The sequence below is a fragment of the Akebia trifoliata genome, chromosome 11 (genome assembly GCF_017979445.1).
Source record: "Akebia trifoliata isolate Shusen 1 chromosome 11, ASM1797944v1, whole genome shotgun sequence".
Lineage (NCBI taxonomy): Eukaryota > Viridiplantae > Streptophyta > Magnoliopsida > Ranunculales > Lardizabalaceae > Akebia > Akebia trifoliata.
In genome coordinates this window covers 6761055-6833143 of record NC_141385.1, presented here as the reverse complement: position 1 = coordinate 6833143, position 72089 = coordinate 6761055, and the positions used below count along the sequence as shown (strand labels likewise).

The 72089-nt window shown below is 33.4% G+C and overlaps 4 protein-coding genes across 4 annotated transcripts; 3 read left to right on the top strand and 1 right to left on the bottom strand.

The window, feature by feature from the left end:
• Nucleotides 1-1791: 1791 nt before the first annotated feature.
• On the bottom strand, nucleotides 1792-3985 carry LOC147390624 (9-cis-epoxycarotenoid dioxygenase NCED1, chloroplastic-like). Its single transcript, XM_086459917.1, has one exon. The coding sequence runs from the start codon at nucleotides 3917-3919 to the stop codon at nucleotides 2153-2155; it is 1767 nt and encodes a 588-aa protein (XP_086316043.1). The 5' UTR covers nucleotides 3920-3985; the 3' UTR covers nucleotides 1792-2152.
• Nucleotides 3986-39230: 35245 nt separating this feature from the next.
• LOC147390623 (putative transcription factor At1g61730) lies at nucleotides 39231-40627 on the top strand. The gene has a single exon (XM_086458669.1). The coding sequence runs from the start codon at nucleotides 39298-39300 to the stop codon at nucleotides 40438-40440; it is 1143 nt and encodes a 380-aa protein (XP_086314795.1). The 5' UTR covers nucleotides 39231-39297; the 3' UTR covers nucleotides 40441-40627.
• An 8634-nt stretch (nucleotides 40628-49261) lies between these two features.
• Nucleotides 49262-57292, top strand: LOC147390622 (E3 ubiquitin-protein ligase DA2L-like). Its single transcript, XM_086458546.1, has 8 exons — nucleotides 49262-50254; nucleotides 50391-50442; nucleotides 51072-51117; nucleotides 51264-51345; nucleotides 51437-51596; nucleotides 51679-51778; nucleotides 54736-54802; nucleotides 56369-57292. The coding sequence occupies exons 1-8, from the start codon at nucleotides 50063-50065 to the stop codon at nucleotides 56921-56923; spliced, it is 1254 nt and encodes a 417-aa protein (XP_086314672.1). The 5' UTR covers nucleotides 49262-50062; the 3' UTR covers nucleotides 56924-57292.
• A 6372-nt stretch (nucleotides 57293-63664) lies between these two features.
• Nucleotides 63665-67984, top strand: LOC147390621 (transmembrane protein (DUF616)). The gene is made up of 4 exons (XM_086417135.1): nucleotides 63665-63954; nucleotides 64051-64254; nucleotides 64718-65278; nucleotides 67539-67984. The coding sequence occupies exons 1-4, from the start codon at nucleotides 63708-63710 to the stop codon at nucleotides 67859-67861; spliced, it is 1335 nt and encodes a 444-aa protein (XP_086273261.1). The 5' UTR covers nucleotides 63665-63707; the 3' UTR covers nucleotides 67862-67984.
• The last annotated feature ends 4105 nt before the right edge of the window (nucleotides 67985-72089 follow it).

Genomic DNA, 72089 nt, shown 5'->3' with positions numbered 1-72089 from the left:
TTTTTTAATTCATAAATAAATAATAAATACTTGTTAAAGATATTTTGGAAAAATCCCAAGTTATGTGGTTGCTTGAACATTAGAAAACCTAGTTAAATTGACTTCAAAGGGACTGATCCGAGTTAATAGCTCCAAGTCATAATGTATTTTGTGTTGAGTGTTGCATCGCACATTTTGGGACTTTAAAAATTATTTTGGTCCAAGAATAGGGCTTGCAATTGGGCCTGTTGGCCCACTAACTTCACTGCTCGAAAGCCTTGATCTTGCCTGCAAATGTAAGGTCAGTCAGACTCGAATTTTTTGAAACTTTAAATCCGGGCTGGGTTAGGGCAAAACAATGCCTTGCTTTTACTTGACCAAAAGACTAGTATATTATATATAAATGTATATATGTATTTATGAACCAATAACCTCAAAGTTGTTTTGCAATGTGTCAATTAATAAACATAAATTTATATTTATAAAAGAAATAACTTTAATATATTATTAAAATTTAAATTTTAAAATTTTCTGTCACCTCTAACCATTTTTTCAATTATAGTAGACTCTTATTTTGATAGAAAACAATACCAAACTAGTTTGAAAAGTTTATTTATTTATTTAAAAGAAAAAATCTAGAAATCGATTAGAGTCTGGCTTGGGTTGTTTTGGGGCTTGGTCAACTTAAGCTGGATAAAAGTATGGGGCTGACATATTATACAACTCGTCCATTTAGTCCTGATTAAGTCTACCGTTGTATTTTATTATATAAACTAAGAAAGAAATATAGTAAAATTAGAGGGGGTAAAGGAAGAGACAATAAAATAAACTTACAAAAATTATACTTAGATGAGATGTTTGTCCTAACTGATGAAAGTTTGTTTCTTACAAAAGTGGGCCCTGTAGTTGTGTTTTATTATGTAGATAATTCAAAAGAGCACTTATTATTTGGAAGGTATATTTTTATTTACACTATATCATTTATTTTTTATTTTATTTTTAAATTTTCTAACTTCGTTATTTGTAAGCCATATTTTATTTACATCAAGTCATTAAATTAATTTTTTATTTTTTAGGAATTAATATATATTTTTCTCAATTCCTTTATAAGAAATTTCTAAAAGAAAATGATAATCTGATTGAAAAAAGATAGTCAAATGCACATAACCAAAGAATTTTTTTTTTTCCTTGTGTATCCCAAGGGAAAAATCTAGGTTTTGTGCACATGCCAAGTCAATTAAGTAAATTTTGAGTGTCCTTTTTTTAGTAAGTTTATCATGACGCTTTCTAGAAATATTTCATCAGACCATTTGATGTTATATGTATCTTATTCTTTCATTACTAGGGAAAAAAAATTATTGAATTTGTTTTGTTTGAGGAGTTGTCTTCTTGAGAGTCGAAATTCTAAAATTTAACCCTCTAGTGGTTTAAATTCTGAAAGTTGACAATGAAAGTTAATTACAATTTAAGTATTTAATTTTATCGAGAAAATTCACTTGGAGTTAATTACAATATTTTCCAACCACACGTTGGGAAAATGATTTCCCCTCATTGTGTTAGTTTTAACCGTCACCGAAATCCCCATCCTCAAAATTAAGACCAATTCCCCTTTTGATATTTTCCTAGGAACAATCAAATATTAATCGTTTATTTTTCTAGCAAAGTTCATGATTTAATTTCCCAAAATACCCATCATTTTTTCATTAATTTAGTTACCTAAAATGCTAAAAAACATGTGGAGAATAGCAAAAAGAGGGAGAAGACCATAAAAGGGGTATTATATATATAATGTTATTCGAGACAAGAAATCTATAAACAAGACAAAGTAACTTTATTAATTATTCACAAACACAAAGAAGATGTAATAATAATAATAATAGATCTTCAAACATTTATATATATATATAGAAAGAAAGAAAAACCCAGCTGAGCTCCAATATCTAAGTACAAAGACCAAAAGCTACAAGCTGTCCCTCTTTCTCTCCCACTCTTTTAACATTCAAAAAAACAAAAGGGTAAAACTGTAAATTTCTAAGGGTATGAAAAAAGCAAGGAAGAAGAGACTCCGGGGACGTAGTACTACATCTCTCTGGTAATATCTCCTCCTCCATCAAAATTAACTAAAACTATGATATAGACAATGATCATTACTACTTACGGTATAGCAACTCTACTAGGCCTGTTTCTCTAACTCCTTCGCGTCTATAAAAGTTCCATGAAAACCATATGGGACCCTCGAAGGAAGCTTAACTGATGCTTCTAACTCTAAATTAACGGCGTTTATGATCATTAACTCTGATTTCCATGTCTTCTCATCATGGACAAAAGCCAATATAAACCCATCATCTTCTCTATCTTTACACGAATCCCTAGGAACAAAGTACGGTTCTCCACCGTACCTTTGATCTCCATACATGAATTTCTCTACTTGACCCGTTGAAAGATCCACTTTCGCTATACCCGAAACCTTAGGCCATGGTTCAGCTATAGCAAGGTAAGCGAACCGGGTTTTTCTCCCAAGCCGGTTTCGGTTCACCATCCCTGCTTCCAAATTCACTTTATTTGATTCGGGTATAATGGGTCGACGGGTCGATTTACCTGTTTTCAAATTAAGTCGAATTTCAGAAAGAACACTTTCGAGACTCTCGTCGCATTCGTTGAATATCGAATCGGGTGGGCTCATGCAGGATCCGATTACCACAACTTCATCCGATTCGGGTTCTTCCCAAGCGTTCCAAAGATGAAAGCAGAAGCAGTCGGGTACATCAACCCATTTGATTCCAGAAGCGCTTTTAGCTGTTTTTTCAAGGATTCCAAACCTTGATGTCTTCTTCGTATCGTAAACAACAGGGGACCCACCACGAATCATCTCATGGAGCTTGAACACGACTTGTTGATCCGGAATTACCACGAATCGTTCTGTTACAGCGAAGTCATGCATCATAGTGGGTTCTTCGAGAGGAATCTCCACTTCTGGAGATTTTGTTCCATCTCTTGAGAAGCTGAAGTACTTTAGAAATGGCTTCTGAACCACATCATAGCTTAAAGCGAAAAGCTCTCCTGAAACAGGGTCAAGCTTTGGATGAGCAATCATGGCGGAAGAAAGTTGACCGTTGAAATTAAAACGACCAACAGTCTTGATATCTCCAGAATCTGTGATTCGAATCTGATATGGGAAGTCGTCTTCTGACATGGCGAGGAGACTGTTGTTGAAGTAGACGAGACCAGCGTTTGCAACACCAGAGCCATGCTTGTGATCTACGATTCCGAAAAGCGCTCTTGCGTAGAAAAGCAGAAGCCTAGCGATTCCTGTGTGCCCGTGAAGTTCTCCAATCGCTTTTGGAAAAACAGGGCGACCCAAGGCGCGCTCTTGGACGAATCGTTGGGTTTGGGTGAAACGACAGGAGTAACTAACGGAACCGTTCGTGAAACTAACGGCGTGAACCATTCCGTCACCGTCGAAGAAGTGATGACCTGCGATGGGTTCGAACAGAGGGTTTGCTCCATTGCGAAGGTAGACACCTTGGAGAGAAGAAGGGATAGTTCCGGTGACCGGAAGGTTATGTTGGACGGGAGTTTCCGGTACTGGTGCGAAGTTTCCGGCGATTTGGATGGATGGATCAGCGGTTTTGGGAAGTGGGTGATGACTCTCTGTTGTTAAAATGGCGGATTCGAAGGCACTTAAAGCCATTGATGCAGCTTTTTGTAAGAAATTTAGATTCGAGTGTTTGATGGAGTCTTCTTTGATGGGAAGTGAAGATTGGTTTGGAAAATGGAGCAATGGAGAAGATTGTAAAGTGGAATTGGTTTGGGTTTTTCTATTTGGGGTTTTAAGGGTTTTTGATTTTGAATTACAGAGACCAAACTCCATTACTGGAGGCGAAGATGAAGAAGAGAGATGGGGTTTCACCCATTTAGTAGAAAAAGGAGAAGATGCCATGATTTTGATTCCAAAATAGAAAGAGAGCGAAGAGAGAGAGAGAGAGAGAGAGAGAGAGATGGTTTGATTTGGAGAAGAGAAAGTTAAATGCGACTATATATAGATAGGTAGAAGAGAATAAATTAGGGACACGTGGAGATTCAAGAGGAAACCACGTGGTGGATTTGTGGAAAGAGCACTGGGTGGTTTTGTGATTTTAGACAATGACGATAAAAAGATGGGGAATGGGACATTGTTGATTGAAAGTGTGACACGTACGTAATGTCTCTCAAGTATAACTTGAGGGTTCGAATTTCGAAAGGCATAATAGAAGAGGTGGGGAGACCAAAAGTCTCCACTTATTATAATAATTTATAGTGTGATGTATGGAATAATAATGGCCTAAATATGGTCCCTTATTTAAGTCTTGTGTGACTGACACCGCGTTCTTCCCTCTTTCTTTGAAATGGTCATTCACACCCACGTGGCAGTTTTTCTCTCCGTTACTACCACCTGAAATCAAGGTCACATCATTTGCCCTCCCCCCCACGCCCACGCACATTTTCCAATATTCACACAAACACTATTATTTATTTTCTCACAGAAAATTATGTTTCATAATTTGTTTTTCTTGAAAAAATTTGCTCCCCTCTTTGTCTGCGGTTGGCGAGTTGGAACGGATTGTGAGTTTGAGCAGACCGACAGCCAAAAACAGGATGTCCAAAGACTTGGCCATTTATGTGACCAGGAGACATTGATAAGAAAAGCTGAAAGGGCATTTTGGTAAATTATGGGTAAATAACCATGTTGGAGAAGTGTTATGTTATGTCTCTAGAGACTAAGATTTGATACACAACTTTCAATTATCTATTACATCAAAACTAGTAGGTGGCACGTCCAAAGATACATGTTTTACAAAAAAATAATAATTGAGGTTTGCGTATGATTAAATTGTTTATAAATACTTTAAGATATATATTTTTTTTTATGAAAATATTTTAATTTATATTATATTACATTGTTTAATCTACTTTAAAGCTAATTTTGTAATTTAAAATATTAAATAAGGTCATCTTAAAGATAATATACTGAAAATATATTTTTATAATTTTAAAAAATTTATTAACATGGTTATTAGTGTTTGTGGGATACTAATTATATTTATTTTAATGAAAATGAACTTGATATACTACTTAGGTTAAATGAAATGGTGAGGCATTTACATTGTAATCTAATATTTGTCAAATTTCAAATTTTGGTGTAAAACTATTTCTATTTCTATTTCTATTCCGCCTTCAAATGGGGTAAATATAATTTTGAACTGTTCTTTATCAGCTTCATTGATAAAATAACACTAAAAAAGAGAGGAATACTAACATCCAACACTTCATGGAGACATTAACATTCTCCATCATATTCATTTTTCAATAATACATTTTCTTATTTTGTATTTTGATGGAAAAAAAAGGTATATTGATATTTTACATAATAAATGTGTATTTTTTATATAATAAATATTAAATCGTACTTCACTGCCTTCGTTGGACACTGTGTTGATGTGCCAGTACACAAATAATCATAGATTCTTGAGGTACAAATAAAAAAATCAACGGTTCTCTATGCATTGTCAGGCTAGTTCAATGTTGAATGTAATATCCAACGAAAGCAATCCATCATTTTTTTAAATGCTAAGAATATTTTAATCTTTGTATTTAAATGTCTTATTTACACTAAATGCATAAAAGTTAAGGACGTTTATTATTTAAACAAATATTTATTTTATAAAAAATTAATATATCCTTATCATTTTTTACTAAAAAACAAAATTGACAGAGATATAATTAGAAATTAAATGTGGAGGAAAATGCTAATGTCTTGTGAGATCTTAGATTTTAACATTCCCCTTAAAAAATAATTTTATATAAAAATTAAGAAAATAGAATAAAATTTAAAATTTAATTATTGGGGTTTAATTTTAATTTGTAATATTTAATGAGATTAGTATCGTAAAATTGAAACTTCCAACTTCTCTCATAAACAAAATCAAGACTCGGATATTTAACAAATGCCAAGTTACTATGCAAAAATGCTTTCTAAAGCAATAGGTGTGAGAAGTGTGATTCAATCGCACCAACAAATGATACCTCCAAGGATTGAATTGGCTAGTTTAAATTGGAATTGAGGGGTTCAAATCAAGATGGACACTTATTGTCATTGTTTAAAATTGAATCTTGAAACCCTGCTTGAGATTTAAATATAAATGTACAAAATTATAGGATTAATTAATGATATAAAAAAAAAATTAGAAATTTTGGTGGATCATACACATACTTATAGACCTTTGGTCAAGTGACGACCTCTTGAACTCTCTAAGTATATGGGTCAATTTCACATCCTAGAGTATCATGAGCACAAGATTCTTTTAACTTTGGATTTTCCCATGTTCTTAGCTTTGGCCAATATATGGGTCGATTTCATTTCATGAGTGTCACGAGCTTGAGATTCCTTAACTTTGGATTTTCCCATATGCATCGCTTCATCTCTTAGGCTGCGTTTAGATTGAGAGAAGAGAAACTTATTAAGAGAATAGCAATTCAATTTCTCTCTATTATGTTTAGATTGACAGGAGAGAACTTGGGATAACTTTGAAAATTTAAAATATCTTAAAAGAGATTTAAGGGTAGAGTTGACATTATAAAATAATTTAAATGGGTTTTTCTCCATTTCTCTTCACTTTTGGAGAGAAGAAGAAAACTCACCTTTTTTTCTCCCTCTTCTCTTCATTTTTTTTTCTCCTCTCCCCACTTTACAATTCAAATAGGAGAAATGGAGAGAAACTCATTTATTTCTCTTCTCGTCATTTCTCTCAATCCAAACATAGCGTTAGGGTCTACATGAATATAGGGGGAAATTCAATCGAAAAGTAATTTTTCTAAAAAGAATGGAAAAAAAAGGAAAGAGATTTGAAACCAACTCTTTTGACTTTTTCCTAGGTGCAATCAAATACGATACAATTGTAAATATACTCTGATGTTGAAGTGTTTGCATACGATAAATATAATGCCAATACAACAACAAAGCCTCATTCCAAATGTTTGGAGTCGGCTAAATGACCTATATTTCTCCATTCCACTATATATCCAATTGAGAGTGAGTTCATATCTGGTTTCACTATCTACCTTCATATTCCTTAAGACTTTCTTATCGGTCTTTTATGATATTCAAATTGAACATTTCTATTAACTTTGGGTCTAATCAACCTACAATGAAAATGCCCAAACCATCCCACCCAACTGTGTTCTTGTCTATTGCCCATTGAAGCTACTCATATATTTTCTTAAATGCATTCGTTTGAGTTCTATTTTTTCCCTTTATCTTTCTAGTCATCCATCTCAACATCTTCATCTCTACTACACTCAGTATAGTTCCATAAAGTATAACTGATAAATATAACGCCCGAAAAAAAAAAAAAAAAAAAAACCCCTCCCCTTACCTTAACAACAATATGTATATTTATGATTCTTAGAGATTGACGTCAATAGTTATATTTTTTCAGTGATCAACGTCAAACAGTAATTTGAGATGTTCACATCGTTATGGATTTAATTAATTTCTACTAATAACCCAAGGGAAAGAGATTTTTTGGAATATTATTTTCAATTTATAGCAAATACTGTGGAGTCAGAATGAGATCTCAAGATGACATCATATGCAAATTTTGGTAAGATGGGAACATGAGCCTTATTGATGGCAACCCAAATGCAATGCTTGGTTTCAATTAAAACTTTAAAAAATAATATTTACTACTCTTTTAGGGGGAAAGTGATGGTTAGGTGCCCTAATCAATAACAATGAACTATATATTTCCTCTTTTGGTTCAAATTATTTATCTTCAACTATCAAATAAGAGAGCTCAAATTAATTCATTTTGATTAAATATTAACAGGATTTCAACTGCCAATCATAAGCTAACAAACATGTCCTCCTTTTCCTTCTTTATTTTTATTTTATAGATATATAGATTAAAATATTGATGAGGTTATGTCATGGATGACTCTCAAATCTCAACTACAATAAGAGATGAATATTTAATATTTTCTTATTTAAAAATAAAAAAATGAAGGATTATGTTAATTTCGATCTCAACCGTAGATCACATCTCATAACCAATCACCTATTCTTAAATCCGACCACGTGTCTATGATTCTATAATTAGTGATCCGATTAGTTTATACATGTATATATATTTATCATATTTTACAAACTTTGTTTATTATCTTTCAATTAAAATAAGTAGTAAATTATTGGTTTTTGCATCTTCTCTAGTTAGATGAGATCTGATAACTACTATAGCTGATCTTTTAATGGAATGGATCAGACCCAAATTCAGATCTGGCTTGATAGTTTAGGATTTATTGAGGATTTGGGATAAGATATCTTATGGGATGGGTGCTATATCAACCATGTTCGGGTCCGATATGGATCCAACTCAATTTATGGTGTATATCCTCTTCTTTTTTCCGAATTATTTATTGAATTGGATTTGATCTGGTTCATACCTGATCCAAATGGTATCATTTTGAGATCTTGTAAGGACCCAACCAAAAAGAACCAAATGTGAGAAATCATCTGATTAAATATGGATCCAATATCGGACAGGATCCGCTTTGGAAACAGTTACTAGCTAACTCATGCATGGTTTTTAAACTCGGTATCGCGTCTCGTCTCGTTCAGCTCCGATACCGAGTAGTCTCAAACGAGTTTTCCGATACGTTTGACACGTCTCGTGAGATAACTCAAAAAATTGAACATGAGACGTAAAACTCGGTCAAAAAATGACTTTGTGAGTTGGTCTCGATCAGCTCTGATACCGAGTTAATTCGGGCGATACGTCTCGGTTTCGGATGAGTTTAAAAATCATGAGCTCATGCCCATACAATGTTGAGATGGAGCAAGTAAATTACATTTTTACCTTAAAGGACAATGCCAAATAAATCAACGATGAACACAAAGTCCACTCAGGGAATAAAATTAATGGCTCTTGGTCAAAATAAAAATAAATCAAAGTTTTCATTGGGAGGACTGAAGATATGAAATTTTGGGAAAAACTGACGTTTTATTTTTTATTTTTTATAAGAGGTTGGAGATGAGAGTAATTTAGTCATTTTTGTGTTGGTCGTACACAGAAGATTTGTTTATATTATGATTTAGCCTTAGTTTAATCCATGGTCCAACAGGCCAGATGAATCACATGTTCTGTTCTTGTTCTCGGATTAGATTTGTTTAATCCAACTCTAACATGGGGGACCCGATCGTGCTCTAAGGGAGTTGTGAAGCTTGAATTTGTACTAATGCCATGATCAGGAGTAGCTATAGGGTTCTAATTATTAGGGTAGAAAAATAAAAATAATGCACAAATAGATAATAAATAAATAAATAAAATTACATGATTTGGTAAGATTGTCTACATGGACAAGCATGATGAGATTCGTTAGGGTCTCTTTCTATTACAGATTTCAACTTCTACTTTAGGATTTTGTGTTTAGGAGAAGTTGAAGTTCAGAGTCTGAGAAGTTGCGTTTAGGAGAATCTTAATTATTACAGAAGTTAACGAAAAAGTGATAGAGATAAGTTGAATTAATTTTATTATTTGATCAATGAGTTAAAAAGAATGAGGGGTGAGATTGTCACTTCACCCTCATATATTTTCCCCCGCGAAAGTTATTGAAGCATAAGTCCTTACCAACCAACGTACTTTTTTGAATCAAAACCCAAAAAATAGTATAAAAAAAAAAATTGTAACATATATACCCTTAACTTTTTCCATGAAACTCTTGATCAATCTTGCTTCGTCTTTGTAAAATTGAAATTCCCACTTGTATGAGTTTGCTATGAATTTATAATCCATATATTGGATGAAATTATCACTATCCCTAAGGCAAAAATTATGAAACTGAGTATAAAATTATCTTAACAAAATCATTCCTACTACACAAGTCCACCATATATAGAATATAACACACAAACATAATAATTAGGCTATATGACTAAGCTTAGACAATGAAAAACTCTACAAAAGTACAAAATCATTAAAAATTAAGATTGAATTTTTTTGCTTAAATTTGTTTTAATAATATAGAAGATTTACGACAACCCATATTACTATTTCTCAATTGTATCGACAATTGGTTGTCGATTTGCACCTTAACCATGAGGCCACATGTTTGTTCTGGCGAAAGAAAAACAAATTATGTACCTAATGCTGACCCATGGAACAACTATTATCCCTACATTATCGTTAAGATCCACATTTGGCTTTTTGTTATAAGAGAAGAAAATACAAGTGGATCCCCTTTGTAAGGTACCAGTTAACCCCCCACCCCCCACATGTCTCTGGGGGTGGGGGGTTCAAATATTGGTCCTTGTTCATCAATGTGTGGACGTGGCAGCACATGTGTACCAAATTTATTATAATTTTTCACATTAATTATTAAATGGAAGAGAGGATCCTAGGGTCTTTATATTTATTTAGAGTCGTGATAATATGATGCCCCCTCTCTGACACTCCCTATGCCCCCATCACAGAACCCTAGATCATTTTCCTTGGGATACATGTGAAAAAGATTTGTGGTTATGCGTATCCCAAAGCAAATGAATTACGATTCAGTAATATTGGCGTAGGTGAGCATGTGTCAGAGGAGGTATCAGAAAATCATTAGTCATTTATTTATTTTCTTGATGTGTTTTACTCCCCATCGTTTTCTCTTTTTTTCGTTTTTTTTTTTTGTGTGTGTGTGTGTGGAAATATTGCCACTATAATACTTAAAGTGAATATGTTTTAGAATAAGGAATAATTGAATCCTAACTTATTTTATTTAAAAAAAAAAAAAAAAAACTATCCTCATTTATTTCTTCAAAACTCAGGTAATTTGTGTTGCACCATAAAATAGGCACAAACAAAAATTATTGCCTAAATATTTGGAATTCAGTTAAGATGTAATTGTACAATTTGGTGGAAGAATCTTTTCTCGAAAGATCACAATTATTCCTTCATGATGAAAAAATAATTATCGAATTGAATTGATCCATAGGCAAATGATTTTTCTCATCCGCAATGAAAAATTATAATAAGTTTTTTAGTCTTTATTCATCACCTTCCAAAAACTAAAAACCAACATTCTTTTAATTAGTGACAATCGACTAGAGCTAACCCAAAATCCAATCCATCGTGATTTGGTAATTTTGGATATTTAAGGATTTGGATTCCAAGAAGGATTTGATTGATTAACTTAGTAGATCGGTTCTAGATCAGTTATGTCTTCGTCAAATAGGAGTTTGAATCAATAAAATGTGAGAAATATGTTTTTTTATTTTTTATTTTTTTAAACCTGATCCAAACCCTATATGATTGTTAGCGGCTTGGAGCTTAATATCGAGAATAGATGAAAACCTAAATCGTAAAAAAGCCTGATCCGATGTTTCTCAGATTGATCCCAAATCAATCCTGATCTGATCCTAACCTAATCCACTGACAAGACATTTTGCTATGTGTATTCAAACGCAGATATGCATTCCCTTAAAAAATAGATTTACTTAAAAACTATTTTCTTGATATTCTCTTCTTTTTAATAAGTCGTTATAATCTATTACCCCACCCCACCTCCTTCTGACATACGCCTTCATCACCGAGCCGTAGATCATTTGCTTCGGGATACACAAGAAAAAGATTTATGATTTTATGTATTCCAATGAAAATGATCTATTATTTTGTGATGGGGCGTCAGAAAATCATTATTCTTGTAATAATCATCATTTACACCTTTAATATTAATTGGGCAATAATATAAAACAAAAGGAAACAAATCATCTGGTCTTCTCCCCCACACCAACCCATTTAGTATATTACATTGGACAAGGTTCCACATCAAATATTAAATATTGGATTCCCAACCGACCTGCCTCACCAGAAAAACTACCAACTACCAAGACCCCGAAAGATCCTATTTAAGTTACTAATTTTAGAATAAATCTTGTTTAAAACAGTAACATTGGGAGAAGAATGTGTGAGAGAGAGAAGAGCGCGTGTGTATGTGTGCGTGTGTGTGTGGGGTCTTGTCGGTGGCGTTTTTGTCCCCCGAATGTGCATGAACCCTTCAAGAAAAAGAGAGAGTCAATTACGTTCTAGGTAAGGAAGTGGTGCGACCCCGAAGTCAACGATTAGGTCCAAAAGAGTTTATTAACAAAAAGAAAGAGAGAAAGGGTTGCGTGTGTGAACCCTGACAAGCGATTTTTTCCTAAATACTCCATTATTATTATTATCTTAAAGATTCATTTACGAATTTTTTTTTTCTTTTCTAATGCCTCACACCCTCTTTAATAATTGAGATTCACGATTCAAATTATTGAGATTGACAATTCAAATAATTGAGATCAACCTTCGATCCAATCGTCGAGATTGATCTTTTACAAAAGTCGTGATTGATGATTATAAGTTATTGATCTCGACATCTGAACATGAATTATTGAGCTCAACGATTCAAATTATTAAGAGCAATAATTTAAATTATTGAGATCAATTATTTGAATTGTCGATTTCAATTGATATCTCAGCACGGCACTGTAAGAATATTCAAATAGTCATTTTGCATTTTTTGGGGAAAAAATCAATGGGATTTTGTTAGGTGTTGAAGATGACAATTTTCATCATTTGTCACTAATATCTTACAAAAGACAATGGTTTCAAAAACCCAAGGAGGTATCTCAAATATGCACCATAATTGGGAGAGGTATGGCAAAATTATCGAAAAAAGTAAGAAAAAACAAGAAAGAAATAGAATAAAATCCTGATAGATATCAATGTTAGACAATAGTAAAAAGGATGAGAATATGCTCAAGACTTGGAAGTCAAGGAAGGTATGATCCCCGTTCCAATGAAGAGAGAGAGCTCAGAAAAGATTCTTCAACCATGGCCCACTGAAAAGTTTATGTTGAGTGGCACAAGGAGCACAGATTATGGGAAGAATGTGAAGTGGTTGGTATATGTGAGATAATTGTGTGAACATCTAATACATGTTTTTGTCGAAAGTAAATTAACAAAATAGATTAACAATGGAAGAGAGAGTAATGGGTCTTAGAAACAATAATATTATTTAGTTAGGGTCTCTACGATTGCAATAATTTTTTTTTCAAGCGAATATGAATTCCTTAGGAAAATAGTTATGAAAAAATGAATTTCATGGGAAAATGAATTCCTCATCAGTTTGATTGCACCCAAGAAAATGTCAAAAAGAGTGAGTTTTTAGCTTTGGGGTTGGAGTAGTATTGAAATACACTAACATTAGGAGGCAATATTTTCCATTGTAGAGTGAAAGATCGATTTGGGCACGATTGAATTCCAGTGAAAATGTGCAATCACACTTTTGAAAATCACATTTTAGGAAAATTAATTTTCTGACCCATTTTAGATTCATTGGGACCCTTAGCGTTAGATTAAATGAATCCATCAACCCACTAACATTAGTAGGGGTTTGGTTTAAAAGTAATCACGCATTCAAAACTGAGTTTTGCACGCTACTCCTTAGTAGAATGCTTTAGTTTTCAACCTATTTTAGGTTCACTCACATCTTTATCTTAATACCTAAAAGGCAAAATTTTCTCCTTTTGACCATTGTAATGGAAGGGATGGAAGGATTCTAATAAGTTTCCTCTCATTAACATAATATATTACATTTTTAAATTCCAATAAAATAATTTGACGTGCTTCAACAATGTAGGCCCAACTTTATTAGGATCATCAAATCGCTAAGCTTTGTTACTTATTCTTGGACAGTTGCCTCATAGTTTACGTCAAGGAAAAAAATGGTGGATAATGCAGGCAAGTGTGCCAGAGCATCATAATAAACGACATAGGAATGTCTACCACTTGGTCCCACGAGCATCATAATATTAAGGTACCTCATAACACAAAGCATTATGTCCCCCCCATCTAATGTCTATCAATGCCACTTGGTCCCACGAGCATCATAATATTAAGGTACCTCGTAACACAAAGCATTATGTCAATCACCCCCCCCCCCCCTCTAATAACTGTTATAAAAAAAAAAACCCCAGAAACAACTGAGAACAAAAAAGAAAGAAAGAAAAAAAAAAAAGAACTATGCAATCACACAAAAAAAAAAATTATGAGATTCCCTAAAGATTGAGATACGTCTACGAATCTCACTGATTCCACTTTGAAGCAAAAACTCGTAATTACAAATTGCACTCTTTCAACAAAAAGAGAAAATATAAATACAATGTTGAATTAATGAGCACTATGTTAAATGATGAACAATAATCCTTGTAATCTAGAATCATCAGGCACGACAAACCATAGCAATAACTTCATGAGAAATTTTACATCTAAATGACTAATAGAATGCTCGGTCAATCAGCACTGCATTAAATGATGAACAATACTCCTTATTATATAGTATCATCAATCATTAGATTTGAACCTTTTTCATCGATAATTTCTAAACTATTGGATTTGAGCTATTTTATGCATTTTATTTTGCCTGTTTGCATATTTAATAAGTCATTAGATCGCCAATAAAACTATTTTATTTTATTATTATTATTTTTTTTTTGGGTGTAGATCCATCAAGATGCACGACAGAACTTCATGGGCAGAAAAGTATGTCACAAGTAATAATTTGGAGTTGACATAAAGCTTTTTGTGTAAAGAGGGTTTGGGTAACATCAAATTCATATTCAACCAACTGGAATCTTACCAATGAGATGAGTCGGTTGCGTACACTTGTAAAATTGTACCTGAAATCCATGTCATTTCCTTATAAAGTGATTGGATGGAAAATGTGGCATCTTGACTAAGAAGTTTTGTTCCAAAGCTAGTGGAGGAACCTAGTATGTCTAATTAAGAAATACATGAAGAAATACTGTGCTGATGTGGCAGTGTACAAAGAATTATAGATGTTTTGTGTTGTAACATATGATTCTTTACACACTACTACTACTCAAAAAAATGGGTAAATTCGATATCAAGGTCCGTCGAATTTATTTGAATTTAATCAAATTCAACGGACTTTGACATCAAATTTACCCTTTTTCATGTAGTATGTCATGTCAGCATAGTGTTGAGTGCAGTATCGAAAGAAGTCAGTTTAGAACGACTCTTAGAAGAATCCTTACTACTTCAAGAAAATAAAAGAATTGATGAACTCCCTATGAGAAATTTGAACATCACATTCTATAGAAATCTTCAAGAGTGATAGTGTTTTTTTGGAATTACATCACTTCATTAGTGCATTTGTTTGTGAGATTTGTTGTCGACTCTTAGTAATTCAACTAAAATAACTCCAAATTTCTAACATAGCATTAGTTTTCTCTTTGCATCATAGCTAGAGTAGTGATCATTGCCATCATCATCGTCATCGAAGATGTAGTGAAACTACACACAAGAACAAGATGCACAGAACCTAATAGAAGCAGTAATACTGCTACAGCAATCAACTAGCAGTAGCAGAAAGTTATAAACAAGAACATAACAGAAAATAAATGTAACAAGAAGGATTTATACTGGTTCAGAATGCAATGAGCATTCCTACATCTAGTTTCGACTTGACCATTCAAATCCACTATTTGCAATGAGAGTTATCGAATACAGGTATAGAACTCAGAGAATACACCAGAGAAAATACATCCAGCTCACACACTCAAGGTCCAACAATAGCACTTTTTTACACTGATATTTTTACTTTCTCACTTTTCTCTCTACATGAACACACCTTTTTTCTCTCTCTCTCTTTGCTACCTCAATCCTCCTTGGATCCAGCAATATATTCCTTTTTCATCACAATGTTCTGCAGTACAGTTTGTTATCTCCCATCCAATAGAAAAACAGCAAGTGTCATCTATACACAAGAGCAAGGAATAAAACATTCTTGCCAGGCTGAATTAGTACAAACCAAATCAACTGCCAGGTGAGACAAACCAGTCAGCACCTAAAGATTTTGGATCATTATACCACAAAAGACTTACCCTAAATGTTTGGGATTGATTAAATGAATAATGTTCCTCCATGCATTCAATTTTTTCTAGAATCATGTCTTTTATTAATGAAAGTGTTCATATCTACTTTAATTATCTCAACTACGTTCGATTAACTCTTATAGTCATTCTAATTAGCTCTATAATCCACTTTTGTTGAATATATCAAAATCCTTTTACTCTTAGTTTATAATTTTGAAACATAATCTTTAAACAATGTTTGAGGCTCTTTCCTCCCATTTCAACCGAATGCTTGATGGAGAGTCAAAAATGTCATTTGAGGTTAAAATAAAAATCCTTTATAAGATATTACTACATTTTCTTGGACATGTTCATTTCTAATTTTTTCTTCCCTAATATCTTTAGTCAGCCATCTTACCGTCATCATCTCCAATACACTCAATTATTAACATGATATACTTTTTGCCAGCCCAACATCCATCTCGGTAATGGATTTTCTACTAGAAATAAAATACTATCTAGAATGAATAATGATTTTCTAACTTCCCTCTTTGACATACTCCCCCATATTCTCCTGACGCGGCATGTGTTAGAATCATAGCACGTCAGGACACTACGTCAAAAATGTACCATAAATGACTGTCCAAGACGGCCATTTTAAAGCGAGTCGCTTTTTATTTGTGACAGACGATGTCAGTAGGTAAAGTGTCGTCATAAACAACTGTTAAGAATAGTCGTTTGTTTCTAGATTTTGTAGTAAAAAAAAAAACGAATGCATCTTTAAAACAGACAATAAATTTCAATTAATCTAGAATTGTGATTGTCCAATCAAATATGACGACTCCTCTCAATTACAAGTCTTTTCTTTATTTAAATTCTTTCCTTCACCTGAGAAGATCAAATTATGCCTTGAGTCTTGTAATCATCGTCATCTTTAAACGTCTTTCATAGGTCATTTTTAAACCATTGAATCTGAGCTTTTTATTTATTATTTTTTGAAGTTGAATCTAATCAATTTCCAATAAAACTAGTTTTTGGTATAGATCCATTAAAATGTAGGCCAAGAATTGAGGGATGGAGGATGGACGGAGGGGGGGAAGAGGGCCCAACAACAGTGCATATAAGTCATTATTTGAGGGTGACATAAAGCTTTTTGTACAAAGAGTTACCATTTAAATGAGTCAATTACGACCACATGTAGAAGAGTCGTGCTGGAGTACCATTAAAATGTACATCGTCATGGAAATTTTTGATGTGGATTTGTGTCAGAACCATAGATGCTTTCATCAACATCTCACTATGATTCTGACACACATCCACGTTAGAAATCTCTCTCATTTACATCTTAATGTTACTTCAGCATTATCCTTGTAGAAATGTACCTAACATCAATGTCATTTCCTTATAAAGAGATTGGATGGAAATGTGACATCTGATTAGATATTTTGTTCCACAACTAATGGTAGAGCTCTACTAATATTTCATAATCGTGGGTTATTAGTTATTTCTAATAAACAAGTACATTTAGAGAAATTAAACATGAATTGGAAGGATCCTTACTCCTTCAATATAATGTTTCTTACCAACCCAACATTCATCTTTATAATTCCTAAATAGAAAGCTTTTTTGAATTTAAAGAATTATAAAATATAAACAATAATTAAATAAAAATAATAATCAACACCTTCCCACCACAAGAGAGCTTTCCAATAGAAGTTGGGAGGAATAAAAGGCTGATTCGGCCTACCTTAGCTGTCCAATATAATAGAGCTTAGGTGGCCACACATCTAAGAGGCAACTTGTCACATAAGCTACTAAGCGCCACCTGGTCCTATAGCTATGGAAAATTTGATGGACATAGTAAAGTTGTATGTCAAATCCTTTCTCCCTACCTCACATTCCCCTACAAAGATTAATATTATTGTTTTAGGGAGCACTACACATTTTCTAGAGATTCATTTTATGAGAATTTCTAAGAATAGTATCCTATCTCAACCATTAGTTTGACGGAAAACCTTCAACGTTGTTTGAGACTAGTGTTTTTCAAATTTCCGAAAAAAAAAATGCTAAAGTGACTTGAAGTAGCACTTGATCGCATGTAGAAAATCATAGATACTTTTTCTCGAGATGCAAGTGTTATAAATGCAAGGAAGGTTCTCTGCACACAATTCTACTTCTTTGAGTGTTATTTTGAATCATTGTAGTAAGGTTCTTCGGAAATTCAGCTTCTATTTTGAGTGCTTTAGATAATGAATTCGAATAAAATTGAGTTTTGGTGTCTAGATCCACCTATAGTAGTCAGTGGGTCCAAAGTGTACAACAAGTCACTTTTTTTTAATGGTGTCCATTGAAATTAACTGAAATCCATGTCATTTCTCTTTAAAGAAATGTGACAGATGACAATGTTTTGTGCCCAACCAATGCTTTAAAGAAATGCCGTACAGAAATTTCTCGATGGTGGGTTAGGTCTTCTTACTAACAAGTAATCTAAGAGAAAAAAATTGAAAGTGGAAGGGTCATTACTGCTTGAGGAAATATTATGACATTGATGGGAAGCCCTCGAGCACTAATGTTCAAAATCTTCAACTATTTTAGCGTTCATTTGTAAGGTGGAGGTGTTTAGAGTTGGCAATTAAAACTACAGTCGTAATAATATGACTCGTCAGGTGGCATACTCAAGTGACTCCATGACCTAATAAGTTAAGGTATCATAGATCTAAACACCTCAAGATACACAATTACACTTCCCCATAAAAAGTGTATCCCAAGATAGATAGATCCATAGTTCCTGAACTTATCCATGTCATGGAGTCATTTGAGAATACCACATGGCGAGTCATATTATCAGGTCTCTTAAAACTATCCATGAGTGAGTGTGGGTCTTGGTTGAGCCCTAACCCGGTCCTAAAGAAGCAAGTCATACCTTAGACCAACCTTTTATCCTTATCGAACCTAAGCTGGCTAAGGACCCAATCCTAAAAAGTTAATTCGGGTTGGGCTCGGGTTAACTTACATTTTAAAAAATTAAATTAGTGCACTTTTCAAAATAGTTTACAAGTCATTTGATATTATTATTTATCAAAATAGGGGTTTAATCTCTATCTTAGTTAATAAATGATTAGAGATAAAAGTAAACTTGCAATTTTATAATATTTATTAATTATTATTTTTATACAATATACTAATGGATTGAGTCGGATTGGGTTGGGTATTGTTACACCCTAGCCCAACTCAAATGTAATGGGTTGGAAAATTTTGAGCTCAACCCAACCTTTGTGAGCTCAAGATCAAAATCCTAACACTTAATTCTTCGGTCGGCTAGGCCGAGTTAGTGAGCCAACTTGCCTAGTAGATAGTCCTATTGGCAACAACTCCCAAATGAGCTTCAATGTATGGTTATTTTTCTGAGTTGGTGTTGAATTATCATAAGATACCCAATGAAGAATGTTAAAATCATTTATCATGGCGACCTACAAATTTAGGAATTATGGGAGTTGAAACTTTTGCAAGCTTGTGATCTGAACGACAAATGGGAATTGAGTCACGAAAGTTGTAACTCGAACTTGATTTAATTTTAAAAACATACTCTTAATTCTCTATTAAAAATAATTCATGGGAGAAAATTTGGAATAATTTCTTCTCATTCACCTCAAACATATATGGTCTTTATTGCACTAGTTTCAAGGATCAACATTCTTAATAAGGAGATATTTAATGTATTCTCGCCTAAACTTGGGTATATCGAGTATCTATGGATTTCATGGATTTTTTAACTAGGTTACAAAAATGGGTGTGGCATGCACCACAACTGTGGAGCCTAGGATTGTAATATGGACCTAGGGTAGTCTTCGACTCATCCAAGGTGTTTAGCTCATGCTTTTGCATATAATAAATTTGGACCTTTACATTAAAAAGAAGAAGAAGAAGAGAAAGAAAGATGCTATTGGAATCCAAATTTTACTCATTACACCCGAATTTCTTAAATTATTTAGCACCCCCTAATTAAAGATTAAAAGTTTAGAACACACACATAAAACAATATAAAGGTTTGGCTCAAATTGTAATCCCAACATTACAAAATATTATAATACTCGGTTCAAATAATTTCAATAATTATTTACAATTATGATTATGTTCATATAAAATCTTATACCCAAAATAGAAATTTGACAAAAATAAATAAATAAATGAGAGAATTTTTATTGACCCCCCAACTTTTACTTATTCTTAATCATTCATTTATTTCACTTTTATTTTTAATTTGAGGTGTAATAAGTCAAAGCTGGTATGCCAATAGTAGTTCTCAATAATAATAAAATATTATTTCACCAATCTCATCACATCACACAACCAATAGGAAGTCTGAGTTCATCATGAATCTCCCATTGGATTCAACTGATTGATGTGCCGCATTGAAAAGCTGCTACGACCCTTATCTCATCACATCAAATCAAACTCGAGAGAGAGAGAGAGATGAGGTTTGATATTTATGACGTCGTTTGAAAAGCCAAAATGGGTCTCCTGTCATTGTTGGATATTTTTGTCTGAGGGCCCACATCGCAGGTGGGCTGGGTCGGAGAGTGGTCTCACATGGAAAGTGAGTATTATAGTACTGAGGAGCACATACACCCAACCATAACTCGACAACGCAGGCCCTTCAACGTCCATCCTTCAGATATTTTCCACCATATTTATAATTCGGCCAAAACACATCATTTAATTTAAGTTCCACATTAACCCAATTTGCTTTTTTTTTTTTTTTTAAATCTAATGTGGTGGGCCTTTCTTGATGGAATAATTAAAAATTCATAATTAGTCAACAAGTCAATATTATATATCCTTTTAATTTAAAGCCCATTTAGTTTTCTTTTCTATTTTTATATATGAAAGTCCAATAAATAGTTTCTCATGTGGGCATTGAATTATCCGAATACATATATAGTTTGAAAAGAGAAATTGTTATATTTGTGCCTTATATTCTTTCTTGTGAAAAAGTTACTATAAATAGTAAATCATGATGATTCATTAATAGTAAATCATTATTGGTCAATACCATCTGGTCCCACATACAATTACAAAATTTTGGTGCGCCTTTTTTATCTTAATTTTGTAACACGATCTACTTTTCCTCGAAAATGGTGGGTGACATCTTATTTTTGCTAGTGGATGTAAGTGATCTTGCGAACCACCACTACAAAATTTATAAGTAATATATCCCATGGATTTTAGAGGCAAATTATTTTTTGTGTCTCTTCACATTGATAATATTGCAAATGATATTATCATTTGACATTGTAGCATCTCTCGCACAAAAAATTAATAGTGTGAAAGGTCTTTGACGTCAAACTATTCACATATTGAAAGCGTCCTCGATCCGCGGGGAGTACGGATCCGTTTTTGATTTTTGAGGTTTGGGAGTCGTCATCTAGTTATTACGGTTTAGGAACCGAGCATTAACTCAAGATGGATAAAAAAAAATAACTAATTTACAAAAAGAAACTAAGTTCGGGGATCACGTTACGGGGTTGGAAGGTGTTAGGCACCAACCCCGTCCGGCAAAAGCCGATATTTACCATTTCCCAAGAAAAACTATATTGCTAGAAGACCTAAAAATAAATAAATAAAATAAATAGAGAAAAAATGTATCTAGATGTTTGCGACGATTTGTTCCCTCAGATCTGGTGGAGAGATTCCTTGTTTCGTTTTTGTCACTGAATCCGTTTCTGATCTCCAAGATGAAGTATCTGATTCCTAAATCTGAGTGTTTTCTAATTTTTTTGATAGATTTTATGGGTATTTTTGAAGAGTCTTTGGGTGTTTTTTGAGTAAAAGCTGGAATTTGGATGATAGGTAGGGAGTTAGGACTTCAAAATTAGGGTTTAGGGAAGGCTAGGGGGATTTTTTGACCTACTTTTTTTAGGATTTATTTTGACCTGCGAAATTAGATTGTGGAGACTCTTTATTTATAGAGTTTTTTGGGTAGAGTTAGTGTTTGATTAGGTTTCTTTTAGGATTTTAATTAGGATTTTGACTTTAGTCTTATGATATTGACTTCGTCTTTTTATATTAGGATTTTAACTTAAGTCTTATGAGATTGACTTGGTTACATTAGATTAGGGTTTTAATTAAGGTTTTGACCTAAGTCTTATGAGATTGACTTGGTTAGGGTTTTAATTAGGGTTTTGACTTTAGTTTTATGAGATTGACTTGGTTTAGATTTTTAAATTAATTTTATTAAGATTTTACTTTACATTAATTAATATTTTATTTATTAATTTCGAAATTAAAAATTTTAAGAATTGAAAAATTATCGTTTTGCCCCCGAAGAGAACTTTTGCGTTTCAAGTCAATTTTCGATGTTCCAAGATGTTTTTGAATCGATTTTTTGTAAGAAATTCAAAAGGATTATTGGTTTGTGTTATTTATGATTTTTTTGCGTGAAATGATTGTCAACCCTTATGAGGGGCATTTTCGTAATTTTATCAAATTTGATGAAAATTGACGAAATGATTTATTTGATTTCATTTTGTTATTTTATGTATTTGAATGGATTTTCCTAAGCGTAAGGGGGCTCTAATGATGTTTTGATGTTAGGGGTATTTTGATAATTTGATCATTTTTAGTAATTTTTATCGTAAAGCTTCTTTTTGTCTGCAAGATGATGATTTCTATATTTTTGGGGTTATATTTTCCTAGCGTAATGTGATTTCTACAGTTTTGTTAGTTTGAGATACCTCATCTGAATTTTTGAAACATATTTAGTAACAAAAAAGATCATTGGAATAATCATCCATCATTGGGAATCATCGCGATCGGGTAGACGAGTTGATTAATCAGGTGAATGCAAAAAATGGGGTGTTTACACATATATGGGCGGATAATGTTTTCCATCGCTAAAGGTCAATATTATTTATTTTTTATCCACCTTGTTATTCTTCTAAATTGATAATGATTATTAATCTTGTAAATACGTGATTTCGAGTCTAAAGATCACCTTTACGGGGACTTGGAATTGCCACCATTCTTTTTATAAAAGGGTATAAATGGTTACCTAAAAAGTATTTTTAGAAAAGACGTCATTTTGATATCTTAGTGACTCTCGTGCGGATAAAATACCGGACTACCGAAGATCTAGGTAAGGATTTAGTTAGAAGGAGGGGAAGGTGTTAAGCACCTATTTCTCTCCACCAAATGATGGCAATCTTAACAACGTGATCATTTTAGAGAAATAAAATAAATGAAAATTTTGATTAAACGACGGTTTGTGCCCTCAGATGCGAGGGACTTTTGATATCGATTTAAATCATGAAGTTTATCTCATTAAGAAAATAGATCCTTCCATATTTTTGCTTTTAAGGAACAAGCTTTGAAAAATGTCAACTTCTCGATTGTCAAATGAAAAGGGGCTCAATCACCTTTAGCCTCAAAATAAGTTTTGTGGTATGTGCACCACATGTTTGAAAATTTTGAACAATTTCCTTTTAAAAGTGGTTACAACCCCTACACTTTCGATCAAATTGAAATTCGATCTACCGAAGATAGGGGAGGGTACTCATTACATCCTATGGTATTCTAAAATCAAAATTAAGAAAATTAGGGGGAGATATAGGAGGAGGATATTGAAAGAAGAGAGATGAAAAATTAAAATTAAAATCTTACTCTAAAACTTACCTTGAAGCTTTGACTCTCTCTTCCTTTTCTTATTCTTTTTTTAAATTTCGTTTTAATATTTGAAAGGGTCCTTTTGATCTTGATCTAGAAGTGTTAAAACTTTAAAGATGAAAATAGAAGTTGTTCTAGTGTAGGGATTGTGAGTTGAGAAAATTTTTTAGAAGGATTGATAGAGGTGAGAGAGATTGAGAGTTAAGAGAGATGACTTGAGGGGTGGAGTGTTCCAGCATGGACTTTTAAGAGGGAGAGAGGGGTTTTATTGGTTATGAGATTAGAAATGTCAAAAATATAAAATTAAAAGATAATGATATAAAGTGTAGGCATGGGGGTTTATTATTTTAAGGGTAGGGAGGGGTTTATTATCCTTCAACCCATATAGGTTGAGTGCTAGGTAGGGTTAAGGGGTCTAAATGTTAGTTGAAAGAATGATTGTGTAAGGACGATGGTTGTGGATATTTTTAGAAGGTGGGGGAATATGGTGACATGTGTCTAATGGTATGAGGTTAGTAGGTTAGGTGAGTTAATTAAGAAAATTGGGGTGTGAAAGGTATGGAGACGACTTATGGAGTGTTTTGAGGAAAATGTAATGGGGTTAAGTTGTGACATAAAATGTGGGTTGTGGTATGGGTTGTGTAGCTTTTAGGGGTGACGATGAGGTTGGGTAAAATGATTTTGAGAAATGGGTTGTGGTAATGACAAGTGTCCCTCTTAATGATTAAGGGTTGCATGGATCTTGATTGACTATAATCATGGATAAGGGTATGGATTTAGGCTTGGAATTGATTGGGGTGGATTTTTGTCTTGATGAGGATTTAGGTTTTAGGATTAACTTGAATCTAAGGTTTGGGTTAAAGTTGAGTTGTATGGTATTAGGGTTAGGTTATACTAAGACATTAGTTAGGCTTTTTTTTTAGAGTGAGGCTCAAATGAATTTTAGAAGGTTGAATATTGGTGGGGTTAGAGTTTGGGGTTAGAAAGGTGATAAGTTAAGAAGGTGGTGTATCTATAAGATTTTATTGTGTGTCCATAGGACTTTTAGGGATTTTAGGACTTTTGATTTGAACAAAAATATCAAAAATTTGAAAATTTGGGCTTATCAAGCTCATTGATAAATTTTTCTAGAAACATAAAAATTTTGGGTTCTTTTCGAGTGGGGTCGTTCAAATTGGGGTGTCTACAAATCTCAATGCGAACTGAAACAATTTGTGGTAAATTGTTTCAATAGTTTATCTTAAGTATTCTTTTTTTCTTTTTCTTTCTTCCAACTCAAATATTTAGATAATTAAGATTTAGATGACAAAAATTTGCTTTGGACTATTAGAACATTAACTAAGTTTTACATAAGTTTCTCAAGTTTAGATGTGATCATCCATCTAGCATGTTTTCTAAATCTTGATTTTGTGTATCTTGTTCATGAGCGATACTAAGATGATTTGGATTAATCATCTAAGTCTCAAAGTATACTTTTCAAGTCCTTTTCATATATGTGAAATTGGGAAAAAGAAAATAACAGTGATTTTTGACACCTCCTTTGACATACGCCCCTATCACGGAATCGTAGATTATTTCCTTCGGGTTATGCCCATAAATCTTTTTTGTGTATCTCGAGAAAATTGATCTACAGTTCTATGATGTGGGTGTAGTTAGAAGAAGTGTCAGATCATCATGACTCAAAATAAGATATTGAAGAAAAGAATGTAAAGAAGTGCATGTACTAGTAGTAGTAATGAAGAAGAATCATCTTGATTTTGGTGTCTTGAGTACTTAACAAATGATGCCAAGATGACTTGAATGATTCATCTTGGTATTTGATGAGTTACTCCGAGTCAATTCGGTCTTCGGAGATTTTTAAACTATGCCATCTAGCCTCAAACAAATATCTGAAGAGATGAGACTTTCTTGAAGGGGTGAACTACCATTTCGTGAGATGAAAATGAGTTATTTACAATTTCGGATCACTGTTCATTTAAATTACCAAAACGTGAACAATCACGTTTTCATTAAAAAAAATCAGAACAAAGTGAAATTTCGCATGTTTAAAATAAAATTGTCACTTTAAACATGTGAACTAGTCACTTAAAAAACCTCCGAATTCATTATCGTTCACTTTTTGGTAATTAAAATGAGCAGTGAGCCGAAATCATAAATTAATCAAAAGTTGGTCACTTTTTCATAAATATCTCTTTGTGAAATATTCGATGCCATCTACTTGTGATTATTGCCTTGATATGAAATCTAATCATAGAGAAGAGAATGGACACTTGGTTGAAGTTGATGAATACACCTGTCAACTTTACTTTATTTTTATAAATTATATAAATTCAGAGGATACTGCCAGAATATATAGTTGGTATGCCACGTCATAACACGTGTTACCATGTCATTGGTGATGCTTTCTTTATTGCAAGTTTTAAAATTAATGAAGAATTCTAAGAAAAACAATAGAATGGCCTATGTTTTACATCATCTCTCTGGTTGGTTGACATGTAAAGAGCACAATCCCTCTAAGTTGATTAGTACTACTTCTAGACCTCCTTTCACATGGGCAGATTTTTCTTTTTTGTCCTTAAAAATTAAAGTTTAGGACCCCACCACCACAGTTTCATGTGTAACATTAGACACTTATTGGTCATTTTACCCTTTTTACTTTTGGGAACAACTTTTGAGAATGATTCAGGCCTGGATGATATACCCAAGTGCATATACTTCTTGTCATCCTCTTAGAGATATAATAAGGTATCAATTATATCGATATCAATCACACTTAATTATCTCGATGAGATCATGTAACGTAGGAGATATAAGATCAGGTGCCCACTAGCATAGTTGGTAAAATATATAGGTGATTATGTATAGATTTGAGTTCATGTCCCTTCATCACTAATTTATGTCTCATTAAAAATATGTTTACTAATTAAAAAAATATATAATATAAAAAAGAAGATGGAGAAAAAAAGAAGATTATAGATAAAACCTAGTTTTTACCATACAACCAACTACAATAGGAACATGTTACTTGTCCAATGAATTGTCCCGTATAGTATAGATAAGTAATGTGGACACGGGATTTTAAATATTCTTCAAACATCCCTCCACTTTGGGGTGCTTTTGGAGTCGCCACCATTCAAATTGGTAAAAGGGTGTGAATGGTCACCCGATGTCACATTTTTTGAAAAATCATACTTTTTGTATGTTTGATGACTCTCGTTGGATAATGCATGTGGCCCAACCTTTGATTCAAGGTAAGGGTGTCCATTTATGGAGTAGGGAAGGTGTTAGGCACCCTACTCCATCCACGTAATGTGGTAACCTCGGATTCGGTATTCCAAAGTAAAAAAGAAAAAAAAAGAAAATCGAAAATATTCGATGTATGCCCTCAAGTGTGAGGGGCTTTCGATATTGATCCAAATCATTGAGGGCACCCTTATTGAAGAAGGGGCCCTTTGATGATTTAAATCATGGTGGTGTGTGCGAATGTGTAGAGAAGGGGAGAGTAGAGGAGGGGAGTTGAGGGGGCTGTCCCTTTTTTCAAACCCACCTTAATCTTTCCTTAACTTCCTTTGACCTTCCTTGACTTCTTTTTCCTTTCTTGATTTGTTTGAGAGAAGTTTGAGAGTTGAGAGTTGTGAGATGAGTTGAGAGTTGGGTGTTGAGAGTAGAGTAAGAGTTGAGAGTTGAGATGAGTTGTGATTTTTTAGATTTTTTTGTCAAATTTTCATTCGTTGTGGTGAGGGGAGAATGGAGGGGTTTTTATAGAGGTTGGGAGGTTATTTTAAGGGTATAATAGGGTGGGAAATTAGAATAAGGGATAATGGCATGAGTTTGAAAGAAGAAGGGTATGAAATTTGAGAGGGAAATAAGGGTAGTTTTGTAATGAGGGAAATGGGTTGTGTTTTAACCCAAATGGTTTGGATCTTACCCAAATCCATTTGGGTAGAGTGTTTGGTGGGGTGATATGAGTGATAGTTGCTGGGTGTAAGAGAGTTGTTTGGAGAATGGGTGTTGAGATGGTTGAAGAGGTAAGGTGTTTGATTTGGGAGATGGGTAGTGATTGGTTTGATTTTGAGAGGATTGAAGGGATGATGACATGTGGCAAATGGAGAGATGAAGAGATTGGTTGATTGGTGATGGTAGTTGGTTGATTAAAGAGAAGAGTATGGGGGTGATGGTGGGAGGTATGAGTTGAGGTGATTTTGTGGGAGTGTTTTAAGGGAAAATGATGGATAGATATGGGTTGTGATGTGGGTGGTTGATAGTGTTAGAGAATGGGTAATAGGTTAGGGTATGTAGGGTATGGGTTGTGAGGTGGGTGGTTGATGATGAGAGGATGGGGAATATGTTAGGTTAGGTTAGGGTAGGGTTATGGGTTGAGTTGTTGGTGATGAGAGGATGGGGAATAGGTTAGGGTGTGTAGGGTATGGGTTTGTTGGTTGTTGATGATGAGAGGATGGGGAATAGGTTAGGTTAGGGTAGGGTTATGGGTTGAGTTGATTAGATTAGTTGAAAATAGATTAGGTTCTTGTAGGTTTGGGCCTCGGGGCCCATTCCCATTTTTGACTTTTGGAGGTATTTTGCGCCGAGGACCCGCTCAAATTCGGGTGTCTACAAGTAAGATAGTAGTTTTAAAACTCAACTAGTCTTGAATATCCATCAAGTTAAGTTGAAAATTTGTGAGTCAACTCAAAACCAAAATTAAGGAAATGAGGGGAGAGATAGGATAGGGATGTGGAGAGGGGAGAAAGGGGGAATTAAAATGAAAATCTTACTCTAAACCTACCTTGAAGCTTTTACTTTCTCTTCATTTCCTTATTCTTTTTCTTCTTTTTTAGATTTTATTCTTAATCTTCGAAGGAGTCCTTTTGATCTTGATCTGCAAGTGTTAAGACTTTAAAGATGAAAATAGAAGTTGTTCTAATGTAAGAATTGTGAGTTGTGAGTTGAGAGAGTTTTTTAGAGGGATTGATAAAGGTGATAGAGATTGAAAGTTGAGAGAAATGACTTGAGTGGGAGTGTTCAAGCATGAGTTTTTGATAGGGAGAGGCAGGTTTTATAGGTTTTGAGATTAGAAATGTCAAAAATATCAAATGAAAGGATAATGGCATAAGATGTAGGCTTGGGGGTTTTGTTATTTTAGGTTTGGGGAAGGGTATTTGTGGAAGGTGGTGGAAATGGGTCAATATTGACCCAAGTGGGTTGGATCCTTCAACCCATATAAGTTGAGTGCAAGGTATGGTTAAGGGGTGTGAGTGTCAGTTGAAAGAATGATTGTGTAAAGGAGGTAGTTGTGGATATTTTGGGAGGGTGGAGGAGATTGTAACATGTGTCCAATGGTATGGGGTGAGTGGATTAGGTGAGTTGATTAAGGAAATTGAGGTGTGAGGGGTATGGAGTGTTTTGAGAAGAATGTGATGGAGTTAGGTTATAACATAAAGTATGGGTTGTGGTATGGGTTGTGTAACTTTCAAGGGTAATGATGAGGTTGGGTAGAATGATTTTGAGAGGTGGGTAGTGGTGATGACAAGTGTCCCTCTTGATGATTAAGGGTTGCATGGATCTTGATTAACTATGATCATGGATATGGGTATGGATTTAAGCTTGGACGTGATTGGGGTGGGCGTTTGTCATGATAAGAGTTTTGGTTTTAGGATTAACTTGAATCTATTGTTAGGGTTAGAATTGAGCTGCATGGGTATTAGGGTTAAGTTAGGCTAAGATATTGGCTAGGGTTAGATATTGGAGTTAGAGGGGTAAAAGGTTAAGAACGTGGTGGGTCTAGAAGGCTTTATTATGGGTCCATAGAACTTTTAGAGGTCTTAGGACCTTTGATTTGAACAAAAATGTCAAAATTTCAAAGATTGGGGTTTTACAAACCTAATGAATTTTGCTAGAAAAAAATTTTTTTGGTCATTTTCAAGTGGGGTCATTCAAATTGGGGTGGTCTATAGATCTCAATGCAAACTGAAACAATTTGTGGTAAATTGTATCAACAGTTTATCTTAAGTATTTTTTTTTCTTTTCCTTTCTTCCAACTCAAATATTTAGATAATTAAGATGTAGATGACGAAGATTTTCTTCAGATTATTAGAACATTAACTAAGTTTTACATAAGTTTCTCCAGTTTAGAGGTGATCCTCCATCTAACATGTTCTTTAAATCTTGATTTTGTATATCATCTTATTCATGAGCGATACCAAGATGATTTGGATCAATCATTTGAGTCTCAAAGTACTTTTTTCATGTCCTTTTCATATATGTGAAATAGGGGAAAAAAAAGAATAGTGATCTTTGATGCGCCCTTTGACTTACGCCCCCATCACAGAATCGTAGATCATTTCCTTCGAGATGCACCCATAAATCTTTTTTGTGTATCTCGATGCAATTGATCTACAATTCTATGATGGGAGTGTAAGGGGCGTAGTCATAGATTATCATGACTCAAAAGAAAATATTTAAAAAAAAAAGAATGAAAAAAAGTGCATGTAGTAGTAGTAAGAGTAATGAAAAAGAATCATCATGATTTTTGTGTCTTGTGTAGTTAACAAATGAGGCCAAGATGACTTGAATGATAAATCTTGGTATTTGATGAGTTTGTCTGAGTTAACTTGGTCTTCAAAGACTTGTAAACCATGCCATCTAGGCTCAAACAAATATCTGAAGAGATGAGACTTTCTTGAAAGGGTGAATTACCATTTCGTGAGCTGAAAATGAGTTATTTATGATTCTGGATCGCTGTTCATTTAAATTATCAAAATGGGAACAATCACGTCTTCATTAAAAAAAATTAAGAACAAAGTGAAATTTCGCATGTTTAAAATAAAATTGTCACTTTAAAAACCTTTGAATTCGTTATCATTTATGTTTTGGTGATTAATGAACAGTGAATCAAAATCGAAAATCCGTAAAACGTTGATCATTTTTTTTGTAAGTATCTCTTCTTGAAATATTTGATAACATCTACTTGTGATTATTGCTTTGATATGAAATCTAATAACAGAGAAGAGAATGGACACTTGGCTTAAGTTGATGAATACACTTGTCAACTTTACTTTATTTATACAAATTATATAAATTTAGAGGATAACTGCTAGAGTATATGGTTGGTATGCCATGTCATAACACATGTTTATATGCCATTGGTGGTGCTTTCTTTATTATAAGTTTTAAAATTAACGAAGAATTCTAAGAAAAACAATATAATGGCCTATGTTTTGCATTATCTCTCGCTGGTTGAGATGTAAAGATCACAATCCCTCTAAGTTGATTCGTTTACAATAATATACTACTTTACATGGGCAGAATTTTCTTTTTTATCCTCAAAAATTAAAGTTTAGGACCCCACCACCACGGTTTCATATGTGACATTAGACACTTATTGGTCATTTTACTCTTTTTACTTTGAGAGCAACTTTTGATAATGATCCAAGCCTAAATGATAAACCCAAGTGCATACAATTCTTGTCATCCTCTTAAAGATATACTAAAGTATCAATTATATCGATATTTGTCGACAATAAACTTTTACAAATCTACCTTGAGATTCGTAAAATATGATCACAAAAGATTTTATTGATTTTGATGAAAAACGAGAGTACAAATCTCAATATTTTCCTATGATTAATAGTCAAATACAAAAAGATGACAATGACGTATGTAACTTTTCTTCTCTCTAGACTTCGTGCTTTATCAACTAAAAAAGTTGCTTGGACGGAGATTTTGTTTTGTGTTTGATCTTCTGTAGATTTTCTTCTCTTCCAGCTTGGCGTTTTATCGACCGAGAAAATTTTCTTGACTTCCAAAAAAGGGTTTGATACTTGATCTTCTCTTTAATCGGAGTTCGAATCTGTAAAATTTTGTTTTGTCTTTAGAAGAAGGCTTGAGAGTTTTTTCTTTTCTAGAGGAAGAACTTCTATCTTCTAAGAGAAAGTAATCCAGATCTCCCTCAAATGAGGGAGGCTCTTATATTTATAGGCTTAAAGATAATTTAGCTTTCCAATTATATCATGACTTAAAGAGATTTGATTGATTTGTTTAAATGTTAAATTCGTCCAAATCCAATTTCAAGGATTTTATGAATTGTTATTAAGCAAAACTCATTTATTTAGGTATAAAGTCCAATATTTAATATGTGGATCACTTGAATTTGAATCATGAGCTTTATCTACAAAAACCTAAACCTAGACTTATAGTAAGCATGTCCCAATTAATGGACTCGATTTGGATGTGATACCCATTTATAACTTTAAGGACTTCATTTTTATTTATAAAATTTGTAAAGGCCTCCTCAAAATTTTTGGTGCCTACAATATCCATCACACTTAATTATCTTGATGAGATCATGTAACATAGGAAATATAAGATCAGGCCCCACTTGTATAGTTGGTAAAGTATATAAGTGATTATGTATAGATTTGAACTTCTCATTAAAAATAGATTTACTGTTTTTTTTTTTTTTTTTTTTTAAGATGAAGAAAAAAATGATTAGAGATAAAACCTAGTTTTTAACATACAACCAATTATAGTAGGAACAAGTTACTTGTCCAACGAATTGTCCTATATAGTCTAGATAAATGAGATCGTAGTTTTAAAACTCAACTACTCCTGAATATCCATTGAGTTAAGTAGAAAACTTGTGAGTCAACTCAAATAATTATATATGTATATATCTAAAATTTACAAATATGTAAAATCTAACCTTTTAAGATTTCAAGCAAAAATATTATGTCTGGCCCAATAATTCAATTTAGATTTTTTTAATTACCTAACTGACATTTTGAACTTGACTTAGCCGAATTGATAACTTGACTCAATGTGTTGGTTCCATTGAGTTTCTTGGACTAAGTTACCACAAAACCTAATCAAATGTATTCGACTCAGTTAAGGTTTAAGTTGACTCGATGAATTTTAAAACTAAACATGAATGATGCATGTAGATTTTAATTTAAATATACACTTATATGCTTACCCAACACATGCTTGACATACTTATTTTTTTACCCTTATAGAACCATTATAACTAATTTTGTGCTTAAAATTATGTCCAGGGGACGTTCCACCACTACTCCAGTCTCAATGTTAACTGAATCAAAGACAATATCTCAATCTACCTAATCGCTGTCAAAATCGGATGACGCATACGTGGAGGAGAATCGAAGAAAGTGAGAAGAGCACGGTGTCTATAAAACGACAAAATTTTAACGGTAAAGTTCAACGGCTATAAACTGTTCTTCTTCGCTAAACCGATAATATGGTGCCGCGTGTCTTATAAAAATCCCAACGTCATGGCTCCAAGATTCACCTAACACCTACTGCCACGTATACACGCAGAACTTTGAGTTTACTTTTTGACCATTTACTGACTTGTCATTCAAAGGTGGACCCCACATGTCGTTAAAGTGGTTTGAGATATAAACCAACACTTCAACCGACCAAATCACTCAGGTATTTTATCCAAAAAGAATTATATATTTTATCAAAATTGTTTATTCAATAATTATTATTAGGATAATATTGAAGCAACATTGTGTGTGAGGGCGTGGTGGGGGTGGGGTTTGTTTTTTTTTTTTTTGAGTGTGGGGGTGGTGGTGAGGGAGATTTCTTATGTGAACTCGTATCTCAATGAAAATTATTTATAATTTTTGTATATTTTCATGTCAGAAAATTTCTATCACAATGTTATTTTAACATGATTTTTTTTATTATTATTATTATTATTTTTTTTTTTGAAGTAGAAGATCCGTATCAAGCAGGCCTTAGGTCAAATCCAACTACTGATTCTAAGATGAGCCTACAATACTAAGGAACTAGTTAATTCGAGTTGACACTCAGGGCCGTTTCAAACTCACGACCTAAAGCTATGTCTTACTATTGAGTTAGATGCTTGATGAACAATTTAATCATTATTTTTACCGTTTATGAAAATGGTTATGCATCAAATTTATATAATTTTTTTTATATGTATTTTTTTATGATTCTTTAGGCTAATAATAATAATAATAATAACTAAATAGTAAATGTGATAATACATCGTATAATTTTAAAAAATAACTATATATTTTATTAAGTTATTGAACAATCAATTTTATAAATATTCATGAAATGTTTGCACATCAAATTTTATAATAAAATGATTATCTATTACGATCATTTTATGAATAAAAAGATTAATTTTTCACAAATAATTATATATATATAGATATATATATTTATTTATTAATTAATTTTTATAAAATATTCTATCATTTTAATTAAATATCCTAGAATTGATCCCATTTTTCATGAGCTTTCTTCACATAGCCATGAAGCTTCAAGGTTTAGGTAGACTTCAACTCTTTGCTTCCATAAATTCTAAAATGATTCAAAAAGATCTTAAGTCATACGTGTAAAGATATTATTATTTTTATTGAAGTACGAGGATGATGAGTCCAAAATACATTTTATAACACATACAAACATGGATAGAGATCGATCGTGCAAAAACAAGGAAGATATTTATGAAACATGGATTGATAATCTCATAAGTGGTCCTATAACATAGTGCCACGTATGGAATGTCATATCGTCCAATCCGAAATCAAACTTTGATTTTTTATATCTCCAATTCATGTCGTCGTGACACCTGTTATAAAAATTAAAAGTGATTTGAAAAGGTTTGAGACATCTTTATATTAATAACAGATAGGACAACCAACTTTTTGCCATGTGTAGAGTAGACAATGGCGGAATATGCTTAATGAGATCCAATAGAATAAAGCCACTTGTCCTTCTTTCTGAACAGTCAATCAACACTCCACAATCATTGAAACCAATAATATAAATCTCACTTGACTTGGCAACTTAATTGGACCATGTGGCAGCATCACAGATTAATGAAATTGGCTTCAAGGGGAAATTTTAGTGTTTGGTTGCAGGTATAAGTTTGTTCCGGATATAATTAGCCCAATCAACCCGATATTCGGCCTAATATTCTCCGCACATGCCCATAAGCCCATATTGAGCTAAGACTTATGAGCTCTTTAGCCTTTACTAGGCTCTCTGAAAATCTTTCTCTTTCAACTTAGGCTACATATTCTCCTTTTATGTGGGTCCACAATAATATTTGTAGGGTGGGTTTGAGCCAATTGGGCCCAACCGATAAATCAAGGGTTATAGTTTTACTATTGAGCCTGCGAAAGTGCAATAATTTTTAACCCATTAAATCAAGGTTGGGCTAGGGCTTAATAGTGCATAGCCTAGCCCACTGTTATATCTTATGGATATGTTCATAATATATACAATGAGCTCTTGTAAAATTAAAATAAAAGTCAAATATGTTGTATAATTACAATCTAACTCTCATTTACAACTATTATAGGTAAAATAAGACATCAATTTCAAATTTTAATGGAAAATATTTACAAATCCTAATTTTGGACTGATAAGCGGTTAAGGCCCGTAGGTTGTGAGTTTGATACCCCATGAGCATTAATTACTCATGGGCCACCTGCAAGGGTGCACTCTCACTTACCTAATACGTGTAATGTGCGGGCGTTGCGAGTTCCCCAGGACTAATCCTTGGACATGACCATAGTCTATAAATTGGGCAAAGCCCAGTCCACTGTCAACAGGGATACCCGGTTTTCCAAAACAAAAAAAAAACATCATAATAATTGAAATGTACAATTTTTATTAAAAAATGTTAAATTTTTTAGTCATTTTAGTTGGCCTGAAACCATCAGGGCTGTGCTAGGGATTAGTCAAGTAAGGCCCGATCAGGGTATTGGGCTGGTCTAAGGTAGAGCCCGCCTTTTTAGGGCTGGGCTAGGAATCAAACAATCCTGATCCAAACATGCCCACTGACAACCCTAAATATTTAGTCCCTGATAACCAACTTACCTTCATGTCCCCTATAATACATATCCCCATTGATACTTATTTTGTCGATAAGTTTTGGCATAGTGTGTTTTTCTCGAGTCATTTGTTGGTGATTAAGGAACTCATGCCTAATATATGTTATACAGAGTAGTGTTAATGGGCCAGACTACACTGTTGGTTCATAGGCCCAATATAATAGGACATGCTATGGCATATTTTGAAGCCCAATAAACAATTAGTTCATGGTTGGGTTTGATTCATGGCAAAAGATATTACAGTCCAGGTTCAATTTTAAAGGCCTTCCCCTTTATATCTTCTTGTCCAAGTTTGGGCTTGAAGTATTAGAACCCATCATGGGTTTAGGTTGAGTCATGCTTGGGTACTCAAACTCTAAGTTGGGCTTGTGACACAAATCGAATTAGAAAATTTCGAGGTATCAATTGAAACCAACAAGAGGTAAAAAAGACAAATCCACGGTTGTGTTAAGCCCAATGAGCTCTAATTGGCCCATCCATGTTGCACCGCCATTGTACATGAATTCTAAAAAGAGTCCTCTGACATACACCCCCATCACAGAACCGTAGATCATTTCCTCGGGATGCACAAGAAAGGATTTATGATTCTATGTATCCTGAGACAAATGATCTAACGGTTCTGTGGGTGTAAGTCAGAGGGGTTTTCAAAATATTATTATTCTTCGAAAAAATCGATTTAGGAGATTGATTGAGGAATAGACAAAACCCAAGTCTAGCATGAATAATTTGATTATAAGATAGTAAAATTTGATAAGTATACCTTGTTATATCTCAAATATATAAAAACAATGCGATCTTCTTGTATATATGTGCTTGAAATCCAACTTCGAAGATCTTGATCTGTGTAATAGAGACGGAAATAAAAAAGCATATGTGGTCACAAAAAACTTCAATATTTTTTATTTTTTTTAAAGTTTGGTTTAAAATGTATTTTGTCCCGCTAACAATTTAAATGATAAAAAAATGTGATTTTTTTTTTTTTTATAACAAAAATAAAATTTATGCTTTAAACGCGTTTTTCCAAAAGTAAATAAATAAATAAAAATCCATTTTTTGAAGGTTTATGATACTGCCTTACAGTAGTTTTTGTGATTTGGTTCATAAATGTTGTTTAATATGTTGGAGATAATCTTAAAGGATGGTAAACTTGAAAGATTGCCTCTAATAAAGTAAACTTGAAATGTTAATTAAAGGATGGTTTTTAAGTTTCTAATAGTAAAAATGTTATTTTTATAATTTTCAAAACTATTCATGAGATTGAAATTTTCTTGATTTTTGACCAAAATGACCTTGGGTGATTCCAATTGAACTCGTAACCGTTAAAAAGAATTGTATCCAACCTAAAAGAACATAATTCTGACTAAAAATTGAGATGAAAATATAAAATTAGATAAAACTTTTGGTCAATTATATAAAATTGAAATACTTTACGTAGTCAAAAAAAAATTACCTTCTATGAATAAACTTTGTAGTGAATTTACCTTTATACGCCTTTGATATTAAAATATTGTTATGTAAATTTTTTTTTTTTTTTAATAAAAAATTTATTGAGTAAATGTAAATATTTCAAAATGTATCTGGTTACATTATTCGACCAAAACTTTTATCCGACTATATAAAACACCTAAAATTTAATGACATATAAACATCAAACTTGTTTAAAAAGAGATCAAACTATCGATAGAAAACTACATTGAAAAATGAATAAAACTTTCTTTTATCGATAAGCTCGAATTGAACCCATGACCCCTAAGTTGTTTTCAAATATGTCAAACCAACTAAAATATGAGTCTAATCTCAAAAAAAAAAAAAAAAAAAAAAAATGAATAAATCTAATTACTAGAATTTGTCGATCAAGTTAATTGATTGTTATAGGTCTACCAAAAGATTAAGTTATATAGTTAGTGGGCCAAAAAATGGTCTACAAGAATTGCAGATGATGATGACATCCTACTTTTATGCTAAATAAAAGAAAAGGGTGATTTAGACATGCCCTCTACATTTGATTGAATATTAGAAATGCCCCCTACGTTTTAACATTGGTGATATGCATCCCTTGACCTCATTCTTCTACATAAACTAAAAGGAAAAGATTCAAATGCCCCCATCTTCAACATCTAGCCAAAATTCCAAATTTTTATTCTGAAAATCAGTCTTCTTCAAATTCTTCAATCTTTATAGTATATCTACTCAACTTTATCTTCAATTTATCATTTTCAACATAGAATTAACCCTTTACATAAAACCCTAGATTTTTCTATTCAAAACCTTATTATTTTCAATATTCCCAAAAAATCTTATTTGTATTTTCTTCCCAAAGCCATATTGAAGCTCTTCAACCTCCACGATAACTTTAATCTATTCAAATTTATCTTCTCCATCAATTTTTTTTTTTTTTTTTAACCTTTTCTCATTGGTAAAAATCCTAAATTTTTCTACTTAAATTTTATCATTTTATAATTCCTCAAAAATTGTATCTGTCTTTGAGATTTGAAAGTAGAAGACGTGAAGTAGATAAAATTTTAAGATAGATCATGAGGATTAAATTTTTTACACAAAGAGATTGAAAATAATTGGTTTTGAGAAGAAAATTTTAGATTTTGACTAAAGGTTGAAGATGAGGACATTTGAGTATTTTCCTGATAGTCTATGTAGATTGAAGTCTGCCATCAATTTCAAAATATAGGTGGGGTATCTCTAATATTCAGTAAGATGTAGGGGGGCATATCTAAATCACCCAAAAGAAAATAGAGAGGGAAGAGGCATCCAATTCTAAAAGTGAGCTTTGGGTTGGAGACCTATGCTACTAGATTCCTACCTATTAAAATGAATCCCAAAATGGTAAGAAGCGAAATTCGTACGATGTTCGTGGAATGTAGCAAACCCATACTAACCAATTTACAAACCCAATCATTTCGATTCATTAAATCTTATAATTAGGTTCAACGGGCCAATAGTAAAGATTCAGCACTTATTGGAAAAAAAAAATCGATTATGTTTCTTTATCTCCATTCTTCCTCGTGTAGATTACTAGATATATTAAAGGAAAGAAGACATTTAAAAAATAAATAAATTATGTTTCTTAAAATTAACATTATAAATGTATTTCTAACTTCCATACATCGAATCATACACCACTACCTATTCATGCGAGTTGGATTTGTTCTAGAGTAATGAACCAGAAACAACAAATCCAAATTCAAAATCAATTTCAAATCCAGAGAACGGAAGAATCAAGTAACATGGCAATAGGTGGACTCAGTAGCCGAATTGCGGCGTGAAAATCAATTAGAGAGATTGAGAGATGCTCATTGTTAATAAGGACTTTTCTAACCTCAACCTATCCTTCGATATGACCATTATAATTTGAGGAAAAATACATATTTCCTAAAGATAAGTTTCAATCTTTTAGAGTTTAATGCACTCCATTGTTTTAAAACACGTCTTCATGTCTCGTCTCATCTCATCTTATCCATGAACGAGATCGAATCGTCTCAGACAAATGTTCTTATTTATTCAAGTTGTTCAACAATGGGACAATGGAGTGACTTTTGAGAAACCCGTCAGACTTGTCAACCCGTCTCGTTCGTCGACGTCACCAAGATGAATCAGCATTTCATACCATCGGTGGAGAGATGCTATTGCCAAACCAACTTTTACTAATGCCGCACCAATTCCTATGCACACAGTGGTGTGGCGTTAGTAAAACTTGGTGTGACAATAGGAACTCTCCTTAAGGCATATTTACACTCCCCACTTCCTAAAATCGGCCATTTTCTTTCCTCTATTTCTCATTCTCAGAGCGTCCCCAAACCCTCTCCCTCTCTCTCAACAATGCCTCCAAAACGCCCATTAGATCAACTACCAGATGTCTCCTCATCTTCAAAAGAAGAGGAAGAAGTAGAAGATGCAGAAGAAGATCAAGAACAAGAACAAGAACAAGATCAAGAAAATGATCAAGAAGAAGAAGATCAAGAAGACGATGATGAAGAAGAAGATCAAGAACAAGAACAAGAGCAAGAACAAGAATCAGATCCAGATTCGGCTGGTGGGTCAGATTCTTCTCCAGAAAAACCCAAATCTTCGAAACGCTCTCGTCGTTCCAGCTTCATTATTAAACCCATTACCCCAAAACCTAAGAACTCCACACCATCCACCACCACCATCATCATAAAACGACCAATCGAGAACAATAAATCTGAGAAGGAATCAAAGCGAATCAAGAAAAAGGTTTCTGATGCTGAAGAAGAAGAAGAAGAATCTGTGAAGAGATCCAAAGGCGACCCAAAGAGACCATTCCGTAGATTCTGGAGCGAAGACGATGAAGTTGTAATTCTAAAGGGAATGATAGATTTCATTAAGAAAGGTCATGAACCATTTTCTAATACGGATGCATTTCTTGATTTCATCAAGAAATCTCTCCACGTTGATGCGAATCGGGATCAATTGAAAGATAAAATGCGAAGGTTGAGGATGAAGTACGAGAAAAATGGGAACGAATCCAATTTATTGAAGCCCCATGAGTTGAGATTGTGCGAGTTATCCAAGGAGATATGGGGTGAGAAGGAGAGTAAGATCAAAGTATCTGATACGAATGGAGGCGTTGAGTTTGATTCGGGTTTGGGTCGTAGGAAGAGAAAGAAGAGTTTGAAAGCTAAGAATTCTGAAGTTTTGCCCAAACCCAAACCGACCCAAGATTTTGATTTGCATGAGAAGCCTAAGGTGTCAATGAATGGGGAAGAAGGAAAGCGAACTCTTTATCCGAGTAATGAGAGCTCTACTATGTTGTTGCCTAGTTTGGGAGATAATCTAGTGAAAGAAGGGTTACGTTTGATCGAGAGCTCGAAAGCAAAAGAATTGGAGCAGAAGTGGAAGAAGTTGCAGATTTCAGAGATTCAGGTTTACTTGAAACGGGTTGAGTTGATTCGGGAGCAGACAATGTTGGTGTTGGATGCACTTATGTCGTCCGAGTCTTAGGTTCTTGATGAGGTAATTGATGGATACTACTTGTTGCAAAGCAAAATGCTTAGTTTAGAGCTGCTTTTGCTATTTTGATATTTTGGCTATCTAATAGGGTTTATTTTGTTCTTGGACGCATTAAGTTATCTTAACTCTACGCTTTGGGAATTTCTTTTCTTATTAAGTTATCTTTGTTTAATCCTCACAGTTGTGTTGCATGGTGTTAGTAAATAGGTCCTTTTTGTTATAAGAGCGACGAGATAATTATTAACCCCATTGATTGGTATTGTGTTGTTGCTTCTCATTTTTGAATGTTTGCTTGGGTATTTCTTGTTAATGGCGTTGGTAAAGTGGCATGCTGCATTTTCGTGTTTGATGTTTTAAAATATCTATATTTTTAGTCTAAAGTATTACTTTCTAGCGAATATCTAAGGGATTAAGAGGATGTCTGCTTCTTCTTTTTTTTCTTACATCTAAAATATTGATGTAGGTGTTAGCTTGTACAAATATCTCCATTCAAAATTGTATTTTTTTTCCCTTTAAGATCTTTCTAGAAAGTCATTGTTGCCAAGGTACTAAAATAATTTGGTTCATTTGATTGCTGAAGAATGGATGTTTTTTGAGGAGTTTGTCTTTAGATGGAAGTCTTTGTGTTTAGAAGTGTTGTAAGCTTTGTTTTTCTTTGTACTGCGGCCGGTTATCTCAGTTGCCATTTTTTTCTTTGGTTTAATAAATTCATTTTATCTATCAAAAGGGGGGGGGGGGGTCAATGGGGATTTATGCCGGTAAGCAATGATATCCTACCTAGTTGATTGGTTGGGGTGGCCTTTAAGATTATTTCCAAATTGCTCACTACTAGAATTGAGAAGGTGATGTCAGGGATCATTAGGCAAGCTCAAGGCTCACTTGTTAAAGGAAGACAAATTTTGGATGAAGTTCTCATTGTCAATGTGTTGATTATATGGTGAAATCTAAAAGGCCATGTTTGGTTTGTTAGATGGATTTGGAGAAAGATTACAACCACATTAGTTGGGATTTCCTCAAATATTTACTTGGGTGGATGGGTTTTGGTGAGAAGTGGATCAGATGGGTTGTAGGCGTGTTTCTTCTCCATCATTCTAAATTCTTGCGAATGGGTCTCCATCAGGGTTCATCAAAAGTATGAGAGGATTGAGAGAAGGGAACCTGTTGTTTCCTTCAAAAGTACTACGAGGGGATTGAGAGCAGGTGACCTTGTTGGATTCTCCACTTGTCAAGATGGGTTGATTTTTCCCATTTACAATTTGCGAAGGACAAACTTTTTTTACGGATGCATCTATGAAACAGATGGGGGAGTTAGTGGTATTATGACTTGTTTTGGAGCATTATTGGGCGGTAAAATTTCAAAAAATTAAAGTGTTTGTCGTGGGGGAGGTTCAAAAGATTGGCATGTTGGCAGCTTGGTTGGGTAGTCAGGTAGGCTTTCTTCCTTTTCATATACGAGTTTACTATTGGGGGCACCTTATTGTAGTAAAACAATGTGGGAGCCAGTTTTGGAGAAGGTGAGCAGTAGACTAGGATCATGTTAGGCAAGATACCTTTCTGAAGGAGGTATGATGATTCTTTTGAAAACCATTCTGACAAGTATTTTAGTTTATTTTATTCTTAAATTTCTTTGTTTTTGCTTCCCAGGTCAATCAAAGTGAGATTGAATAAGTTATTTAATGACTTCCTATAGCATGACAGAGATTGTCCAAAGAAATTTCACTTGGTAAATTAGTGGAAGGTTTGTTCTCTAAGGAAGCAACGTGATTTGGGTGCTAGAAGATTATGCTAAGTCGCTTTGGCGGTTTGGGGTTGAAGGGAGCATTCTTTGAAGAAAGGTCAGAGATGCATAGTTTGGATTGGCCATTAGAGTTGAGAGAGTGGTAGTGCTAAGGGGTTCCATGGTTGTGGAGTTTGGAAAGGGATTCTGAACTTGTTGCCAATTTTCAGGGGGAAAATTTGGTTTAGGGTTGGTTCTGGAGCAAGAGTCTGTTTGATATAGGCGGTGATGCCTAAACTTAAGATGGATCTGAGCTGAAGAGTGAATCATTAAGAGCAATTAAAAGCATAAAATAGAAGAAATTCGAATCAACAATTAGATTAGACTCAAATGCAGTCACAATCCCACGATACTTTCCCTTCAAGCGTTGAAGGAATGCCAATAGATTGATTTTCCTCTAGCTTAGGGTTCAATTCAATAATCAATATGAGTTTTCTTGATCCAATTAAGGATTTCTAGACAGGGCTAGGCTCAAAAGTGTATCCAAGTTATGGTAATGTTATGAGAGAGTTAATGTATGCATAAACAAGGATAACTAAAGAAAGTCCAGTAGTGTACTAGTTCCAAATTCATGTAAAATTAAAGAAACAAGGCTTAATAGAATGTGAGTAAGCTTTAATAGGGTTAATTGGGCAGCAAGAAAGGTCTTAGCAAGGTGCATGGAGTTATGGATGGGTTCAATTGGAGTAGATGGGGATCTGAAGTGTGTTTTTGTTTGGATTGAGGATGCTGCAATTATAAAGGTACACCAGGGTAAAGGTCTCTGGTTGGCTTGATTAGAGTTTAGAATGTTGAAGGAAGGTTCAGTTAGAGTCATGCCATGGCTTGGGACTTCCATTTCAAGAGGAGTTTTAACGATTGGGAGGTCCATTATGTGCCAAGCCTGGTTTTAGCTATTGATTGGGTGGCCGCCATTCACCTTGATGAGGTAGATTCTCGAACTTGGGCCTGAGTAGAAAGGGGTTGTTCTTAGTTAAATCTTTTTATGGCACCATTTCTGGGGTACAAGCGAGCAGGTTTTCAGAGGTAGAATTTTGGGGTCCCAAGGTTCCCCTAGAGTAGCTTTTCTTGTTTGAGAGGCTACTTGAGGGAAGATTTTGACATTGGATAACGTAATGAAGAGAGGCATCATCTCGGTAAAATTTTGTAGCTTATGCAATGTAGATGGGAAGTCCGTTGATTACATTTTGATTCATTGCGCTTTGGTTGGAGAAATTTTGTCCCTCTTCTTACTCATCTTTGGTGTTGCTTGGTGCCTGCCAAGCTTGTTCCATGGAATGTTGGCTAGCTATTGGGATGGGTTTCTCGGTCTTCAAGAGGAAATAATGGAGCATTACTCCTTTTGCTATTTGATGGGAGATTTGGAAGGAGAGGAACCTAAGAGTCTTTGAGGGAAAAAACTCAGTGCAAGAAATTATCCTTTCAATCTTGGGATCTATTTTCCTTTGGACCAAAGTATTTCAAGACTCCGAAGGGCTTTTCTTTGAAGATTTTGTTGTGAAGTAGGATCAGGTTTGTAATATTGGTATCTAGCCAGGGCTCTCCTGTCTAGTTCTTTGTTTCTCTTGTATCTTTCCTTGGTGTGTCACCTTGACCATGCCTTTATTTCAGTGAAGATGTTTTACTTATCCAAAAAATATTGTACTGGTCTCATATTGAACTTTTGGTTGGTTGAGTAAATGTTTCTTTCTGGAACTATAAACATTGCCAATAATAGGAGTAAGCAATGTTTAAAATCTTGTTTCGATGCATTTTTTCTGTCAAAAAAACCTAAATGATCTCAACCAAAGCATTTGAAGACATTTCAAAACATTCTAAAACATTGAGTCTTTTGGGATCAATGTTTCATTTGGGTTTTTAACTGAAATTGGAATGTTCCACTAAAATAAAACTTTAAACCAGTAGAATAGAGTTATCATTTGTTACTGATAATGTATGCCTCATCCCAGTCATGTGTCTTTGATGGATTTCTTTAAGCCGTTTATTTTTATTGGTATTGCACTTCTAAGTTAAAGTTGGAAGTTCAATAACAGTTGGCAATGGTAGTAGGAGGCGATGATTCAGTGATTCAATCAGGAGAAAAATTGAGGAAGTCTTAGCTAATACATCCCAAGATAATCCTAAACATTTGTGAAGCATTGAATGTTTCAAGGTCGATGTTTTGTTCTGGTCTTGGCTAAAACAAGAATGTCTCATTGATAGTTTAATGTTTGTATCGACACGGTTTTTGACTCATCTATGCTTGGCCTTGATTCGTCTTAACTCACTCGTTGTCACACTCACATGTTTGTCTCAACCAAAACATTCCGGGGTCTGAAACTTTGAATATTTTTGTGGTCAATGTTTCGTTTTTCTCTCGGCCAAAACAGGAATGTCTCAGATCAAATGGTACAAAACTTTAAAACATGATACCATTGTCCTACTTGTGCATTGAGAATTTTGTGAGAAATCTCTATTACATAGTGTTTTTGCTTTTGTGACATTGATTTCTTTAAGTGTGGATGTTGTATCGCCGTATTTGGTTAATTTGGATTTTGAAAATTCTTAAATGTTATATAGTTTAGAACTATGATATTACTACAACATAAAAGTTGAATGAACCCCCCCATTAAGTGATTGATTTTGTTATAAAATCATACCATAAGTGAGGGATCACATGTGATGTTTGTTCATGTTTATTATGTTGTGGTAATATCATGACCCTAGTTTTAATATGTTATAAATAAAATTATAATGTAAGTTATGACTGCTTGTTCGCATGCCCGGGCACAGCTTTAAGCATGAAACAGGCCTTACGTGGTCCGATAACTAACTGGGCCCTAATATCACTATCCAAACATGACGGCCCCTGGACAACACTAACAATGCTGGAATGACTCTTGTATCCTAGGTAAAAAAAGGCCCGTTGGATCGCGACCGTATGATGTGTTGACTTTTTCTTCAATATTTTTTGGAGCATGAACTGGCTGTTATGATGATTTGGATGGTTGAAACATTCAAGTTGGTCATAGACTGAGTCAACTCTAGTTGTTATCTCTAATTAATTATTTTGTAAAAAATAATATAAATGTTTGATTCAACAAGAAAGTATTAAATATAGAGGTTTGACACAATAACATCCATAAACAAATGAGGAAGATAAGACCACCATTGACATTGGCTAACTGTTACTTATTTGTGCATGGGAAATGTTTTTATTGTCCAACTTTGTTGAACACATAATGACAACGAACGACTGCGATGGTAGGATATTTCCTTAATATACAGATCCCTAGGATCTTATGCTGATCTCAGCTGGTTGTTGGACACTAAGTGTCCAAAGTGGGAGGACCATAGAAACAGTCCATGAAGAAATGATTTGATGATTCTCCTTTGCCAACTGCTATGACCCAATCTTTTGATCCTTCTTCTAGACTCTTTAATTACAATTAACTTCCTTCTTAATTTTCAACCTTTCTCATCTCCCTCTCACCTTCCCATCATTCTAATAGTATTAATAACAAGATTTGCACACAAACAAAATCAAAAATCAAAAATCAATCCGAGTCTGTTAAAGAGTTCTAAGTTTTTGATGTCGAGTGGAAGAAGAGAACCAGTATTAGTGAGAATTATCGACACCCATTACGTGGAAACTGATACATCGAGCTTCAAATCTGTTGTTCAGAGCCTTACAGGTAAAGAGTCAATGATAACAATAATGGCAAAAGAAGGACCATTTGTTAGTAGAAAGATGGTAAGTTCAGAAGGAGGTGTGTTTTGTGGTGGAGTTGAAGAAGCTCAGACGGCTTCAATGCTGTCGAGGAGAGAGGTGTTGCCACCACTTTTGTTGGATGAATCAAATTGGTTTTGGGACAATTTGATTGAATGATAATGTTTTCTATATTCATTTTTGTATTTTATCGTGGATTCTTCGATATTGGGCATTTTAATGTTTCCTACGGATTAGTTTCTTGGTGAATGTCTTGTTAGTTTGTTTAGTTAGACTCGTAGAATTTTAGTGAAGTAATTTTATTTGAAGTTCATAGGGATGTGGGTTTAGAGTGTTGTAGTTTTATTTACGTATTTATTTATTATCCATTATTTTTTAGTTGTAGTGTTGTAGTGTTCACTCATTATGTTGGATGTTAGAATGATCTCAAAGTAATCCCATATATATATATATATATATATGGGATCTACTAATTGCATATAAGGCTGTCAACGGAGATTGGTATCCGATTGGATAGTGTTATATCCGAATTTGAATCCGGAAAAAAATAGTGATTTTCAAATTCAAATTCAAATACGATCGAATATCATTAATCAGGATTCGAATTTGAATTTGAAAAATATATCGAATATTCGATCCTATTAATGGGATTTTACTTTGAGAGAGAGAAAGAGAGTATCTACCTGGATGCTCTCTGGTCAGAGAAGATGGTGATTAACTGGTTATGAAGCTCGCACAGTCCAAAACCACCCTGACTATTGTTGGTTCTTGCATTTTAAGTTGAGAGAGAAGATAAAGATTTGAAAATTATATATATATATAAAAGCTTTGTTGTGTAACATGAACTCATAACCTATATATTTAAATTGGAGCGGATATTATTGAATCGGACTTTGCAACATCCGAATTCGTATTCAAAATTCATTCGAATCTTAAAATAACATTTGAATTCAAATTTGATATCCGAAAAAATCGAATAATATCCAATTTTTCTAATCGAATTCAGATTTTTAAATATCCATTGATTGGCTTAGTTGCATATCACCTAATACCCATTGCACACCGTCACTATTCAAAAATTTACTTGCACTCCAAAAAAAAAAAAAAAGATTCCAGTATATCTTCAACTTCATCTTTGTCTTGATTGGGCTACAATTGAGTGTAACGTCGGTCGTCTTCTTCATATTCATTCTTTATTGACTGTGTTGAAAGAAATCATAAAGACCCATCTCGTGTGAGGTACAAGTAACTAAGGTTAAGATAGGGATTTTAAAATGAATCATTGGAGTGACATCAAGATTGTACCACACATCTCACTTTCTTGACGTGAAAGTGTGTAGGAGCCATAGATGCTTTTCATCGATAGCATTATTCTTTTATACATAAAAGGTATTTTTAAGTTTTTTTTTTTTTTTTTTTTTTGGGGGGGGGGGGGGGGGGGGGTGCAACTTGAAAAATCCTAGAGGGGCTTTGTTTTTCATTGTGTTCACACTGCATTGATATGGTGGTCATAGATGTGTTTCCTCGAGAAACGAGTGAAAAGCATCTATGATTACATGCACACCTCCTCGTTACACAGTGTGAAACGCAGTGAAAAATGAAGTCATCCGCATGAGTTGTGATACTTACATCTTGAAATTTGCAAGGAATCATGGGGTTTATATATATATATATGGGAAATATATATATATGAAAAGAGAGAGAGAGAGAGAGAGAGAGAGAGAGGCTGCAACCTAGGCGGGATTGGGCCTGAACTTGATCATCTAAAATTGGGCTGAGCTCATTTAAGAATCCTAACTTTATCTTGACCATCAAATAAATTTTATACCTTAAAAAAAAAAAATATAACATCGAAAATAAAATTACTAGTAAATAAAATCACATACAACATCCAAATATATCATTGATAGAATATTTATATATACCATATTAAATCAAAGTCTATGTTAATAATATTCAATTGTCCACAAACTATAATAATAAGATGGGATCAAAAAGCTAATTAAAAAAAAAATCTCAGCGATGCTTCCCTCAAATATAAGTAGAAACAAATAATTAATAAAATATTTTATCAATAAATTAAAACATATAATAAATATAATTTTTTTAATATATTATCATATGGCATCAAGTTGAGTTGTGTTGGATTGGCTTGTCTGTACACTCAACCTGAATTGAGGTTGGGTTCATATATTCTAGCCCAAGCTTGACTCGTCTTAAACTTAACTTGGACCAGGTTAGCCTTCAATCCGGTTGAGTTCGGGTCAGCCCGCCCAGGCTGCTGTCTTAGCCAAGACCCTAAATTATTGGATCGGATTTTGGATTTGATTCATTAAAGCCTTACCCACGTACACCCTTTTGTCCACCTATATATGATCTTTTCTTTTGCCACGTGTATAAATATTTGTGTAAATTTCTAGGATAAACAACGTGTAAGACTATCAGAGCACACGGAATCGCCATAAGAATATACCAGAGGCCACAATCCTCTTTCTCGAACTCTCTTCGCTGTACCCATCATCTTCAAAAGTTTGATATAATAATTGCCATATGGCATATTCTTTGGGGATGTCTTGTTTAGGAAATAATTTTTTTTTATAAATATTTTATATTTAGTAATAATCCCTTGGTGAAAAGAACAATGCTGAATTTGATTTCGTTGGACACGCCCTCGACACTGTGCTGACGTGGTAATAGACAGAAAATCATACATTTTTTTATTTGTATCTCAAGGGAAAAGATCTACGGTTCTCCATCTATTGCATGTCTGCACAGTGTGTAGCATGATACCAATAAATTGCAATTGGTTACTATAGTTGACAACCCCAACCCCTATCTTAAACAAATCAGTGGGCCCAGTATGTACGTGTCATAAGCTGATGAGAGTTTGGAATGAGTATATCAAACTTTGAAATAATCTAGATGTATCAAAGCTATTCTTCTTGATTCGTAACCGGTCTACTACTCTACTGTTTAATAGTAGTACTGTCTGTCCTCTACCCTGCTTGTCCCTTTGCTTTCCACGTTGGAGATCCTCTACTCCAGGAGTTCATTAAGGTTATCCAACTCCTTGTTCCCATTGTAACCTAGAGTCGTAGACCACCATTTAGAACCATTTCGTCAGAGATTTTTTCTATTATAAGTTTGAAGTTCACAACAAAATGATTTTCAAATCTAATTGGTTTGAAATCACCAATCAAGATAGATAATTGGGCCAGGATATGTTCCACGTGGGAAAATAAGGAAGTGGAGTTTGGGAACTTTACTATATCGTGAAGTATAAGATCAAAAGTCTTCTTTTCATCTTCTCTCTTTTCGAAAAGCTTCAGTCCAAGAGGTGCAGAGAGAGAGAGAGAGAGAGAGAGAGAGAGAGAGACCGAAAGAAACAAATAAGAATTCGAAAAAAAAAATGGAAAAAAATACAGAGAGGGAGAGACCATCTCTGATACAAGGGAGAAAGTTCTGATCTTGTTTCTGTACTTGTTGTCGAATCTCTGTGTCTCAATTTTTTCTCAATTTTCTCGTGTCTTTTAAACGTTTAAAGATCTCTCTAAACGCTTGAACCATCTCTGCTTCACCTCAAGATCTCTTAAGTAAATTAGGGTTTCACTCTTGGTGTTGTTCTTCGATTTCTCTTCGAAACATACTTTTGAAGCTCGATTTGATGGATTTTTCTTTATAATCTTTGTAAATGCAAGTGAAATCAAGAGAGGAATTAGGTTTTTCTTCAGCGGAAATGGATGAGTGTTTGATGAAGTGTTTCTTTATGGTTTTGTGAGAATTAGGGTTTCTATGAATTTTGCTGTTTGATTATGAGCTTGTTGTAATGAGATTCTGGTTCTAGAATTGACTGGACGAGTGTTTCATTATGGTTGTGAGAATTAGGGTTTGTAACATTGTTGCTGATTGATTCTGAGCTTGTTGTAACGAGACTCTTGTTCTTGATTTGGTTCTAGAATTAACTGAATGAGTGTTTGATGGAATGTTTCATTATAGATTTGTGACAATTAGGGTTTGTATCAATGTTCTTGGTCGATTCTGAATTTGTTTTACTGAGATTCTGGTTGTAGGTTTGGTTCTAGAATTGGAACAAAAATAAGCAAAAAGAGATTATAAGAAGGGTTTTAATGGGAAATTCGTTGGGTAGGAGACGACAAGTGGTTGATGAGAAGTATACGAGGCCACAGGGGCTGTATCAGATCAAGGATGTGGATCATAAGAAGTTAAGGAAACTGATTCTTGATTCAAAGCTGGCTCCATGCTATCCGGGATATGAAGACTGCAATTTCGATCTTGAAGAATGTCCAATTTGCTTCTTGGTTAGTAATTTAAGGTTTTCTTTATTTGTTTCTTTGTATTTTCTGAAATTAAAGAAAAATGTATGTTTTTTTTATGTTGTGGGTTCAATTTGATTTAACTGTTATAATAATTCATTTTTTGAACATATTTGTGTAGTATTATCCGAGTCTCAATCGCTCAAAATGTTGCATGAAGGGTATTTGTACAGGTATCTATCTATTCTGCATTTTAGTTTCCTCGATTTATTTGAGTATTCTCTTATAATGGTGTCTAGAAAAAAAAAAAAAAGAAGCTTTTTTTTATCGTAAATGATGAATATCATGTTGTGAAATTAAGTTAAATTTACCACAACATACATCTGGGAGTTGAGTCATTACCATGGTTCTAAAAACTGATTTTCTGGATCGGGTCGGCACCAACCAATTTCTTTTTTGAACTGGGTTGATCTGATCCAACTTGACCGGTCAAACAATCCCATATCGGTTCAAATTGATTTTGATGTAAATTGATAATTATGTGTATATTTTAAAAATGATTCTTTTTGTTATAATCTGGATTAACAGATGCTGCAATCACAAAATCTCATTTATATTACTGCAAATGATTAATATATTATATATAAAAATAAACATAAAGGGCGACTCAATCAGTTGACTTGGCCAAATTTTTTAACATTGGACAAATTGAGCCAGTGAGGCATCCAATTCACAGTGGAAAACTGGGTCAGTGGTCTCTTAGTCTGTCAGACTCATCTGAATTTTAAAACCATCATCATGGAAAGTGGTATTCAATGCCATGCTTATATGTTACGTTGTTTGATTTTCTGTTCTGTTTCAGAATGTTTTTTGCAGATGAAGCCACCACATTCTACGTCTCCTATACCGTATCCTTTACTTTTTGAGTTTAAATTATTTCTTCAGTTATAATTATTATTCGTAGTTGGTGTAGAATTATCACCCAAAAAAAAAAAAATTCATTGTTTGGTGTGTATGCTCCACATCTTCCATTGAAATTACTTAACGTCAGAAGCTGCCCTTTTTGCAAAAGCTCAAATTACACTGTGGAGTATCGTGGTATGAGGTCAAAAGAGGAAAAGGGCATGGAGCAAGTTGTAAGATTTACTTTCCCGTGGGGGTTTTTTCTTCTTTTTGGGGTATATGGAAGCATTCCCATCCATTTACATATGTTCCTCACATATACAGGAAGAACAACGAGTTATAGAAGCAAAAATAAGGATGCAACAACAGGAATTTCTGGATGAAGAAGAGAGAATGCAGAGAAGACAAGAAATTAGTTCTTCTAGCAATGTCATGACTTCTGGAGAGGTCCCATACACGGATGTATCAAGTAGATCGCTTGCAGGTTTGTCTATGGTGGAACTCTGACTTCTGTATCGAGGTTTCATTTTCTCTAATGGCTCAGTTAATTTTCTCCTTCTTCACAGCTCCATCCTTTAGTGAATCTATAGAAGGAGACGAGATCATTTCTTCTGAAGGATCATGTGCTACGCCTACAATTAGGCAACCTTCGGATAGACAGAATGGGTAACTTATGCTCTTCCACTGTGTCGCTGTCCACTCTCAATTAGTTAACAATTTTGTGTCTCATTTGATGAAATTTATTATATATTTATTCTTTTGGAAACAAGTTTTGTTGCTTTTCAACTTCTTTTGGTGCTTTTCAACCTCTTTTGGTGCAAGCTCTTCAAAGAATTTAGGGATTTCTATTTTACAGATTTTATTTCTAAATAGGATCTTGTTTGTCGGTCAGAGTTGTTGAGAGGAGTTTTTTTTTTTGGTTTCTAATTCTTGGTTTAAGTTTCGTTTTTTAGGCTGTAGGTAGGTCTGCTCAACCTCCTTTTGTTTTTCTCTTATGGTTTATTGAAATTTTCACTTATCAAGAAAAACAAAATTACGGGGGCTCTTGCACCAGGTTGAATCATTGTGCAGGAAAATATGATTTGTTTGACTATTTAGAATTTAGAGACCTTGGGAGTTGGGAGTGGGATATGGCTTATGCATTAAAAAGAAGCACATTAGATGTCTATAAGAGATAAAATATAGATTAGCTAAACCTACTGACTTGGTGCTGATGTTACAAGCCTTTATATGAAGGTGTTATAATCAGGTAAGTATACCTATAGAAGAACGATTTGATAGATAGTTGGTAAGTGTTTAGAAAGTAAGTGATAAGCTTTTGTCAATTAAACTAATCTTATGAGGGAGATCATTAACACTATTTACATTTGTGCACCCCAAGCAGGATAGGTAAGAGCATCACAATTGGCATTTTTTTGGGGAAAAAAAAAAGAACAATAGAAGGTATGAGTGGGTGCAAGTAGGACTGGAATTTGGGTGAAGAAAAGAGATGGGGTTTGCAATCAATGAATTTTTATGGCATATGATTAGGTATTACTTTTAAAAGGAAGATGAATGTCTCGTTACTTCTAAAAGTGGCTGATGATAAAAAGGTTCTTTAGAATTTGGTGATGGGATCTAACCAACAGTGTTGACAGGTTGATTCTTGTTTGGTATTAATTTTCCAAAGATCAGAACCTATTATATGCAATTGTTCTAGTGCCAATACTAAAAAGGATGGCCCTCCATCAAACCCCTAAGTGATGAGAGGATGCTTATATTTTCCTGAAAAAGCAAATGATTGAAAAGAGGATTAACAATTCCCCTAGACTTACAATGAGCACCATTAACAATGATTTTTCTACAAATAGTTGAATGATTGATAATAAGGAGCATAACTTGGTTGAAACCCAAAATAGAATTGTGAGGGTGTGTTGGTGAAGGTACATCATAGTTCTTCGACCACACCCTCTTACCCTCATGAAGTGAAACAGGGAATCTAGATGAGTCGAGCAACCAGACTAACACTGGAGTCAATTTCTCTTTTCTGAAGATTTCTCATAAGTCCTGAGTTTCATGGTCATGTCTCCCCAGTCCACATTATGAGCTCCTGCATTGGATGGTTTTCCTCATTAGATTAAACTAATCTAGTCAGAAATTTGACCAGGAGTGGAACCTTTCCACACCACCAACTCCTAGAAACGAACTCTGTCCCCTCCACCACCTTCACAAACTTGGGATAAACATTTTGGATGCCACTCAACATGCCATTCCATTGTCCCACCCCAAATGCCTACTCTCCTACTTGGCCTGAATGATCCTTCTTTGCATACTAAATAGTTGAGCCAAATCTTCAGAACCATTTGCCTAAGAGAGCCAAATTCATAACGTTCTGACCCAAGCCTACTTGTTTCTTTTGAGAAATTGTTTTTCACTCTATTTGATGATAGTTATGGTAATCCTTCCTATCAATCTGCAAGACGTCTTTGATCAGTTTTTCCATTCTTTTCACAATTCATATTGGAATGGAAAATGACACCATAAAATATTCATGAATGTTTGACCTTGAAAATCTTTTATCGTTTTCTCAATGCCGGTCACAAAAATAACCTTAACTCTATAAGTAGCACCTAGTTGGAGATCACAACCCAAAATGTTAGCTAGATATTTGGCATTCTTGACCTTTTTCATAGCTTTTAAGAGTTTTTAATGCTCAAACCAAAACCACTTCAAAACAACATAATACCCCCCCCCCCCTCTCTCTACCATCTCTCTCAAAAACCTCACCTGCTGGGATGCACCAACAAATATCAAATGCTGTCTGCAAACTGTAATTGTATGATCTGTCTCACCTATTTGGAAATTATCAAGGTGACCACTTTCACTCATTCAAGAAAATAATGTCCCCCCCAATGCCTCAACAACCACGATAAAAAGCAATGAAAAAGGTTGAGAATGTATTTGTTAGAAATCAAAATGCTATCCAGAATCTACTTGTCTGCCCTTAATATGGGTCCCTGGCTCTGTAAGCTTAATAACCAACATGTTAGCATTATATTTTTGAGGACTTTTTTTAAAAAATGTGATCTTATGGTAAATCTTCCTCTTAGTCCTCCTTTGCTTGTATTTTGGTAGGTCACCTCGACCTCTTTTCATTAATGGAATTTACATTTGTCAAGAAAGAAAAAAAGTATGCCGTCCTCTTAAAACTCTTCAACCATCTTCATAAATATTATAGTCAAGGGACAAGTTTGGATTATCTTCAAATCGTATTCTTTATTTACTTTATGGTTTCTTCCAACATTTTCTATGTCTGCTCTAAGTCGATTATCTCCCAACATAATTTATACTTTATAGAAGGCATTATCAGGCTATTTTTTCATCATTCACCCAACATTTCATTATATTTTCCCCGGTTTCTAATTTGTAATTTGAACTCTGGCATGGTGATGCAGTACTCTGAAATTGATATGTTATGTACCTCTAGTGATGCAGTCTTAACTTGATTATAGATACACCTCTAATCATGAACATGAAATTTCTCTTTCATATCAATGCATCTTTAATTTGCAAACTATGTCAATGATCTGATTTGTTTCCCATCTCAATGGGATTTATACTGAATCTGGCTTTTTGAAGTGCAGGGATCCTCAATTTGACCTGGATCTTGATGACATAATGATGATGGAAGCTATCTGGCTTTCTCTTCGGGTAACGTTTGCAATCATTTCTGCATCTTTTGTCAAATGCATTAATAAGCAATTTTGAGCTTCTTAACATCAAATTCAAATTATTTAAATAATTTTCATCTGTCAAATGCATTTGGAATATGAGAGATCTTGGAGCGTTGTGATTGGCTCAAGAATCAATTTGTGAATATTTGATTCTGTTTGTGTTCTTTTGGAATGCTTTTGCTGAGTGGAGTTACAAAACCAAAGTCTCTCAGAATCATGTACATCAACTCACTGATGTGGAAAATATTGAAAAGAGGAGAGGGCGGTGGGGAATGCAAAATACGTGCATATGTTAACCTTTTAAGTATCAATTCATCTTACTAACTGAAAGTTCACATCATGTAAAATTGCAAGTGGTACTTGTTTAAGCTGTTTCCAGTTTCTTAGTTCTGATCTCTCCCCTGCTAAACAATAGCATTTTAGTCTGACCTCATAAGTCTAGCATTCAAAGCCAGTATCCTCTTTTTGTTCATTGGTTCAAAAAGTAAAATATGTCCGGCTATTGCAAGTCTAGAACAACCCCCCACCCCCCCAATTATTTCTCCACCTAGAATTTCTCAATTGAGTCATTAACCTATTACCCAAATTATCTTTATCTTTTTTTGGGGTTTATACACAGAATTGTTAGTTACAGTCTCTGTAAACCTGTTTAACGGACAACCCTCTATTAACTAGAGAAAACAAGTATAGATTGTCCTTGATGTCGCCAATCATAACTGGAAACTCCTTTGTCTCCTCTTTATTTTTCCTCACACTCGTCACGACCCCCTCATAAATGTCCTTAATTAGGCCAATGTATCCATTCAAGACTCATTTCTTTAAGTAACTAAAAATCATATGAAGATCGTTCATTTTTTTCTGTACTTATCATTTGTCTAATTAGAAAGATTGTCTCAATGGTGATCTTCCCCACATAAAATCAAATTTGTTATTTGATATATTTGTTTTATGCCTAATCCATTAGCTAGCAACTCTTTCCCATAGTTTCTTAGTGTAACAAAGTTTAATACTCGATCATTGGTAAAACTCTAAATGTCTCATTTATTCTTTTAAATAAGTACTACAATCTGTAATCTTAATTCTTGAGTGTTAATAGACATGCTCTCTGTACATAAGGAAAATGGATATGTAGACGCAAACTAGTACACCATTCAAAGAGTCCCACATAGTGCTCTCAGGTTGAAAATGACTGTCAGATGATTGAAAACATTAATTCTGTTCCTTTATTTTGGAAAGTATTAGAAGAATTTAGTTATTGGTGCTCAAAATTGTGGGTCGTGGCTGCTGCTGTCCAAACGGATGAATATTGTCCTGGGGGCTCTCCTGGAATCCCAAAATCTCTTGCATAGTTGTGTGTGAGCCACGTGGCCTGATATTGAACTTCAAAAAGTTTGTTTTCTATCTATGATACTCTTGAATGCTACTCTTTCCTTCATAATTCCATTTCGTGTTGATTTAAAAAATTGCATTCAAATTTTGGTCTTGTATAGTTTCGGCTTTACTCACCTCTGATTAAATTCCTACCGATATGAAAAATGAACAGGAGAATGAAGCACAGAGACATCTAGTTAATGATGGTGCTGTTCCAGCCGAATCATTTGACCAAGAAGATCACTCTCTCTCGCCAACAATAGTTTCGTTGGCTGGAGCACCATCGCCTTCTGGTGGTCTGGCTTGTGCAATTGCCACCCTTGCTGAGCGTCAACATATGGATGGGGACTCTACTAATCATACTGAGATTGCGTCAACATATGCAAGGCGGCCCAGTGGGGAGGAGATGGTGGAGGGTTCTGTCTCAGAGAGCTGGATTGAGGTCTCACCAGATACCGGGAGGGCAGTGTCAAGGGAGGAGGACAGCCATGAGTTGGAGGTTGGTGAGGCAGGGACCAGCTATACACCATCTGATGAGACGGTAATTGACGTGGCTGGGGGAGCTGGATCACCGTTGCTTCCTGATGGTATTGAAGATCGGTTTCAAACCAACGTCACGTGGCCCATACTGCCTGAGAGTTTTGAGGAGCAGATGATGCTAGCAATGGCTGTTTCGATAGCAGACGCTCAAGCAAGAACAAATTCACAAGGAGTTTCATGGCTTTAGCTACAAGGTACTACTACTGTTATGTTGTTTGTTTTGTCTCTATTTAGGGTTTCTTTGTTCATTTGAATGTTTCACATAGAGATTTTGAAAAGAAAGGTACTGAGTGGGTGAAAAATATGATTAGTGGTATGGAATTTGCAATAATAATAATTAAACATCATAAGATTGTGACTTTTGTAAAAAGAGAAAAACAGGGGAACTTATTCCCTCTTTTACATAGGTGTGGGAGGCAGGGCCCTAGAATTTTCTAAAATGGAATTTTACTGTTCCCTCCATACTATCATTTATAAAGTTGTTGTCCTTTACATCCACTACTGAGGTGCTATGTACTCTTTAAAACCCAAATAGTCGAAGCATGTTGAAAATTTATCATCTAACGTGCATTCTTGTTAGGGTTTTCAATCATGCAGGTTGGTTGCAACCTGAAAAATAAGGCTTAGGACATTATTAATCTTGAGCTTGCAAAGGAGGCTTAGATCAATAGTTCTTAAGCCTTTAAAATTCAGATTGTGTTGGGGTTGAAGTTGAACTGACGATGGTAATCCTGAAGAGAATATGACCCAACATCATATGTGGAGTTAAAAAAATATTATTATTAACTTCATCAGGTCCTAATCCTCCGGTCTGTACTTGGTTAGGACCCGTCTGGGCTTCGATCTAGGAATTGGCCAGTTAAGGATTGATAGGGGTTTTGGGCTGTCTAAGACAACCACTGGACATAATCCTTATTCATGTTTCTCATTTAAATTCAAGAGAATTTTCTGTAGTGGACGAGCCTTAAAAAAATGATCAGACAGGCCTTCTGGCAACTTTTTTTTTTTTTTTTTTTTTTGTCGTTGATGAACGCTAAGGTTTTCAAAACCACGGCAAAAATGTCACTCGTGAAAGTTTAATGCATGAGGAAATGAATGCTCTTCATTAGAATTGTTTTATAGTCATTGTTTTCACTTAGATGAACATGGTTGGTGGTTAGTAATGAACCAGGAGGATCTACATTCATAGCTCATAACAATTTGGGCATAATTTTGTCATACTGACTCGGAATTCGAAAGATTTCATTATGTGGAATGAGCATAACTGTTTCAGCACCGTTTACCCTTCGAAATTACAGTTAAAGTTGGACTTTCTATGTATAGAATCTTTTACTACGAATAATTCTAGTATGATTGTGATTTTGAAATTATGGCAGAAGAGAGTTTTACGTATTTAGGATTTTTAATTCAATTAGGAAATAATTAGAATTTTATTATTTTTAGACTTATTATAAATAATATTTACTATTTATGATAAGTAGGCAATTTGAATAGGATTTGATTTCTGTAGTGTATTTGAATCAAGTATGACCCCATGTGAAATAGGCAAAATTAGGTCTCTTGTTGAATTTTAGTTTTGAATTTGGGAGTTCGATAGCTATTCATTTTCAATATCTACAATCAAGCTCAAAAATATTTATTTTTAATTTTTAATTTTTCTTTTGATTATGAGTTTATCTATGGAATCAAGAGGTCTGTATTGTTGGATTGCTAATTTTATAATACATGTGAGCTTAATGACTCTTACTAAGATTGTAATCTTATCTAATCATGATAATCAAATTCATAAAGTATGGTGAGCTCAAGATTGAGGCATTTCAAGTGTCATTTTATTTTATTAAAACTAATAATAAAATCTTATGGCACTTGATTTTTTTTTTAAATAATAAAAAAAAAGATTGCGACACTTCAAGTGCCGATTTTAGTCTTTTTTTTATTATATAAATTTATAAACATTAGTACTTTTTTTATAAATAATTATGTAATTATTATTATTATTATTATTAATTTTTTTTTTAATTACCCCTAGTTTCAACACTTATTTCTCCATTCTTAGTATTTAATGTTATTTTATTTTACAAATAAATATTTGTTAAAATCTACTTAAATCCTACAGGGGGTAGTGAGCTCACATCTTGGCATCCAAAAACAAGATCGTCCATTTTCAACACCTTGGCCAAACTAATATATATATATATATATATTAATTTAAGTTGTTTAGAGAGTTACTATTGCCACACCAATTCCTATATAAATCACTATGGAAGTGCACACATTTGGTACGGTGTTAGTAAAAATTAGTGTGACAATAGCAACTCTCTTTTTTAAATAGGAGTTTTTATTTTTTATAAGTATAATTTTATTAAGAAAAAGAGATAATACAAAAGCAAAGGCAGACGAGATGACCAACCACAAAGCAAATAAACACTAACTATTACACAACCAGTCCCATTTAAAAATAAAATCCTCGAAGAACATGCCTTTAAAGTTGTGCCACTGTATGCATCAAAAGAACATGATTGAGTCGACATTTCCAAGCCTTTAAAAATCTTCATGTTTCTTTCTAATCATAACCCTTAATTAGTGGCAAAAGGAAAAGTCTCCAAAGAATTCTCTTTCTTCTTGCAAATAGAAATAAATCCCAACTCTGGAACAGAAATAAAGGTCTTGAAAAGGTCGAAGAAATGCGACCACACTGGTGGAGGCTTTACAATGAAGTAAAATGTGGTCCACTGATTCGTCATTCAAGTTACAAAGGAAATAAAAATTTGGAGTCATGAAACTCCTTCGAATTAAAAGTAATTCATGTGAGCTCAACAACTCTTAGTATGATGTCAAATTTTACTAAGTTAGTAAGGAAAGTGTTTTTTATATTTTTTAACATTAAAATAGTTCTACATGCTGAGAGTGGAAGCCCCCTCTTTATTTTAACTTTTACTTTTAAAGTGTCTCTTGGAAATAGTTTTTGTCACCTTTCACTCTTTAAAAATAGAGAAGGGATTAGAGATGTAGACAAATATTGAAATTGTTTGAATGATTTTTATATGTTGAGACAATAATGTTAGCCAAACAAGCCCTTGTAAGATTTGAATAATATATATTCATCTTTAATTGGGAGTGATAAAAATTTAAGAAATTGTGGTGTAATAAATAAAAGTTGGGGTGCCAATAACAGTTCTCCTTTTCTTTTAGAGACATTTACACAACAAACCAAACTGTTGCATTTGTATTACAAAAACTCCTTTAGAGTTCTGACAATTCCAAGAGAACCTTACTTTATAAAGTTTGTTACCCACCAAACCCAAGTTTGTTATCGAGCAAACCCTGGAATAGGGATCCACATCATAAAATTCAAATTTATAATGTTATTTTATTACTTAAAAAGATTTTTTTTATTTTCTTTTGAATATGAGTTTTTTCATAAAATCTAAAAGACTGTATTGTTGGATTGTTAATTTGATTATCCATGTGGACCTAACGACCCTTAGCAATATTTGAAATCTTACTAAGTTACTCTTTGTAGCATGATTCATAAGGTAAGGTTTATTCAAACAAATATTTGTAAACAATACTTATTAACTCCCGCTAAGATAGCGAGTCTTGTTAATTCCCACTTCTAATTACGAATCCCGATAAAAATACTTATTAAATAATTCGAATAAAATATAAGAAAATATTTCTCTGTTCGTCACTTTAAACCATTAATGCCCCTAAACCAAATCCTGCGCCGTCATTTTTTGTCTCTCGTTTGTTCTTTCTCTCAACCTTTTACTGTTTCGCTAGATTAAAGAGCAGAAACTTAGTTTGACGCTAATCTGTCAAACCACCAATGCCACAATGACATCTGGGTTTTTCTCCATAAAATTGGGCCCACTAAGCCTTTGGATCTATCATTTACGGATAATTGAAAAATTAAATAATGAGTATTTTAGAAATACCCCTGTTAAATAAGTGATATTATTTTTACCTCCTTACTAAGTTAAAGATTATATTTACCTACCTTGACCATAAGTATTTGAAGAACGTTTTGAAAAAAAAATAAAAATCACATCGTTAAATAATAATAAAAAGAATCTGTGATAATCTGACTATCCCATGTGGCAAACACAATCGACTACTCTGACGTGATAAGTTAGGGAATCGTTGATCTGTACTCTTTGGGAAACACAACTGCACTTTCCCATAAAAAAAAAAGTATCTTGAGAGAACCTTGTATCCTTAGGAGCGTAGATATGCGATTCTTGAACTTGTCACATCAAGTAGTTGATTGAGTTTGCCATGTGGCATAATTAGATATCACGACTCTAATAAACAAGATACATTCACTGAAGGTGAAGGGGGTAAAGTTAATATCACTAATTTTACAGGTCATATTTCTAAAATACCCTTAAAGAATCTCATACAACCAAAAATTTCTACACATTAAATTTAAGCATATTTAAATTTTAGTATTTTTATCATGAATTATTTTACCACTTTCACGTTAGAAAGTGTCCAATTATATTTAGATTGCTACTATTGTCACACCAACTTTTACTAATGCCACACCAATTCTTATATTAATAATGGAAGAATTGCATATTAGTTGGTGTGGCATTAGTAAAAGTTGGCGCAGCAACAACAACTCTTTTATTATTATTATTTTTTTTTTTTCTTAAAATTTGGATTCGAATAATGATTGGACTATTTAGCACTATACATTTGCGAAACTCCATTTTGTAAATTGATTTTTTTTATATGCAATTATACTCTCTTTCAATCTAACACATAGGTTGAAAAATTATATCGCACTAGCAACAAGTTACACTCCCTCATAGCACATTAGCTTCATGTGTTTCAACCCCCTCTATAATTTTTCAACCAATTGACGTGGCATATGCACGGAGGCATATATTTGTTTCCTCGAGACACATGAGGAAAATACTATGGTTCTATGTAGTTGAGTAAATTTCTAGTGAATTTTTTTGAGTCAGTTTATCATGATTCTTAATCTAACGCTGGGGGTGGAGCCAGGATTTTAGTGTAGTCGGGACAAAGTATAGTTAATGATATATTTGAAAAACTTGAAGGATGATTTTAGGGAGAAATTCAGAACTTTTTGTTTGGAGTTGAAGAAAATGATATTTAGGTTTTTTCCAATTAATCTATGAGAAGAGATCCACTTAAGAGGCAATGCAATCTTCAAAAACTACAAAGGGAGGGGATAAAAAATTGGAAGGAGATGAGAGGGTGGGGGCAAATAAGACGCGTAGTTAATTGAAAATACAGGATTATCTCAAAGTTTTGTGGGGCCAATTGCCCCCACAGGCTCGACTCCTTACTAACTCCTCCAGTGGCTAACGCCACCCTAAATGAAAGAATGATGATCTTAATTATCCAATCAAAATCATGATTTTTAATCTTGTCGGAGATTAAAACAACTCATCCAATACATCTTGGTATCGTCCACCAATGAGACGGATAGACAAGTTAATGTATCAGATGAGATTTAAAATCCATGTTCATTTTTTCTCATTGTTGAACAAGATGTCTGAACATATCGAAAACTCGTTCGAGACGACTCAATCTAGTTCACAGATGAGACAGACGAGATGTCAAAACGAATTTTAAAATCATGGTCAAGATACCTTTTGATTAACTAAACAAAAGAAAGTAGTTAATTGGATGGTTATGATCATTAGATTAGATTAGATTTGATCGTGTCGATGCATCCAACTGTGTCAACTTATCACATTTAATGATAATGTGGTTATGCTTCCTTGAGACGGAAGGATAGTTAGGAAATTAAACGTAACAAAAAGCATGACTCAGCCAACTACCGAACAGAATTTCGCATCTTTTATCATTTATTCTTCACATGCAAGCTTGCGTGGTATTTAAAAGGAAAGTTACAGTGTTCAACGCAGTTGGACATAAAAATACATTTCTTCCAATGAACTTGTGCCAAGTGTATCTAATAAGTCTCGAAACAAAAGCTATCAGTCACCTTCTCTCTTTTTTTCTGTTTCGGGTTGTTGGACCTAAAATAGGAAAATTATGTTGCATACAGAAGCATCAAACGATCAATATCATTATGCCACGTGTATTCCTAACCTTAGAGTTTCGGTTATTTTCATTTTAACTTACCCATGGGAAATATTTGAGATTAACCAATAAATTTTTAAATTGATGAGTGATGACACTCCCAATTGACCTCGATCTTCTCGTATAAACAAATGAAAAATGACTTTAATACCCTCAACTTCAACCATTAGCCAAAAGCCTTCTATTTTTTCTTCCCCAAAATTTTAATCTTTAATCTCTAAAAAGTTCTTTTTAATCCATCCAAAATCTTATTTTTAATTCATAAATATGGACTTAACCCCTTTAGAAGATCATCGATTTTCTACCTAAAGCACAAACTCCTTCTGTTTCTCCAAAACACCTATCTTATTTTTCAAATTTGAAGGTTGAATTAGATAAAACCTTAATATTGAATAAAGTAAAAAAAAAAAAAAAATCGGTTGGAGATGTCTGATTTTGCAAAATAAAAATAAAAATATTTTAGCTAAAAGTTGAAGATAAAGGTACTTTGATCATTTTCATTTGTCTAATAGGGAAGACCAAGGTCAATGGGACAGATAATTTCTTTGAAAACATAAAAAGCCATCTCAAATATTCACCTTCTTTTTCTTTAATTTTTTTTTTTCTCTTTATCTTTAACAAAGAGGAAACTATTCCATTTTTCTCTTTTTATTATTTACAAGTAAGGGAAATTAATTCCATAAATTACCTCAGAAAAAAATTTCCCCACATGTCGCTATATCATTTGGTCATTGGACACAAAAGTGTCCAACTGCATTACTCTCATAAATTTCTTTATTTTTCAATCTTAATCATTATTATTATTTTTCACTCTAAAAATATAATAACTAGAATAAAACAAAACAAAATAAAAACAGTTTGTGTGAAAATCCGTGTCAAATCTCTTGATGGGAAAAGCTTACACAACACCTCTGCTCTTCCAATCCAAACTCCTCTGTTTCTCTCTGTTCTACCTCTTCACCACTCTCTTTCTTGCTCTTTATGCTTCTCTCTCCTCAACCAAATGCATCTTCAGATCCTCACCCTTTGATCCAATCCAAACCCCTCTCTTCTCTTATCCCACCACTTATGGAGAACACAAATATGCAATCCCAACCATCCGTTCTTCATGCATCACCCCTATATATTTCTCAGGTTCCATCATTTTTTTATATTTAATTCTCACCATTATTCTGGATTTCAATCTGAATTTTCATTTTTTAATTAATGGGTTTTTGTCATTTTGTTTAGATTATTGGGTGGTCTTGAAGGAAATTCAAGACTTCTTGAAGAATTCTTCGGTTTCTCCGTCGATTTTGAGGTATCTAATAAAGAATGGAGATGGTTTTGGTGGAAATTTCAGCACACAAGAGAGATTGTCTTATTTTGATCATATAGATAATCAGGTGGAGGTTCCTTGTGGATTTATGAAAGAATTTCCTATTAGTAATTATGGTTAGTATTAATTTCTTGTATGTGCAATTATTAGATTTCTCTTTTAAATTCCTGTTTTTATTGTGTTTTAAATGCAACGATTCACATATTAATTGTATCCAATTGGAATGAATCAATGTCTTTTTTTTATTGCTTCTTAATCCAATTGGAATGAACCCATTTAAGTGAAATTGACATAGATTTCATCGACTAGAGAACATTATAATTCTCATTTATCTTGTTTTGGAATCGATACTAATTTTTTTATGCAAAATTCCCTTACCAACATTGATCCAATTTGAAGCAACCCATTCATCATTTTTTTAAAAAAATATTTTGATTTAAAAGAAACAAATCAAAACAATTCTCGTCTCATTTTGGGCATTATAATTTTTGTTAAAAAAAAATTTTCCGATGTATTCTAATTTGTTTTAAGAAGCCATTAATTTCCCAAGTACTTTTCTTTATATCTTTTTTGTTTCAGATAGAATTTCCATGGAGAGCTGTATGGGAGTTGTTGTCGTCTCAGCTATCTTCGGTGACCATGATAAAATCCGGCAACCACGAGGCCTTGGATCCAAAACTCTAGAAACTGTTTGTTTCTTTATGTTTGTAGATGATCACACCTTCAAAGGCCTTAATTCACACAACCTTCTTTTAAACAATGTTCAAGAACATAAATTGGGGGCATGGAGAATAGTAAGAGTTTCGGGTGAACTTCTTTATAAGAACCCCGCGATGAATGGAGTTATACCCAAACACTTGGTTCACCGTCTCTTCCCAAATTCGAGATTCAGTATTTGGTTGGACGCAAAGATACAATTAACCGTAGATCCATTATTATTGCTTCATTCTCTAATAATTTCGGAGAATGCGGACATTGCTATATCGAAACACCCTTACTACATTCACACAATGGAAGAAGCAATGGCGACTGCAAGGTGGAAGAAATGGGCGGATATCGATTCCCTGAAAATGCAAATGGAGACATATTGTGAGAATGGTTTGCATCCATGGACACCCGACAAGCTCCCGTATACATCAGGTACATATAGTTGGGGATATTTATTTATCAAAAGCTCCATTTGTTTAATTTTGTGAAAAATTTATATTCCAAAGATCACTTTGCAAAAATTATAGGAATTTTCTCTGACTATTTTGTTGCCTCTTGTTCAATTAAAAAATTTGTTCAAAAATTATATGTTTTTAGAGGGGGCGGTTCAAGGGCCATATGAGAAAACATATGAAAAAACTTTCGTTTTTCAAAATAAGAGTTAGAGGTTTTGGATTGAGCTGATTTTTTGCAAGGATGGTCACTATGATGAAAAGATCATCCTCACAAAAAATCAACTCAATCAGAAACTTCTAAATCCATCAAAAGTGATTTACAAATTAGTAATAAAAATTGGTAAAACATCGACGGTCCACATTCTAAATCACTTTTAATGGGGTTAGAAGTTTCAGATTGGGCTAATTTTTTTTTTTTTTTGGATGATCTTCCCATCATAGAGATCATCCTCACAAAAAATCAGCTCAATCCAAAATTTCTAACCCATATTTTAAAATTTTATTAAAAACGAAAGTTTTTACATATGTTTTCTCATATGACCCTTGAACCTGACCCGTTTTTAGAATAAGTTTTTGTATACCTATCAATCCAAATAGCAAAACCAAAGGTGGTGATGGCAATGGTGGTGTTGGTGTGGTAATGGCAATAGTGGTAGTGGCAAGGGTGAAAGTGGTGGTATAGTTGGTAGAGGTGACATGGTTACAATGACAATAGTAGTGGTGAATGTGTGGTCGCTTGGTGGGGTGGTGTGATCATGTGGGGTTGGTGGTAGAAACCCCGTGGTAGATGTCATGTTGATAGCAATTGTGTGGGTGCATATCAAGGTAGCGGTAGGGGTGAAAGTGGTTGCCATAATAATGATGATAATGGTGTTGAATTTTTGAATTAGAAAATCAATATTTATTTTTATTGGATGGAAGTAACTTAATAAGTTACATTCTAACCATGGGATCATTACTTGAGAAGTTATAACTTCTTATAACTCTTCCAATGTCTTCTTGTTTGGAATGCCATTTTCAAACCAATGTGTTAGTTCTTATTTTGCCATTCTAACCATGTGGTCATTACCTAAGAAGTTATAACTTCTTGTAACTCTTCCAACGTCTTCTTGTTTGGAACATCATTTTTAAATCAATGTGTTGATTCTTATTTTGTTTATTATTTATTATTTGTGAGATATATTAAAAAGAGAGTACCAAATATTTTCGGATTCATCATAAACAGATATTGGAGTGCTACCCTCTCTATTATAGATGATTGTATCTTGGGAGACAGACATCTACGAACTGTTGGCATTGGAACAGAGACGAAATCTATCTTAAGGACATCACGTTCAACGTGAAGTCTTGATCTTAATTTGCTTCTACAAACTAATAAGTTCTTTTAATTTTATATATATATTTAATTTTCTCTCATAATATTTATTTTAGATTCATCTTAATTTCTCATTTAATTCTGTACTTAATTTATTTTCTTATTAAAATTGATTTGCACCCAACAATTGGTTGTGTGGCGACGATAAGCATTGGTGGTGGTGGCCGTGTGGTGTCACTGGTAGCTATATGGCGGTGGTGGTGTTTGTAGTGAGGTGGTGGTGGTAATTATTGTGAAAATCAAAGTAACAAAGAGAACAAAAATAGAAGGATTTAAGTTGTTCGACACTATGCCTACTTCCACAAATCAAAATAAGAACAATCACTATTTTCTTTCTAGTTTTACCGTCCAAGAGATCTCTATTAAAAAAAAAAAAAAAATGAGTAGAGACAAACTTGTCTCTCTCACACAAACAAATCCCCCTCCCTCAAACAATCACTATTTTCTTTCTAGTTTTATCCTCCTAGAGATCTCTATTTAAAAAATAATAATGAATAGAGACAAACTTGTCTGTCTCACCCAAACAAATCCCCACCCACCCACCCACCCACAAAAAGAATAAATAAATGGAAATGTAGTTGGTAAAAAAAATTATGGATCAGGGGCGACTTTTTTTTTTAGTAGTTGCCAAACTGTCGTGATCCTTGTCTTTTATCCATTCTTGGGATTGTTGGTGCATGAAGGAAACATCATATAGGCTGAATTTACTAAAATATTATCAAAATCTGATTTTCTTAGCTAATAAAATTATGAAAGTAATGATTATTATTATTATTAAATATTAAAACCCATGCATGTACACCTGTGAAACAAAAAATACATCTACTAATAATGCCTTCCAATTATTTTTTAAATGATGCAGATGTACCAGACAGTGCTCTAATATTGAGAAAACATGGAGTTGGTAGCAATCTCTTCTCTTGCCTCTTGTTCAATGAATTGGAAGCTTTCAACCCAAGAGATCAATTGGCTTTTGCATTTGTGAGAGACCACATGAACCCCAAAGTGAATTTGAACATGTTTGAGGTTGAAGTGTTTGAGCAAATTGTACTTGAATATAGGCACAATGTTAAAGGTGGCGGACAAAATTTCTCCAAGTTTAAGACCAAAAGGGCAAGCTCAGACTCATTTGGTAGGAATAAGTGTCAGAAGTATCTTTTGGAAATGTGGGGAGGAATCCCATGATTGATTCTTTTATTTTATTTTTATTTTTTTAATTTTTAGTAAGAGAGAAAGAGAGAAAGACAAAAAGGCTAACAAACTGACTCTGTCCAAGAGGACAAAAGCTGACCAAAATATATATATATATATATATTAATTAATTTACGACAGCATTTGTTCTAGTAAAATATGTTCCATGAAAGTTATTTTTTTTAACTAAATTAAGATTTCTTTGGAATTGAGGCTGTATCCATAATTAAAATTGAAATGAGACATTGACCTTGAATTATAAAATGTTATAATTATGTTTTTTTTTATTTTTGAAAGATAATCGTGAAGTTGGATTGTAAGAGAGTCAAACCTAAGAAGTTGGAACACTTTCCACACATCTCACCAATTTGTTAATTTGGCATCTTTGTTATGATTATGAAATATCTTGATATATTTCCCTTGAGATTATCTTGACTTTTCTTCCGATTGAAACTGTCTCGAGAGAAGATTTTTTTAACATTGAGCGAAAGCATGATTTTAGAATTCATTTGAGATGAAGATCACGAGCAAGTCATTCTGAACTAGGAGGAAACCAGGTAAGATGATTAATGTGAATTTATCCATCACATTCACTCATTCGAGATCTAAGATTAAAAAAATTCAATATTTTGAAAATATTAGTTGAATTAATGAAAACTTAATCGAATCTATTGGATTTTCATATTTTTTATATAAATAGTTATTTATTTTAGTAATTTATATGTTTACTCTCTATATAAAATAAGATTTTTGATTGAATTTATACTAGTCCACCTTATAAGAAATAATTTTAAAACATAAAAATATATTAATAACTAATTTTAAATCAATTTGTATAGTTTGAGATGAAATGATTTATACGAATCAACTCAATACCAATGTGGGGGCAAGACGAGACTACATTTGGATTTTAAAGTCATGTCTTTCAAAATGAATTTTGAATCAAAATTTGATTTCCTATAATGAAAATAAAAAAATCAATATTTTGGAAAATGCTTAAATTTTTATATCTGATGGGTATTCGATTCAAATTATCTAATCATTTGTTTTGAGAACTACTATTGGCACCTCGAACATTTACTTATGAAATCCAAATTAAAAATAAAAAAATTAAATGAACAATTGAGAATAAGTAAAAGTTGGGGTGTCAATAGTCTCTCTCTCTCTCTCTTTCTCTCAATTTTTTAAGGTTTAGGATTTTATATGAGCCTAATCGTAATTGTAAACAACTATTGAAATTGTTTAAATGATTGTTATAATGTTTTATAATTTTTATTAATAATTTGAGTCGAATCTTTATAATGTTTGGATTGAGTGTTTTAATCTTTAATTATAGTGTGACAACTAATTTAAGAATTTAGGGTGTAATAAGCAAAAGTTAGGGGCTAATAGCAATTCTCTTTATTTTTTATTTATTTATTATTTTATATTGTGTATATATATCTATATAATAAAAGACAACTGAGTTAGTCCAATTGTGATATGCAAAATTTTGTGTAGGACTCATTTTAATCACTTTATTGTTTTTTCTCTTTACCTCTCAATTTTATTTTCACTCCTCTAATTTTATTATATTTTTTCTTTTACCCTTTTTAATTTATTTGATTATTTTCCATCATTTATTTTCTTAATCTCAAATTATTGTAATGATATCTTTTCAATTTTTATTTATTTGTATGTCCTTAACCCTCTTATCAAGTCATAGTTATGTTGGATTCACTTTATTTCTTTTACACTTCACCTGTTATAATTTTATTATATTTTCTTTTTTATCCTTCTAAATTATTTTATTATTTTTCATCTTATTTACTCTTTTAATTTTAAAAAATTTCAATAATACTCAAAATTCAATTAGACTTAATCAAAACCCATTAATTTTGTGTCGTGTTTGTGAGTTGTGTTAAATTTATCACCAACTATTCTAATTTTATTTTTTTTATGTTTTTATCTCCTTAACTCGAGAGAGGATGCTCGTCATGCCTACGACATAACTCTACTATATTCTGGTATAAAGGCTCCCCCACCTTTTAAAGTTAATAGATATCACAATAAATTTTTAAAATTTTCATATTAACCATGTTTTTGAGCTTAAAATAGATATTTTCTTCTCTCTTTTTTTTTTTTTTAAATATTATATTACTCCTACTAAAAAACAATTAATACTTAAATGTGGTGGGCAGCTGGGGCAACCTTAAACGAGGTGAGCAGAACTTCACCTAAAAAGGCTAAAACGACAAGCTGAGGTTCGTTAGCTGCCAGTAACGTGAGGGGTATCTTTTGGAGACGTGCATGGGGGCCTGATTCGTTGAGATATTATTGGGTAGCGTTAGGAAGCCAGCCAATGAATCATTGGTGGTTAGTGGAAGATTTGAAAATTTCAGATACGAAAGATCATAAAATATAAAAATAAATTTTTTTAAATCTACTCAATCTGAAATTTCTAAATTCATTAAAAGTGATTTACAAATTAACAATAAAAAATCGATGATCCACAAATCTAAATTATTTTTTATGATATTAAAAATTTTAAACTTTTAAATCATATAGGACAAATGAGTTTGGCTCTGATTGCCGAACAGGACCTAACATGCTAGAGAGGGACACAAAAAGATAACAAATTGACCCAATAAGAAGATAATGGACAATACAGTTAAGTCGGGCATATTATTTTACTGCCCTGATTTTTTCAGGGAAATGACATTTTAATTTCTCGGATGTGCATTTTCCATTCTTTGGAAGCTTAGATTAATATATATTATAAAGATCCCAAATCCTTGATCTAAACCTTATGTCAAAGAATTTGTATTTCGATTCTGATTTGATTCATCGACAAACCTATCACAATGACTATTATTATCAACTTCTATGGACGTGTCCTTCTGTACATAATAGCAATAATCAAGATCAAGACTTTACCTTCTTCTGCTTGCCTATCAAATCAAAATAAATATAAAAGATCAAAAAATAACGAACATCTTGGGATGCTCTCAGTAAAAATTGGTGTAACAATAGAAGCTCTTTATAACATTGAATAAAATCGGATCAAATTTTTATTTGTTCCAATTTTTGTTAGATCCCAAATCCTCGATTTAGATCTTAAGTCATTGAATTTCAATTTTAATTTAATCCATGGGCTCATATATATCACCATCATTATTATTTTATACTTGTGAGTGGCATGTGTTTTGTACATGATTTACAAAAATTAATATTTATATAAGGTTATTCTTGTCTTTATAATTTATCTAAGATATTGTTTTAGAAATTTCAAATATATAATAACCTAGTTTTATGATGAGTTATCATTTAAATAATGCAAGAGAACTTTCATAATTTAATAAAGAGTCCTAATAAACTGAGTCGAAATTCACTCTCTCACATGGATGTGTGTATGGAACTATAGATTTTTTTCCTTGAAGATAAAGATACGAGTCAGTTTATCATCGTTCTTTAAAAAAAACTAATAATGCTCATCCAGTCTAGGACTGGCAATGATCCGAAATATATCTGACGTTTGAATCAATCCGAAAAAACATGAAAAATCGGATGTACCCCAATCCACTCGAAAAAAATCCAATCGGAATATATTTTAATAATTTTTTATTCTTAATTTCATATAAATATATATAGATAACACGTTTTAGTCTTTTGTTTCCCTCTATATTTGTAGTTGAAAAGTGGAATTTTTAAAAATTTATATGATTTTAAATTGTTGAACATTTATAATTTGAAAATAAGGCATTTGTTCGGATCGGTTTCGGATTAAGGATGAAATGAAATTGATCTGATTCTGTTCGCATATTCATTAATCTGATCATATCGGATACATGTTTAAAAAAATTGGATCGATATTGAAGTAGTACTGATCCTGTACCGAACTGAACTGTTGCTAACCCTAATCCAATTATATTTCACTCACTATATTAGTGAAGACAATGTAATGCAAATGTATTTTTACAATTTAAAAAAATAAAAAAATATGGATTTGCATCAACCATAGCCTTCTCCCATTATAATGGTAAAAGATAATCAAAAAAGTTTTTTTTATTTTTATTTTAAAACATAATTCATGTGGTTTTAATATTTTACATGTTGAAGAGAACCTTAAATTGGTCCAATATTCCAACCACTCATTGAACTTCTAGCTTTCTCATGAAGGTACACATGAAGCACCAAATCATTGTTAAAGAAACAAATATTGAAAGATACAAAACTTAAGGAT

Excerpts from the sequence above, each read along its gene's own strand:
- LOC147390621 (XM_086417135.1), top strand. The coding sequence starts at position 63,708 with ATGGGAAAAGCTTACACAACACCTCTGCTCTTCCAATCCAAACTCCTC. Across the intron at positions 64,255-64,717 it reads ATTTCCTATTAGTAATTATG|ATAGAATTTCCATGGAGAGC; the intron begins GTTAGTATTAAT and ends TTTTTGTTTCAG. Across the intron at positions 65,279-67,538 it reads CAAGCTCCCGTATACATCAG|ATGTACCAGACAGTGCTCTA; the intron begins GTACATATAGTT and ends TAAATGATGCAG.
- LOC147390622 (XM_086458546.1), top strand. The coding sequence starts at position 50,063 with ATGGGAAATTCGTTGGGTAGGAGACGACAAGTGGTTGATGAGAAGTAT. Across the intron at positions 50,255-50,390 it reads AATGTCCAATTTGCTTCTTG|TATTATCCGAGTCTCAATCG; the intron begins GTTAGTAATTTA and ends ATATTTGTGTAG. Across the intron at positions 54,803-56,368 it reads CTATCTGGCTTTCTCTTCGG|GAGAATGAAGCACAGAGACA; the intron begins GTAACGTTTGCA and ends AAAAATGAACAG.
- LOC147390624 (XM_086459917.1), bottom strand. The coding sequence starts at position 3,919 with ATGGCATCTTCTCCTTTTTCTACTAAATGGGTGAAACCCCATCTCTCT.
- LOC147390623 (XM_086458669.1), top strand. The coding sequence starts at position 39,298 with ATGCCTCCAAAACGCCCATTAGATCAACTACCAGATGTCTCCTCATCT.